The 71350-nt window shown below is 37.2% G+C and overlaps 4 protein-coding genes and 2 pseudogenes across 14 annotated transcripts; 2 read left to right on the forward strand and 4 right to left on the reverse strand.

Annotated features, from left to right (window-relative positions):
- Window positions 1–4397: 4397 nt before the first annotated feature.
- Window positions 4398–8491, reverse strand: LOC137742295 (uncharacterized). Of its 3 annotated transcripts, XM_088680378.1 has the most exons (4): window positions 8326–8456; window positions 5833–5934; window positions 5590–5733; window positions 4398–5468 (listed from the first exon to the last, which is right to left on the reverse strand). In XM_088680378.1, the coding sequence occupies exons 2-4, from the start codon at window positions 5871–5873 to the stop codon at window positions 4706–4708; spliced, it is 948 nt and encodes a 315-aa protein (XP_088536504.1). In that variant the 5' UTR covers window positions 5874–5934; window positions 8326–8456; the 3' UTR covers window positions 4398–4705. The 3 variants fall into 3 exon arrangements, with proteins under 3 accessions (XP_088536504.1, XP_088536505.1, XP_068338227.1); XM_088680379.1 differs by lacking the exon at window positions 5590–5733; XM_068482126.2 differs by lacking the exons at window positions 5590–5733; window positions 5833–5934 and having other exon boundaries at window positions 8326–8491.
- Window positions 8492–15399: 6908 nt separating this feature from the next.
- On the reverse strand, window positions 15400–18757 carry LOC137743422 (DNA-directed RNA polymerases II and V subunit 8A). Its single transcript, XM_068483310.2, has 4 exons — window positions 18519–18757; window positions 18254–18411; window positions 15988–16079; window positions 15400–15722 (listed from the first exon to the last, which is right to left on the reverse strand). The coding sequence occupies exons 1-4, from the start codon at window positions 18589–18591 to the stop codon at window positions 15611–15613; spliced, it is 435 nt and encodes a 144-aa protein (XP_068339411.1). The 5' UTR covers window positions 18592–18757; the 3' UTR covers window positions 15400–15610.
- Window positions 18758–22469: 3712 nt separating this feature from the next.
- Window positions 22470–24445, forward strand: LOC137743421 (chaperonin-like RbcX protein 2, chloroplastic). The gene is made up of 5 exons (XM_068483309.2): window positions 22470–23146; window positions 23475–23566; window positions 23668–23725; window positions 24008–24073; window positions 24178–24445. Exons 1-5 carry the CDS (start codon window positions 22805–22807, stop codon window positions 24295–24297), a joined length of 678 nt encoding a protein of 225 aa, XP_068339410.1. The 5' UTR covers window positions 22470–22804; the 3' UTR covers window positions 24298–24445.
- A 407-nt stretch (window positions 24446–24852) lies between these two features.
- Window positions 24853–36025, reverse strand: LOC137743423 (uncharacterized; annotated as a pseudogene). The gene is made up of 12 exons (XR_015953387.1): window positions 35530–36025; window positions 32131–32850; window positions 31711–31805; window positions 31550–31633; window positions 31151–31385; window positions 30894–31054; window positions 29328–29606; window positions 29081–29246; window positions 28405–28460; window positions 27716–27974; window positions 25190–25445; window positions 24853–25065 (listed from the first exon to the last, which is right to left on the reverse strand). The product of XR_015953387.1 is annotated as an uncharacterized LOC137743423 (transcript).
- Window positions 36026–51604: 15579 nt separating this feature from the next.
- LOC137742942 (zinc finger CCCH domain-containing protein 56 pseudogene) lies at window positions 51605–55193 on the forward strand (annotated as a pseudogene). The gene is made up of 2 exons (XR_015953462.1): window positions 51605–51840; window positions 52569–55193. The product of XR_015953462.1 is annotated as a zinc finger CCCH domain-containing protein 56 pseudogene (transcript).
- Window positions 55194–55719: 526 nt separating this feature from the next.
- LOC137742307 (protein DETOXIFICATION 42) lies at window positions 55720–60136 on the reverse strand. 7 transcript variants are annotated; one of them, XM_068482139.2, is made up of 15 exons: window positions 59962–60136; window positions 59756–59810; window positions 59218–59474; window positions 58641–58762; window positions 58348–58557; window positions 58035–58225; window positions 57784–57919; window positions 57585–57681; window positions 57358–57458; window positions 57052–57215; window positions 56796–56867; window positions 56592–56708; window positions 56392–56487; window positions 56145–56266; window positions 55720–56058 (listed from the first exon to the last, which is right to left on the reverse strand). In XM_068482139.2, the coding sequence occupies exons 3-15, from the start codon at window positions 59295–59297 to the stop codon at window positions 56016–56018; spliced, it is 1551 nt and encodes a 516-aa protein (XP_068338240.1). In that variant the 5' UTR covers window positions 59298–59474; window positions 59756–59810; window positions 59962–60136; the 3' UTR covers window positions 55720–56015. The 7 variants fall into 7 exon arrangements, with proteins under 7 accessions (XP_068338240.1, XP_068338244.1, XP_068338246.1 ...); XM_068482143.2 differs by having other exon boundaries at window positions 59218–59427; window positions 59962–60109; XM_068482145.2 differs by having other exon boundaries at window positions 59218–59427; window positions 59756–59858; window positions 59962–60102.
- Window positions 60137–71350: the final 11214 nt, after the last annotated feature.

A 71350-nucleotide genomic window follows, 5' to 3' on the forward strand; every position in this document is an offset into this window, starting at 1 on the left:
AGGGGGGAAAACCCACTTCCGTAAGAGTTGAAAAGCCCTAAATAAAACCCTAGAAAGATGATGGAGGGGGGTGAAGGGAAGAGAAGAGGCGGGATCTATCACTTATGAATAAATATGTTGCTCGTAGGGCTTTATATTGATTGAGAATTGTGATATAATTCGGGCAAATGCTGCCCGCTGCCCGAAGCAAAGCCCAGAAACAGAGGCGGTAGAAGGGAGAAAAACTGAGAGATTTAAAAAGCAGGATAATTCTTAATTTATTACTCTTAAGTGTGGTGATGCACAAACTCAACTGTCTGCAAAACACAGAATAACTTTGAGCAAGCCTAAGATTGGAGGGGGTGTGCTGGTCAATGGCTCTCCGACTATCAAGTTAGTGAATTGCATTTAAACTCAAGCAATGTATAAGAGAATTCAAGTATTAAGATTGTGTTATCATAGATGAACCCTAGATGAGTGTATCTATGTCATTGAGAGATAAACCTTTTTAGGATAGAATCCTTATTCTAAGCCAAAAGAATCCTAGTGGATATCTAGAAGTAGATATTGCACCATCTTAAGAGTTGTGATTACTAGCGGCGCACGCCAATTCCTAGATTGTAGGAACTCCAAGACTTATAAGGATCTGAATAAGCCTATATCCAAATTAGATCGCATGTCTTACAGAACAAGCATAGTGAGCAGAGTCGCTAAGACTCTCATGTTGCTCGGAACTGGGTGATGGTGCCAACATTGCCTCGTCTGATCTAACTCCGCTTTGAGCTGGTAAGTTCATGACCGGTCTTTTGAAGTAACTGTATTAGGATCAGCCTTACTCCAATCCTGAAAAATCATGGTCCCACACACACCATTTCTTTTAGTCAGCTCCATGGATTATGTTGGGTTGTAGTTGCAGAGTGCCAGTCATCGTCCATCTATTAAAGAAAGATGAAAATGACTGGTTAAATTTGTTTTTTTTTTTTTTTTTTTTTTTTATTTTAATATTCACGTGGGGCCAAATTGACACATGGCGTCGAGCCATTATTCACGTGGGCCGTACGTCACACGCTAACGGAAGTTCTGACGGAAAGTCTAACAGAAGTATGAAAGTGTCCCACAATCCTTATTTTAAGTATGAGATTGGGATGAAAGAAACTTGATTTATACAAGTTTGAAAATCACGATACTTCAAAATAGTAAAATGAGAATTACCCAAGCTACATAATTCTTTGCATATGGTTTAATTGCAAAAGCTTAGTTCAGTTGGTTTGTGGATCGACCGATCTTGTGGTTAACTCGGCTCAACTCATCTCATTTTTTAACCAATATTGAACCTAATTTGGCTCGACTTAATGAACGTTGAAAAATTAATCAAGCAAGGACAAATAAACATAATAGGAAGACATGTGTTAAGTTTTAATGAACGAGACGAACATGAGCTATCTCATGAAAACATGTACAAGGCTACAACCTGCTCACGGACTTTATACCAAATATTTCAAAGCTCATGTTCGGCTCCATTTTTGAACAAGATTAATATTTTGTTTGATTGTAATTGATGTTAATATTTTTAAGCCAACTTAGTATTATAGTTTAGTGGCCCTCTTTTTTACTTGTAAGTAAGATGTCTTAAGTTTGATTTTCGCAAAGGCAAATTTAAACCACATTATTGATAGCCCATTATGAGGCTTAGCTTACTCCCTCACTCCCTTAGCGTAAATAGTAATACTACACTTACCACCTAATTGTACAATTATTTGTATCATCTCTTTGATAGAGGTAAAATCTGACAAAGCATGTGGGTCCTATCTGCATTAGAAAGATGTACAAATAAATTATAAAAGTAATATTTTTGTAAAAAAATAAAAAATAAATAAAATCATTGCGTAACATTTTATGTTAGAATTTCCTGTGCACCCTATGACCCTAGGGATTACAAATTATAATACAAATAGATCAAGAATAATATGGGCACTGGGCATTGGGCATTGGGCAAGAAGGGCAGGTACCCATGGAGCAGTTAATAGTTTAGATTCTGTTCAATTATATGTATAACATTACAAAATTAATAATTATTTTTTTTTCATAGTTATCTAAGTTGATAAATGAGTCACTCACTGTTTTGTCTGCAAGCAAAGATTTTTTTATTAGGGTTTCTGAGATTGATTCATGCACGGTGGATGCCCTTCTTGTTTTTTCCTATTTTTTGAGAATTTTTTTTTAAGACAATGTCTGTACTTTTCAGGGTATCCTAAATACAGTAATTCAATATTTGTACACGTGTCCCATTATACTTGGACAAAGTCATGGCATACAAGAAAATTGTTTGGGATTAATTTGGTTGTGTGCAAGCATGAACATGGTCCAATGGAGTTTCATGTTCCATGTTACTATTTAAACATGTGAAGTTTGTTTTTGGAGGTTCCCATGGTATTGTATTTTTTTTACACCGTAAATCTAGTGAGATTTTTTTTGAGCGTATCTAAATAGGCTCTATGTTTACTTTTTACGTTGTTACATTCTATTTAGGATTAAGAATAAGCGTAACGGACATACTTTTTACATATCTCTCGTTATTTGCGATGAGACCCTATTCACCTCACCTCTTTGGGCTACTATTGGATCGAGAAATCGGTTTGATTGTCCATCTTTTTTTATATAATAATATATATTTTTAATATAATGTATATAAGGCATCCTTCAGATAATTCAAATCGAAGCAATTGGATGTTCGACTCGAGCCTACATGACATGACTTATCAATAAAATGAAAACAACTATTCTGCTTAGAAATGAAATGTTCCAAATGTTCTTGTAAATTCTTGTTCCCATTGTACCATTTGTATCTATATGCATTAGGATCCCAATTCATGGATCTCTCAGTTCGAGAAATAAAAATAAGAGGATTGAACGATTTCTTCTGACTCTTTTTCAAATTTGATAAATGTTGGTTGATCATACATTTTATTATAGTTCTATGATTCAACCAAAGGTTGTGTTGTAAAACTAATTTTCAGATTATAAGTGGTAAATGCGTTGGTGGTTAAAGTTTTCATCTTTAAATCAATGTATTTCGCACTCAAATCACCAACCCTTCCCTTAGTCTAGCTTAAAGTAGTAATAAAAAACTATCACTCAGATTAATTAAGTAATACATTAGATAGTCAAATTCAGAATCCCGGCAAATACTTGTTTGAATATATGATTCAAATTGACATTTTAACATAACATACATGGTGCCACTTAGTACTACGGTCTAGTTGTATTCCTCTTCACTTGTAAGTGAAATGTCTTAGGTTCGATTCTCACCAAATGTGAGTTTGAGCCATATTATTACTAGTCCATTGTGAGACTTAACGCACCCCCTTCCTCTTAGTGTAAATAATATCGTTTGTTAAAAAATAAAAAATAAAAAAAATAACATAACATACCTGGTTAGTTTGATCCAACAGTTGCATGGGTGAATCCGTGTATGGAGAGAGAGAGAGAGAGGTTGACTTTGGAAAGAATTAAGCAGAGGTTGGAAAAGCTGCTAAACGAGCTAGTTTTGCACACAATGAGGATTCCAAAGTAGAATCGCAGAGGTTGACTTTGGAAAGAATTAAGCAAAGGTTGGAAAAGCTGCTAAACGAGCTAGTTTTGCACACAATGAGGATTCGAAAGTAGAATCGCATGTCAACTAATTTCACCGTCTCCCTAAAACGAAATGGATTTCAGCACACTGACAGCCACCCTGAGATCGAGATATTCTCTTTCGTATCAATTTCGTAGTTTTAGTGGGCATCGTTCAACCAATTAATGTTGCATATGAATGCGGTAAACAAACTTAAAGGAGGTAATAGCGTCAAATCATTAAAGAGACGGGTCAAATGCTCATTTCCAACAACACCGATATTGTCTCCAACTTGTAATTACCATCCGCATAGTACCACATGTGTATAATTTTATCACAAAAGACCTCGTATTAGTTGGAATTGAGTTAGGTTATTAAACTCCTGTCTCTACCCGATGTGAAATATTTCAACAAATAGTAATTATACGGGATGGAAGTCACCTTAATCATGAGGTTCTCAATAACAAACGACATGTAATATTAACCAAAAGCAACAGCAGCATTTCAACTTCAGCATTTTTAATACCATGAGATTTCCAACACAAGAAGATGATATAACCATCACAACAATTTTTCAGCAACACAGATGAAACTGCTCTTACCATTCTCCACAATCCAAATGCAAATGTAAACAGAGAAAGACAACATATAGCAAACCCAGTACAAGAAGAAACGTGATTCCGTTGCGAAAACTGGGATGGGAACAAACACGAAGTACAAACCCCTTGCCCTGGGCCTACATAAACAAGGAAGCAGAACATAACAGGCAATGTATGAGAAATAGTTCTTAGCCAACCAACTTAAATTCTAGATCAGAACTCGATCTTAGATATCATCAATCCCGGGGAACAACGTATATTGACCCAACATGCATCAGTGTAGCACAGGACTAAATTAGAGGGGAAACATATGTCATGTAGCAGATACACAAGGCAAGACAACAGAACCTAAATCAGCAGAGAAAACTAGCTAAATATAAAAAACTTCACCCATACGTACAGCATACTTCTCCACTAGAAAATCTGACTGAAAGTCGTCAAGCAAAATATGAAGCAACAACGTAAAAGATTATGGCTAGTACACAATAGCAATTGATGGCCAAGCTACAAGGAATCACCGTCCTCTTGATATTGCTTCATCCAACTCATCATGCGTGGAGGGGAACAACTCTATGTATCGACTTCCAAGAGTCATCCTATCCTTGGCCATAGCTGCCTTGGAGTCTTCCGCACTAGCAAACTCCACAAACCCTTCCCCAGTGGGCCTCCCTTCCGAATTCATTGTAAAATGAATTGAGTTCTCAGACAACACATAGTCCTTAAAGAAATCCATTATATCATCCTTGCCAACTGAAAATGGCAATCCCCTCAACCGCAATACCCCCGTGTGCTCCGCTGAGTCCTTCCCTTCATCATAAGATTTGGCCCTTGGGGCATTTCTGCGAGGGGAACCACCACGAGAATCAGAAACTTCTTGTGCTATTGCCTTGTAATATTCCTGCCTTTTACTTCTGAACACTTCAACATATCTCCTGCCCATGTTGTGCCTATTCTTTTGAAGGGCAAAATCAACCTGGAGAGGATACCCCAAAACACAAAATGCTTCCCCAGTGAACTTGCTATTCTTGTGGACAAAAAGAACATCAACAACATCAAGACCATGGAAGAACTCAGCAACATCAACTTCCGTGCAATCAAATGGAAGACCACGGAGCTTGACGACAGGGAAAGGCGGAGGCTGTCCAACATATGCATAAGGTGTAGGATTGTACATATAACTTGAGCCTGGGGAGGTTCCATAGAATGAAGATCCTGGCTCGCCTAGCCGCTGACGCTTTGAACCCATTTCACGGCCATCACCGCCATCAGAAAATTTACTTTAGTCCCCAGTGACAACAAAAGCAACAGAGGAGAAGCACACTCATCAAAACTCACATATTATAAAGAATCATGACTAATTACACAACTACACTAATAAGCATTCCAATTTTCCTATACCGTTTCATTTTGTAACCATTTATGATTGAAACAAGATGAATCTTGGTGCAGGAAGAATAAAAAGTGCACCAATATCTCCTAGTAGTTGGGTAGTTTTTCTTCTTTCTAGAAAAACATTTCTCATGCACTTTCATTAAACCACAGCTTTTATATCACAAAATAAACAAGTTAGACTTGGAATAGAACCTAAAACAATAGTATTTGCATTAATATAGACTTCAAGATTTGGAATCCATTATGTACTGTTTAGAATACTCAGTAATAAATTCTCGGAGCACTTTCATGTTCTTTCTGTGGGTGTGTGAGAATCAATTCTCTACATTGCATCTCTCCTTGTGTTTCTTCCTATACATCAGTTGTTTAGAAACAAGAAAACATGTGCTATTATAGGGATACCATAAATAAATAAAGATGCAAACATCAACACCATTCCTGAATATCAAATTTCCATACTATGTGTATTATAGGTTGTCGGACAATAACCACAATATAATGCTCTGCCTTCACAAATTCCTCAGCCCACGAAACAGCCTCACCTAGCTATATACCAAAGTAGATTAACAAGCAGTGGTTGTGCACTAATTCCTTTCCCAATGTGATGCACCAGGACAAATGTAAACCTACGAATGCCCCTTTTACTTTTTATTACGGTGGTAAAGCATTCCTGAGTTAGAGACATGGTGGGATAAGAGGTGGAAAGTAATACAATGTGAACTCAAGACTAACTTATTGGGTTACAGTTAGTATTACTTGATTCGATTTTCATTTTTTATTGAAAAGAAGTTAAAGTTCGTATTACCTTAATAGAAACCCATAAATGCTACAATCTACTAACATGCATAATAAACAGGTTGAGTTAGTAGGAAACACGAAAATAACTTGCTAACTAGTATTATGAATATATTTTTTTTTTTTTTCCTTCATTTATTGATACGGGATCAAGTCTTCCAAGTTTTTTCTAAGCATATGCGTCAAGTAAAGGACCTTTGTATCAGAAATATGTCACTTAATCTTAAATACATGTGGTTTGAAAGTCAGTAACACAAGACGAGGCCAAAAAGAAGCTACAGAATTGCACTTCAGCATTACTTGACACAGAATCGTAATAATGCTGCCTAAAAACATAAGAGAAAAATAGGTTGGGTTAACGTTATCCACAAATAACCCAATTTTGACACAACAAAACTGCCTACGTATCTTCCATTTCTTAGTATACATTGTACTATTCCTTGTAAAATAATAATTTTGTATGATTTTTCTAGTATCAGGATGAAGTGGATTTTGATTTTATAAGGAATGTATGAGTAATAAGTTTGGATATTTATATGTGACACTTAGTTTTCAGCTTTTAATTTGAAATATATGTGGAGTCGTGGACCAACCCAAACATGACATCACTAATATACATGGTAGGTAAGTGTAAAGTCACTCCTCTCGACTAACAAAAGAGAAGCCGGATTAGGGTTGACAAATGTTCGATAACATAAAATGACAGGAAAAAATCACCACGGTCTAACATAACTTGGAAATGAGGTATGTAAACTGACCCAAACATGACATGATCAATGAAGAGGTTAAGCTAATGTTGGGTCATCTTAAATGGTTGATAAGACAAGTTGGGTTAGAGTTCTTACTAGTATTCAACATCATATTCAACATGAACCTAAAATGGTACGGGTAAAACATGATACAAATGCAAGTTGAAGCTTCCCTTAGGTGCGATAGGTCCAGAGTTTGAAACACACCCTTTGGGTCTGAGGACCTTGTGCTACTAACTTATAAATTTTAGGAGTGGGGAAACAACTTAGGTGTAAAATTATAAACTAAAGATAAATTTTCCATGGAAAAACCATATCTGGTTGCTGGAAAATAGAAAAAATAGGATATTTCCTAACAAAACAGCCGGGAACTTGTAAATACATTTTTGTATTCCACATTGAATCTCAGAATTTTAAATTGTTTTCTCCCATTACCCTGGACAACCACCATAGATTTAAATCATAATAGGTACTCTCTACCTGGTTTCAGCACCAGGTACTCTCTTACTGTATTAATTAGGTCAAACATTTTATTCAGGTCTTAAACAAACCCTCGAAATTATTTCAGTTGCGACTAACTTAAGGGTTTTGATGACATACTTTCACATCCTACGTTCCGCCTTAAAGCGCTTATCAATTTCAAAACAAGGGAAATAATCAGTAGTTGCTCAAATAGAAAAAGTTCCCCTCAGGCCCAAATAGAAAACAGAAAAAAATCGTTAGTCCTGCAATAAAAACAACGTTTGCTAATTACAAATTACCAGCAAGCATTTTATTGATGTAAGGGTTCTGATATCATCGATCACTAGCTATAGACCCTAAATTTGTTGAATTTTCTTCGAAATCGAGCATACGGAGGCAAAAAAACAATCCCAGAACATTAAATTAAAAAACTAATTTAGTTCTAATCATATCATTTATGTTGTTCAACCCCAAATAATCCATAAAATTTCGAGAAAAAATGAACTTATTATTCTGGGCGTCATCTAGTTTATACTAACCCACAATTAACAAGAACAACAGAAGGAAATCGACTAACAAAGGCCATCGGTAGAAATTATTAGGGAAAAGAACACTTACAGGAATTTAAATAACCTAAAAAATGAAAAGATGAGGAATCATTGTAATAGTAATAGAAGAAGAAAAGGAAGAAATTGGAATATAGGATTACAAGGAAGGGAAGGGAAAGTGGAGTTACCCTCTGTAGAACATGTTCCTCGTTCGTAAGATTGTATTCGTCGTCGTCTGGTTACACCACACGTGATGTTTTCTGTCTGTCTCTTAGTTTCGTCTCTATAGTACGAGAAATGAGAGCCCGTCTCTATGTATACCAAACAAGCTCACAAATTTTCCATATGAAAGGCTTTTTATTTTTTTTATTTTTTTTATTACAAACAATATTATTAAGGATTAAATACTTAAAACCTTCAAATCTTTTAGTATCATTCTAAATTAGTTTTAACGTTTTTAAACATTTCAAATAAAGTACTCAACCTATTGAAAATGTCGTATCCGTTAAGTCGTAGTTAATTTTCTGTTAAATTAAATAGACTTTGTCTCCAACATCAATAGAAGGTTATAGAAGCATGGCTTCCACCAAGTAATGGTCACCATCACCCCCTTCACCCATCACATCCAAACCTAATGCACAGCCACAAACTTCACCTTACAACTCAAGCCGCAACATCGAGAAGAAGGTCATGGGGCTGCATGCCGATGCTGGGCTGTATCATGTTGGTGACACCTGCCCAAATGGACCTCCTGTTGTCGCCACATGCCCAAATGGCGCTGTCACTTGCCCAAATGGGCCTGCTGCCACTTGCTCAAGTATCATCCCAAGAGACAACCCCTCTCACACTCCTCCGGTACCGATCCATTGAGGTTGTTACATCTTGAGAATGGACATACTTGTCACAACGTGAGTATGTCTTGGACTTGTTGTCTAAAACTAGCATACTGGCGCGTAAACCTGCAAATACTCTAATTGTACATAATCATCACCTTGTAGTCTATCAAGTCCAAGTTCCAACAAATAAGTAGAGGTATCAAAGGTTAGTGTGAAGATTGCTTTACTTGTCACTTACTAGACTAGACATTGCTTATACTGTAAGTGTAGTGAATCAATTTATGCATGAACCGAGTGAGGATCACATGGCAGCAGTAAAGTAAACCCTAAGCTATTTAAAGGGAGCTCCAGGAAATGGTTTAATATATAGAAAACATGGACACATGGAGGTGACAAGATATGTTGATGCAAATTAGGTTGGGAATATTACTAATAGGCAGTCTATGTCAAGATATTGTGCATTCATAGTCAGTAATCTAGTGACTTAGAGAAGTAGGAGACAGAGTGTGGTGGTAAGGCCGTCAGCAGAAGCAGAATACAAGGGAATGCCACATGGTATTTGTGGACTTAAGTTGATTCATATTCTTCTTAATGAGATAGGCTTTAAACCCAAAGGGTCTATGATGTTGTACTGTGATAATCAAGTAGCTCGGATGATATCTAACAATCAGGTGCAACATGATAGGACAAAACATGTGGAGGTGGATAGACACTTCATAAAGGAGAAGTTTGATGTTAAGTTGGTGACATTCCGTTTGTAAAGACAGAAGAACAATGATGTTCTAACATATGTAGTTTCTACTAGCAAGTTTTATGACTCACTCGACAAGTTAGGCTTAGGGGATATGCGCCAATTTGAGGGGAGTGTGGGCGTGAGTCAACCTCGATAAGTTAGGAGAATAATTATTTCATTTTCATGTTGTGCAATTCAGGGAGCATTTCATCTTCATCTTGATTAATTGTAGTTCTATAAAAAGCATATTCACTTAATTCCATGTTGTGCAACTCAGGGAGCATTTCATCTTCATCCACAACAATCTCCTCTTCCACCTCTACTACATCCATCATTAACAACTGTTTATGGTGGCCTTTTTGTTCTCTCACCCATTTTTCATCATAGAACCAACACTCACATTTCTCCCTTTTTCTTTATACTTCATCAGGAGACAACTTTTTCACAGGTGGAGTATTAGTTTTAACTTTGGTGTTTTGGAAATTGGACTAAAAAGTAGAGGTAGATTTAACATTTTGGCCTTAATAAGAGGAACCAAATTTGAGCTCTCTAAGCTTAACGTCTACTTGCACATCATAACTATAGCATCAAGTACAGTAGAGGGTTGCAATAATTTCATATCGTACTTCAACTCATGCTCTAAAACCATCCAAAAAATAGCTTTTAAGTAAAATTGGTCCAACACCAGAGGATCTATTGGCTAATCGCTAAAACTCCATAATATAATCTTTTAATGTACTTGTTTGGCGTAGCTTAAACAAAGTCTCAATGCTATCTTCAAACATAAAAGGCCCAAACTCCTGGTAGAAGGCTTTGGTGAAATCTTCCCAACGAGGTGTGCTATACAATCATGCCATCGAAACCACTACTAGGCTTCATGCTCCATATGAAAAGAAACCGTGAGCACTTTTTGGTGATCAGGTGTGCCATAATATGAGAAGTACTACTCCGCTTTATATATCCATGCCACGTGATCATCACCATCCACGAAATGAGGGAAATCTACTTTGTGTTGCCACTGATGACGGTTTGGTTGAACTCCAAGGTCATTGATCTAACGAACTGGGTGCTTGACTGGGGCCATGTCACGAGTATCAAGAGGCAGATGACCAGTACCATATGGATTTGAATCATCTGGTGGAGGAACCAGCTCCAATGAGGAACTTCTCCCCCTTTTAAAATTGACCTGTTATATGGAAGATTCCAGTGCAGCAGGACTATCGTCCATGGCTGTGAAGTGAGTCGTGGTGGTGTGGCGGGGCATACAAGAAGGGAAGCCAAGAATCAAAGGATGATATCAATGATAGGAACTAAGTTCAATTTCTAATTCAACCTTGACTAGCAGCAAGATCAGAGGTGAAGGATGAAAGGAAGGAAGAAGAAAATGGAGCTGAGCTCCCAATTTTGTAGTATCTTTTTTATTGAAATGACCGTTGCCTTCCCACTAACAAAAAGAGCACTTATACAATTCAAGCATACATTTCTTGCCAGCTAACAATTCTTAATAACCTTAACTAACCAAATATTAAAACCTAATTTAATCCCCAATTAAGTGATTAAGCTAATCACTTATTACAATCCTATCATATGCGTATGAACGAGTCATACCTTCAAAATGATTATAGTCAAGGGATATCACCTACAGGGTTAAGTGCTAGTTTGACATTGCTGAAATTATTTGAAAAATAGCTTTTAATAAAGCTGGGGCCAAAATTGTGTTTTGGTAAATTAAAAAATAAAAAAAGTGTTTTTTTGTCAAAATCATGGGCCCAAAACAATAGAAAGCAGAAGCAGCTCTACCTCTGCTTCTGAAAACATCATTTTTTTTTTTTCACAGCATAGCAACTCCCAATTAGCTCTAAGTTCCCAATCTCTCTTGTTATGCTACCTATCTCCTCCAGCATGGTTAACTTCCTGATTTTTCTAGGTATGCCTGTTGAATATATATATATGATACGGACAAAGATATGAATAAATACTTATGTTTAGTCTCTTCACTTAACTGGATATTCAATTGTTAAACATGGTATTCAATCACCAAAAGTTTGTTGACATGTGCTTACCTGATAGCTGGTTATGGCTAAGATCAATTTCTTGTAATGCAGATAAGTTGAATGTTATGAGAATGACTAAGCAACAATAGGTGGTTAATTATATATTCTTCTGCAGTTCTGAGACTGGTCCTGTTTATGAGCATATTGAGCGTCAAAAGTCCAGAGAGTTGACTATTGGACAAAGACGGGTGATTAGAAATGTATAAACATAAGAGTTTTCAACATCCTCATGTTAGTTGGAACTTGGAAGGCAAGCGGAGATAAAAAATAATCTGTTGTGAATTCTAGCCTTATCATATAATGGTACATAATGCCACATTAGTTAGGAGCCGTTTGATAACCATTTCGTTTTCAGTATTTAGTTTTTTATTTTCACCTTTTTAAAACCTTAAAATTTGTTTGGTAACTACTTTGAGATTTTAGTTTTTTTTTAAAAAAAACCAAAAACTGAAACTTACTATTTTGGGTTTTCAAGTTTTGGCCATTTAGTTCTAGTTATCGAAATGGAAAAGAATTAAATGGTTATCAAACAGCTTCTGAATTAATTATCTAACGGTTTTTTAAGTAATTTTGTCGAGCCATATCTAATAAATTAACTAGCGAACCTAATTTATCACTTATTCAAGGTAAAGTAGAAGAAACTCTTGAGGGGCAACTTTCAAGTGTCACGTGATGAGTGAGACATCCTATATAATATATTTTCGATGAGAGGGAAGAATATCTTCTTCATGATACTCAAATATTTGCAAGGCAAAACAAGTTTTCATAGCTATTTTTTATGATATCCATTTTAGGTTTTCCTTCCTGATAGAACTTTTACCACACGCACAAAAGGATTAAAAACACCTATAATACTTGCAAGAGTAACAAGGATATTGTAGTATAGATGGTTCTAGTAAGGTTGTTCTCTATAGGGATTATTAAATAATTCGTACTAAACCAAATATCAATTAATTATTTAAAAGAAAACTTTTGGGAAGATTGATTTTATGATCTAATTCAATAAAAACAACTTTAATTTTAAGGATTAGAAAAATCTGCAATATTAAAAGAAGGAGAAAGAACTAGTTTTTAAGAAATCAAAAGCACTAGGGTTCTGTGGTCACCTTAACAATCATACATAATTCTCCCAATTACTTATGACCTATACATGCATATTTTGAAGGTTAGATTTTCCTAATTTATGTCTACTTGGACCCCCTCACATAAAGCATATATCAAACATGCAATCCGTCTGTGGTATTTAGAACAAATATAAACATGCATGACTCATTAAGTTTTTGTGAAAACCCTCTGAAAAACCATGCAACCCTTAAGACGTGGTATTCATCCTAAGTGAATTTGCACATATTAACCACAAGAAGCCTTCGTCAATTTCAGGGACCAACCGCCGACCAAAATTGCATCAAATTATTTTTCTAAAATCCTAATGGTCGCGAATCATCAAGACACTTGGATAGTTTAAACCGGTAATTAATAATTCAAAACCTACATGCATAATATTATAAGCAAATTGAAAAGAAACTACACATTCTTACTAAGGCTCATGGCCTCACCCTAGCAAAAGAGATTAATTACGCATATTCATAATTAAAATCAAAAGAAATTTTATTGAAAAAGAAAAAGATCGAAAACACCTTAAATGTAAAAGTCTAAAAATCTCAAAGCCTTCACCAAATTCCTCTCTCAAATATCGCATAGAGAAGAAGGAGAACTAGGGTCTGCCACAATGGCTTATTTATACTGCTATAATTAAATCCTCCTAGAAAAAAAAAGTCTTAGAATAAGACTAGGAAACCAAATAAATTAAGAAACATGATCCTAACTTGACTAGTAAAATTCACCCAGAAACTGTCCAGCCCGTTTTGGAGCCATATCTGCACCAAATCCAACCCATGATAGCTAAATTTAAAGCTTCTGAACATTTCTCCAGAAGGCCACCAACCCAACAAAGGTCATCTTGAGCTCTAAAAATCGCAATTAAGCCCAAAAATGTCACTTTCTAACACTGTGCACTACTTCTCTATTTCATCGCCAGAAAATAACCATTTGGTAGAAAAAACCAAAATTTTGACACAAACAAGCTAAGGAACTCACGAATGTCCTCCAATTTGAATTACTCTAAAATTTCTCCTTTTGGTAATATTTTGCTTCAGAGGAAGTCGAATGTCCTATATTAAAAATATAAAAAAATATAAAGCAAAGTATCAAAATTCTACCAAAATAATTACCAAAGCATACTAAGAATAAGGTAAAATATATAATATGAAATCTACTCAGTGATCGATCGAATAGAGCTAGCTTACAAGAGGAGGCCCGATAAGCTTCGAAGTTATCCCCAATGACTGATTTTTTTCATTGTTTGGAAGGTTTCACCTTCTCTATCGGGGCTCCTTTTGCCTCTATTTTCCCCATTACTGTTGTCGCTACAGATGCTCCTATTAGGGTGATTCCTCCCATTGGGAAGAGAAGACAGGAGTACCCAGTCCTGTTTTTGGAGGTTCAGTGGTTGGCTTCAGTCGGATAATAAGGGCTCTTCTTTTGAGTTGACTTTGAAAGGGTGTCTTATTTTTTTAAATTTACAAGAAACAACAAATAAACGCTTTAATTGCCTTTTGTTTGCTCACTGTCAAATTCTCTCTTTGTGAAACACAAACCTAGGAAACTTTTGGCGCCGACCGTAGCCTTTGGCTTGGGTGCGGAGGCATCCACCACTCATTCCTTCCTTCCTTCCTTCCTTCCTTTCCTATCTCTTCTCTGTCTCCCCTAAGTTTTTCTCAGTTTCTCTCTCCTTTGCCCTCTCCCCCTTTTCCTCCCCACTCATCTCCTATGCTTCTTTCCCCTCCCTGCATCCCTCCTCATTTTCCTTCCCCTTTTCTAGTTTTCTCCCTTCCTTTTTGATTCTTAGTTCTCCTCTGAGTTTAATCTTAGTTTTCCTTGAGCCAAGTCTCAATTATCTGGAGCTTCATACCCGTTATCCGATGTTTATCGCCTGCTTTTATTGCTTTATGTCTTTTAATTTTCCTTTCTCCCTCTTGCTTAGCTGTGATATTCCATCCCCAACCCACCAGGTGCTCGGATCGATGAGCTCTGATCAGAAAATGGATATCAGATCCACTTCCCTCCTTCACTTCCCCTCCCCAACCTACAGGATATATCCCTATCGAGGCCTAGTGTTATGTGGCCTTTGCCACAGTAAGGATATTTTACATATCCCCTTAGCCTCACGTTCTACCCATAAGATACATTGTTTGTATATATTTGCAGGGATTCGTGAAGGGGACTTGGATCTGATATCTACTTTTTCAGTTCGGAGTTTGTTATGAGGATGTGACGGCCGCGGCGATCTGGTTTATGTTGCTTGAGATTAGGATTTTCTGTTGTTTGTTTTTTCAACCTTTAGACCTAAGCTTATATGAGCCTTCCGCTGTATTTTGGGTCGCGGCTCTCATTTTGCTTGGACCTTTTTACTTTATCTATTGTTATTTACCTAGCTCTCATTTTGCTTGGACCTTTCTACTATGTTCAGAAACAGGCCGAGTACAAGAAAATAGTGTCATTTGGAACACCTGTTATTACCGAACTACAATCTTTAATACTATCCATTTCATGAGAAAAATGTGGGAGTGGGGTAGAAGATTGCACCAAGAAGTTAATTTTGATAACATAAACTGTCCAATGTCATAGCATTTCACGTCTACATACAACCACTTGGAATTTACGCAGTAACAACCGGTTCACGTAGAAACCTATACTCAGTCCAGACTTAATCCCAAACATCAAAGGTTTAGCAAAAGTTTACAGAGCGTAAGCCACACAGTAGTTATAGTTTGGCTACGATCATAGTGTTTCATAGCTTCCTTATGAGGAGAAACATCCTCTGGTCAAGTTCAAAGTTCTTGAATTGTGAGGCTTCCCCCTTCAGCATCATCAAAAGCCCACCAAATGAAGCATTTACCTCCCTGAAGCCAAAAGACAAAACCCAATAAAAAAAGGTTCTCGATTATATGATATAAACTATTGGAGCAATTGATTGTCGTAGGATTGGCATCATAGTTGTAGGAGATATAATGCCTTGTAAGCGGACTTTATCAATTTCAAGTGACCTTATAGTGGTATACCAATTCCTTATGCCAACGGTTTATCTTTTCATTGTCTTAGTCACGGACAAATAAATAAATAGCACCACTGTTAGATCCTAAGAAGTGATTTATTTTTAATACTTACGCTTTTGGATCACGTTTAGAACCCTCTGAAATCTTAAAAAGCTTCCCTTGCATGACATACTCATATTCGTCAGCCAATGTCTTGCGATTGCCCTGCAGAAAAGGTAAAACTTTTTTGGTTAGGCATAATCTGGCTAAATAATTTCGTAAAACTGAACTGCAGATACAGCTACAACTGAGAACAAAGATCAAGAAAAGCATAGAACACAGTCATCCTTAGGAATCATCTACTTTCTTCTCGTTGTCGATTCATTATTGTTAAAGATGTGACCTTCAAAGCTATCATATATACACCTCATAATATAATCAAATCCAAGCAGATACTATCACCAACTTTAAGTGACAGGAGCCCCGCCATTTTTTTTTTTTTGAGTTCAAGAATAATTTTATTTGAAGGCAAGAAGTATATAAACCTAAAAGCACAAAAATAAAATTTAAGAAAGAATAAAAGCTTTCCAATAAATAACAATCTCAAGATGTGGCGGCAATCTGTAACTTTTAAGGTTCCAATGACCTATAAGTAAAAACCCACCTACATAAGATGTGGTGGCAATCTGTAACAAACCAATCCATTCACTGAGAATTTTCCCCTAGCAAAAAGGGGTGTCAATCACTGCAGTAATCTATATTTCCATCCATCTGAAAACAGTACTTAGGAGGAACCATGGAAAGACTGGATGTGCTATTAAACTATATTATACTCAAACCACGCCAATAAAAACATCGAACAGACTTCTCATAAACATCCCACACAAAAGGCCTTCTTAAAATATGAACCCCATTGAAATTCAAGGTATATCAAAAGAAAGGAAAGCATACTTCCATCTCTATTTCATTCCTCAACTCTTTTTAGTTGGCACATCAAGGGAAAAACACTTCGTGTTTGAAAAACCGAAGATACTAATGATTTGTACTTTGGATCATAGTAGAGAGTGGCTAGTGGACTGACTCTAGGCAAGTATCTATACAGCGAAAATGCCATTGCAAAAACCAAAAGTTGTAACCGCAAATGTAACTTGCTTTGAATTATCCCGTATCAGTAAAACAAAAGTGTTTCCATATAATATAAGGTCATGGGCCCCCACATCTGCAGCCAATCAATTTGACTTGGATGCTCCAATTCTATCACTGTATCATAGATAACTATTCACGTATTGGGCCTAGTGAACACACATGCTCGCATGTCGTGTTGCCCCATGTGTTTGGCTTAAGTCAGACCAGAAGTGAGGAACGGAAACATTAAAAGTAAAAAAAAAAACCCCATAAAATCAAACATGCCAGTCAGTTTATTACAAGCTTATACAAATTTCAGAAGTTCAACCCCATCACAGGTCACAAAAAGCTTAAATCCGTACTTCATGTGAAGGTCCAATCAAAACCATGCATCACTATCAATGTAATTCAGGCTTCAAGTTCCTGTTCAAGTTATTCAAGAGAAATTTGCTTCATTCCAGAGGTACACGAAGGGATAGACAAGGACCAGTTTAACAAACTGAGCCGACAAGAAATGTGTAACCAAAACCTCAGGGTGTCATGGACCATGTGGGGCTTTGGTGATAAAATGTGACTAATGAACAGATACCACTCTGATTTACAATAACACAAAACTTACTAGCTAGGTAATATCATCACCATCAGCCAAAAGTGCCTAAGCGAATCGTATTTTCTGCAAACTCATAAGACAATAGAACATCTGGCACAAATGATATACAGTGCAACATGTGCATAACTAACTTAAATTCTAACCTTCGTTTTTATAAACAACTTACGTTCAACTTCCAAGTGGCCTTTGTTAATTACTAATTACTTATTACAAAGACTTCGGCATTTCTCAAAACGTCAAAAGGATCAGGACTCCCCCTTCAGAAACCGCCTAATAGACTAACCATGAAATCAAAGGCAAGATACCCATGACTCATAGAAACTGCTAGGGACCCCAAAAAACCCAATTGAAAATATATTTTATATATGTAGTATCTAATTTATAATCCTAAATAAACCACAAAATGAAATTCCAAGAAAAAAGTTAAGGGTTCCAGAAAACCCAGTTCTGCCATTTGTGTTAAAATCACTGATAACTCTCAAGTTAATAACCCAAGTTGTAAATTCACTTACTTTCACTATACACTGGCACATGCTTTGATACATGTCACATTTTTCCAATACAGAATTACAGATACAGTAAAAAAAACAAAAAGGAAACCATCAATATCTAAGCAACAAAGTGAAAAACAGAAGTTCGAGTAAGTAGAAGCTTTAAATTTTACCTGAGTGAAATAGCCAGTATCAGGAGTTCCATCCAAATTGATTGTGGAAGTTAAAGCCATTGAGAATTTCTCACCTTCTCTCATCGGATACACCTCTGAATTCACATCCAGGTGCATGAACATCTCGCAAGTCTCACTCTTTGCTTCTACTCGAGTAACTTTCAAAGCGCAAAATATCAGCAAAAAATTAACAAAAAATTAAAGATTTCTTGAAAAGGGTTTATGTAATTTGGAATAAGGAATTCGAAAAGATGGATGGGATTACCTTTATCGAACTTTTTGCCATCTGGGTTCAATCGCAGAATCTGAAATATGTCCTCGAACAAACGATCAACCATCCTTGCCGATCTGAACGCCGGGTGCTGTTTCGCTACAGAACGATGGTGTTTCGAGTAGTGGGTCGACTACGGAGCTTGCTAGCTTGCTGGAGACTGGCTTATAAAGTGAGTCGCTGAGAGAGTTGGAATGAAGAATATGCGGACCGCAACGGGAGCTACCATCTCCTACCTTGATCCGTTGAACGGTCCTGATATCCCAAAAAATTCTAAACGTAAAATTAAATTTACTAAATAATTTTAAAATAACGAAAATTAAAATGATATAATTTTATTTTTTAGGATTTGTGAATTTTTTATTTGGTTAACATAAAAGAACAATAAAGTTTGAATACATAATTTATTATTTTTAAACTCTCACTTATAAAAATTAGAAAATAATACTTATTACATGGAATTTAAACTTGAGCATTGAAAGTCCCAAATTTCAAGTTTTTTTTTTTCCACCCAAAAATTTTAATTTCTATATTTATAAATCCAAATAAGGAAATTAGTGCATGTTAATTCATAAATTCTGATTTTTGTTAAAATTCCAAGTTTATCTATCTCATCCAAACTTACAGTAAAAGTAATTCTCAATTTATTACCTTAAAGTATTGTGGTTTTCAAACTTTTATATATCAAGTTTTTTCATCGTACTCTCATACTTAAACTTACGTTTTTTTTTTAATAGACTTATATTATCGTTAGATTGACATGTGACATGGCTCCCACTTGGACTGTGCATCCACGTGTACATTAAAAAAATTAATAAACTAATTTAGGCCACATGGCTAAAAAATCTATTTTTTTTTCTAAACTTTTAAAATAAGGTAACTCTCAGTTTACTACTCTAAAATTTTTTGGTTTTCAACTTTTTATACATCAAGTTTTTTTTTCAACTTAGTTTGGTACCTAAAGTCATAATTTTGATACATTTTCATACATTTGTTAAGTTTTTTGTCAGAACATCCGTTTATTAATAACGTGGCGCCCACATAAACAATGATTGGACACCATGTGTCAATCCATCCCACGTGAATATTTAAAAAATTAATAATTTTTTTTAAAAACATTCTGGGTTTTCGGATCTCGTCCCTAGTGGGGACTACCGAGTTGAAAATGGCGAAGATCAAATCATGGCAGCTTTTGAGCTCCATCGTCACCAGAAGCCTCTAGCAGCATCTCCGCCCACTCATGTAGAACTTTAACATGTTATGCCCTTCGTTTAACAGCAAGGGTGAATTGTTGCCATCGCCACCGTCCAACGCCCAAAAGACTGAAGTTCTTGAAAATCACGCCCGTCTCCACATGCGATCTCGGCACCGAGGGGGTTTGGGGTCGGCAGAGGGTTTAGGATCGGAATCAGAGGGAGTAGCATTTTCAATAATTGCAGGGGTATCGAGGGGCGATTTCTACTGGATTTGGAAGGGTAAGTCTTTGAACTCGGTAGATGGAGAGTCCGAATCGGGAATGGAGTTAGGATTCGGGTCGGGCAGGGAGGGATCAATGGATGGAGTTGGGTCGGGTTGGGAGGTGGCGGTGAGGGAAGGACGGGTGCGCGTGGGGAAAGGAGTGAGGAGTCGTCGTCGCCAGCATCGTCGATTTTGTTGGCGTCGTCGTCGAAGCCTTCGAATTGGGAGTTGGTGAGGACGGATGAAGGAGAGAATGAAGGGTTAGAGAAGAGGAAGAGGAAGAGGAAGATGAAGAAGGAGAGCAGGGATAAGAGGTGCGTGTAATAGAGTGACGCCATCACCATTCCTGCCACAGAGAGATCATTCATGCTCTTGAGGGCAATGATTAAGGGATACTTGCTCTAGAAGTACCATATTTTAGTAAAGTATGTGTCTTAATCTATTTAGCACAATACATTGAATCAGATATTGCATTTTTCATGAAGAATAATACCAACATATGAGTTTTAGAATGAAATAAAGTTTATTTATTGATGTCTCAAGAACATTAAAGATTTACACTTCTATTCTAATGAAGCCACAAAATTCATGGTCTTATTAGGCAAGCAAGATTTGAATCTCTCAAATTGCTTACAAAAAGGACTTGTATTTACATATGGAAATAAATTGATCCTACAACGACCAACGAAGCAAACATTTGTTGATACATCTTCAACGTCTTCACTTCACAAGTTCAAGGATTGTGTCGACAGCCATTTGCTTGATGATAAGTTGGTTTATTATAAATTTATAATCAGGGGAGGCATCGGTCAAAGGGAGCATCTAAGAGTACGCGACATTGGCCACATGAGCAAAATATTTTTTGTTTCCTTTAGACCATCCATTCATCTCATGAGAAGTTTTAGCGAGACAGTTAATCGAAGATATGTGGGCATTCAAATGGGAGTGTTATGAAAGTAGTATGAATGCACATTGAAAATGCAGTATGGATGAAGATTCCAAAAGATGATTAAAGTTTACTATTCACTTGATGACTTTGGTTCCCATTATTATATTAAAATAACCTATAGGATGGTTTGTTAGGTCTTAACTTTTACCTATAAAAGATTGAAGAATAAAGGAAAGAAGTGAGTTGAGAAACATACGGAGGAAATGAAAGTAAAGAGGAAAGGAAGAGAGAAAAGAAACAAGAGATAGAAAGAAAGGAAAGAAAGAAGAGGGATGCAAAAGAAAATACCAATGAACCGATGCTAGAGAGAAGAGATAAAATAGTGAGGGTTATTTTATACTCCTATTATTTCAGATAATGCAAGAAAGTACTACTGCTGCCCCTAGAATGTACGCATACGTGTTGAACCTCGTAAATATTGTCTCTTATTTATTTTATTCCACTGCACATACAATCTCAATTTCACAACAAAGACCAACTTAAAATGATTTTTTGTTCTTAGTTTTCATTTTGTGTGCCTTTTCTATTACATTTCTTCTACATGTCTTCCCCCATCCTTCCTTCAATCTTCTATTTTCCACACTTCTCTCATGTCTCTCTCTTTTGTCTCTAACACAAAACTACAAACTAAAACTTGCAGGTTTCTGCTCCGTCTTTGTAAACTATTTAACGCAAGTTCATTTGTATCAATCCTTGATACCTCTTGCCTGAATTTTTTTCTTATTTTTGGAATTGTAGGGTCTAAATTCTTACAATTTCATATAGTTGTGGGGCTGAATTTTTGGTCAATGTAATAGTAGATTGCATCCTTCAAACCAAAGGAAATAGATAATTGAGCCTTAATACATGAGTTATTAAATAATAGAGTTTTACATCGAAGATATAGCAAAATAATATACAATTTATATGTGGAACTCTATTCTCCAACACGTCTCCTCATAGGTGAACCCATATAGGGTCACTCGAGAAATCAATCCCCACACCGAGAACAAATCACTTCATTATGTCAGAACCAACACCTCTTTTCAAGAGCTCGGTCATCATTCATTTACTAAAGCCAACACAACTTTTTGAAGGCCTAACTTTTTGAAAATCTAGCTTAAAAAAGCAAACTTGAAACTAATAAATTGGGCCTAGGACGTGTTGGAATAATAACTTATTATGATACAATGATAAACACTTTAGGCCTAGAGCCACCACCAATATCAATAACATTGGTCTTCAACTTAACCATATTAAGTTTTATAATAACAAATCTGGATGTTTAGACTGTGAATCGAAGTCAATGCTAAAAGTGACCATAAATGAGACTATTTTATACCTTGTCCTTGACCACACTAATTTACCATGTTAATAAACAAACTCATGTTTGTCAAAGCTCAATTCTAAATCACACACGTTCAAGCAAAAGAATCTAACCTCCCTATGTTTCCGCCCCTAATGTGGAATATACAGATACTTTTTCGGAATCTCAACCAACAAGATCCTTCCACGTGGCAAGAAGCCAACCAATTTAGAAAATAAATTGAATATTAAGAAAAGGTGAGAAAAACAAGGAAGAACGTATTGTGTTGGAGTATTTTGGACCTCAAACTTTTGTCTGGTTGATGTTCACACACCTTCGAAGCCTCCCAGATTCTCACACCTTAACTTGCACCAGAACGCCATCTTTGTTCATCATCAAGTTTTCCCTCTCTTCATAACTCCTGAATCTTTGGCTATATTTCTGATCAAAATCTCCCGTTTTCTCGGAAAACCCATCACCAGATTCTTGGCATTTCCCTGAATCCAGCTGCAAAGATTGGTTTTTGGGAAGAGTTCTGATCTGGGTGTTCCAAAAAAGGTGGTTTGAGTTTTTGAGAGAGAGTGAGATATGATGGTGGGGGCTGCTCTGCCTGTGATGGGTTCGTCGGTGGTGGACTCGCACACTAGCCCTTGCCTGTGTTTGGATGCGCTGCCGACTACGGCGATGAATCTCAAGGGCGGGGGAGAAATGGTTTTGCAGAGGAATTCAATGGCCAAGAAGCATGTGGTGAAACCAGGCTCCTTGGAGTTGGGCAGTTCGTTCATTGATTCCGGCCACGACAGGCGATTTTCGATGAAAGCTGTTCGTGGTATTGGCAGTAGGAGTACGAGGAAGCGAAAGAACCGGGGTTTTGTAATTGTTAATGAGCTTGCAGGGCAATACGAAGACAGTTTTGAGGATGTTAAAATGGTGAGAAACTTGCCTCCTATTGATAATTTTGATCTACTTGCGTAGGAGGATCTTTTATATGTTCAACTCTCTTACATAACATGATGTAGTTTGTTGGTGTTTTGGTAGTTGATTTTGTGATACTTATTTTAGAAATTTGCGCTTGGCTATGCTTATAGAAGAATTACGGCTTCATTTTTGGTCCGTTTCGCAGTTTGAAAATCTATGTAGATTGGTTAGTTTCTAGAGTCCATTTGATGTGGGAAGATGACCGTAATGTGTTACCGTTGGTGCTCACAGACGGAGCATCTTATTGTAACGTAGCTGACTGTAATTTCCCTGCCTGCAGCAATTACTCAACTATTTTACGTACAAGGCTGTGAGGACTGTTATGAACCAGCTGTACGAGATGAACCCAACACAATATAGGTGGTTGTACGAGTAAGTCATCGATCAGGCCGCTTTCGTAATATGGATTTGACCTCATATTTTAACAACTTTGTTGTTTTATCTAACTCCTGCTTCCATTTTCTTTGGGACAGTTTTGTTGTAACTCACAAGCCTGGAGACGGGAAGCGGTTCCTCCGCACCCTGGGGAAGGTACTCTATAAAATCTTGTGTTCTGTGGTTGCTTAAAACTCAACAAACTCAAAAGAGGGACGACATTTGTTTTGTTTCGATTATAATTGTATTAGACGCTGAACAGACAGAGTTCCACTGAACCATTCCTTTCGCAACTCATTTGCGTAGCTGAAATCACTTTCCGGAAACCTGACAATCTAAAGCACAAGACTCACCTTCACACCAATATTTTCTGTCCCTTTGATGTTTTACATACAAATTTACACAAATGACGGAAATACAAGGTGTGCTGATTGACAGGAGAGGCATGAACTTGCTGAGAGAGTAATGGTGACACGGCTTCACCTCTATGGTAAATGGATCAAGGTAAGCAATTTCATGCATTTTTCTTGAGCAAGCAAAGCATATATATGGCACGGAAGATCTTGAACAATGTGAGAAGTATTTTTCTTGGACGCACTTTGATGCAGAAATGCGATCATGCCGCAATATATCAAGGAATCGCAGACGAGAACTTGGAGTTGATGCGTGAACGGCTTACTGAGACTGTGATATGGCCCTCCGATGACAACACGGAGAAGATTGGCTGACGGGGGATTGTGGCTTTCATCGTGCATGGTTGAGCTTGAGCCTTGTTTGTTGTTCCTAGTCTAGTCTAGGTATATTATTTGGCACCAAGTCCAACTAATAAGTTGGCGAATATCTGTAAATTGTATATAATGTATGAATTTGATCAAATATCCTCCTCACCCTCCGTCACTACTTGGCCTAACTTCAAGAGCTTCAGGCCCTTTGGTTGCGATTGAATCCATTGTCGTTTTAGCTTCTGTTACAGTGGAAGGGAAACGAATCCTTGATTTCGCGACGGATAGGGAATGGTTTCTCTGAGGGCTTTGTGCGCCATGCCCGTCTGAACAGATCGCACATCGTCGAAACCGAGCATATGGAGGGAGGGGGATCCAATTTTCTAAGCAAAGATTTGACTTGCCATACTAAAAGTAATTTTAACTGGTTTTCCAAACCTTATCGATTAAAAACCAAAGACCTTATTACGGTCACCAAAGATTTTAAAATCCTCATTTAAAATCCTAATTGACTACCTTCGGATTTTAAAGTGTATTAAATCCTAATTTGACTACACCCCCTTAGATAACTTTCATTAATTAAAAAATTAATATATGAAATACAAAGCTCAGAGGTAATTCAAATACAAGCATAACTTAAAAATAAGTACAACAGAAAAGCCCAAAAAGAGTAAGCACACAACAATAAAAACCCCTAGATTTGAAAGACTGCAGACTCGGTCACATCAGCTGTGCGGCTATCGCCGATCTGCGACCACCTCCAAGAAGAAGAACCTATGAACAAATAAAAGCATTTTAACAACCATCAACACTAATTCAAATATTTAGATGAATAATTTCGAGAAGAAATTTAAAATCCTCTAATTCAAATCCAAATAATATAGTTGAAAATGCGTACAAAGAAAGAGAGAGGATGTCCGCATGGGAAAGAAAAATACTGTTTATATCGAAACGCACAAACTTGAAATCTAAACCGATGTAGAAAATGCATCATTTGGTCGTATACGAGCTCACCCAAATCCTCATTTATTTGCAAGACATTTCTGTTTTCCGGCAGTCAACAATATCGGATTTTGGTTTTCACAAATGGTGGCGAAATGAATCAGGCGATTTCAGTACTAGTTCCCATAGGGCTTTCTCAATTCGGAAGCAGCCTGATAGGAGCATATTCATGCGACTTAATTAGCTTGTGCTCGTGCATTTATGTTGTGTTTACTTAGTTATTTTAGTGTTTAAGGCCACTTTTGTGTATTTTCAGATTATAAGGCCAAAGTGTGCAAGAAGATGCAAATTGGAGTCTTTTGGAGTGAAAGAGGAATGAACGAGTTGAAGACTTGAAGAAACGATGAATTCCTACTCCAACGATGAATTCCTACCAAAACGAGAATTCCTACTCAAACAAGGTTTCCTAATTGAAGTAGGAAAGTTAACCCTAGGTTTCCCGTTTTGGTAACCTTTCCTAAACTTAAACGTCCGTATTTTCTAGCCACTTTGAAGGCCTTGTAAGCACTTTAGGACACAAAACCAAGGCCCTAGCCCAATTACACAACCTTGTCATGCCTTAACCCTAATTCCCTTCCCTTGCCGTGCAAGGGAGGGGCACTTTTGTCCAATGTTGTGCAATTAAACCCTATTTCCCTTTCCTAACCTAACCCTAGCTGCACCCTTTAATTATTCCCTCTTTAATTTCTGATTTTATTTCCTAAATTCTAGCAGCCTTTAGGTGAATTTTAGTTAATAAAAATAAACTAGGGTTTAAATTTCTAAAACCCTAGGGTTTCCACCAATTAGCCGCACCTTAGGGACCTCTTATTATTTCTTTTCATTTTTTTCAGCCACCAAAGATATATCAGCCGCACCCTAGGTTTAACCATGGATTCATTCACAAAACCATAGCAGCCGCACCTTTTTCCTAACCTTGGGGGGATTATTCATTCACTTCTCAACCTGCCACATTCATCATTCACCCTAAAAAACAAAAGATTGACTCTTGCCGCAGCACCATAAGCCATTCATTGATATTTTAATCAGCCATTCATCCTAATTATTCTTCTAAGCCGTGGCCCCCCCCATTTATTTTTGACCCTAATAAACCAAAAAGAAATCCCAGCCGCAGCCACCATATATTATTATTCTTCTAAGCCGTGCCTTCACCACTCATTCCAGCTTTTTCCCTGCAATCCGCAGCAACCACATCAATTCCAGCATTCCATCATCCTTGCCGCAGCCACCATATCCCTTCCACACCTCCATACACCTCCCTACTACCTTGCCGCACCACCACCCTCCCCTAAACCCATCTACAACCCAAAATAACATCCAGAAATTCCCTAAACCATCTCTGCCGCAGCAAGGAAAGGAGAAAGAGGAGCTTGGACGCGCAGAAATTCAAGTGGATTCGTTGTGCGTTCTAGGTGTAATCAATCTTTTGTTCGTTATGTTTAAACTCAATTTTATTTCTCTTTCTGTGAACATGAGAGGCTAAATCCCTAATTAGCTAGGGGTGATTCGAAACTATGTTTATGCTTGTAATATGATTTGATTACCTTTGGTTGGAATTTCATGTATTGTGGATTCAATTTGTTTAACTGCTTAATTGATAACTTATTTGTGTATGTTTATTGAGAGTGCACGCTTAATTTTCATGCATGAATATGACGTTAGAATATAAGTGAATTTCACCTAATAGTTATGAACTTATATTTACAAGTAGTGGATGTTGCTTATAAACAATCGCGTTAAATGAATTCCTGGCAAGAGTATCATGCTTTTCATAGTTACAATTGCCTTGTCGATGCTTATGATTTCCAAAGAACGTAATGATTCTAACTTGTATCTTTATCATGCTGTTCATATAGAGAACTTGTTAGGAATAATTTGGTTGCGATGCATATTCATCCAATTCAATGATTCTAGGGAAATCTGAAGGTTAATTTAAGCGGATCTAATTAACTTGGAGTGTCGAGTTTCATAATTCATCGAAAGACCAATTGAAAATCAAATTGTATGCAAGTGTGACATGTGTGAAGAAGAACCTTCTAGCTAGCATTCCATCCATATTTTCATCCAATTCATATTTACATTCTGCCTTTAAATTACAATCTGTGCATTTAGTTTAATTTCGTCAAAACCTCAATACCCCTTTACTTTAGTGTCCAATTTAGTTAGAAAGTGTCTTAGTTTGTGTTTATAAGTGTTTTGCATTCTTTGAGTCTTTTGATTTGTTTAAGTGTTTTATTGTTTAGTTTGCATTCTTTGAGTCTAGTTTAGTGTTTTTAACGTTTGTCTTACATTTTTGAGTCAGTTTCCAAATGATTTAGTAATCCCTCCTAATCCCCGGTCTAGAACGATCCCTACTTGCATATTTACTACAATTGTCAAAAGAGGGTTTTAATTTGTGTGCTTATTTAGTTCGCATCACAGCCAAAGTAAATCTTGTACAACACAATCAGCCCTGCCTCAATCACAGTGGCATCGGAGCATCCTTTGCCCGATACTCCTCAACACAAAGCTTCCACGAGGCCTTTGATGCAACAACATGCCACAATTATTCTGGTCACTTTATACATTTGGAAATAAAAGATTGCCGATGTATACATGTTTACAAATCTGACATGATACCACAGCATTGTACACGCAATGTGATGTGAGTCAGACGGTACACTAAGTTTACATAACTACAACTACATTGATCATATGATACAAGGTATTAAGGACTGGTTTGGTATTGCTGTGCTTTGAAAAAAAGCTGCTTCTGCTGTGCTGTAAGAATAAGCAGCTGTGAAATAAAGCAGCAGATTGTTTGGTAAACTTTTTTTTTAAAAAGTGCTTTTGAAAAAAAAAAAAAAAGCAATATTAGGGTGTTTGGTAAACTTTTATGTAAAACAGATGTGAAAAAAAACTGGTTTTTCAAAGCTAGGTTTTGCAACTTCTTGTTTTTGGCTTTTTTTAATCCAAAACTGTGAAAAAAAGTTGAAGCTGAGTGTTTACCAAACACAAAAACAGCTCCCAGCTTTTTTTGATACCAGCTTTTTTCATAATCACCTCAGTACCAAACCAAGTATAAAAGGGGTTCAAAAGAAACAAAAATGGAATAGGCAACCTGGTCAGTACCCTTAAAATCATATAGCTTCCGGACCACTGACTGGAAAGATAGTAATGTGTTGCACCTATGACGAAAAATAATGATGTAAGCACAAACTTGGCTAATTACAAACTCCATGTCGTCATAAGCTTTTCTCGAGGTCACATTTGGTGAGAAAAAAAATGGCCATGGCAACAATCAGGAGTGCAAGTGAGAAAAAAAAATGAGTCTACTTAGTGCCATGAAAAAAAAAAACACTAAACGAGATGATAGTTTGACAGACGGAGGGGTCAAAAGCGTAGCAATTTGTAACTTTAAGAGTGGTTTTTCCTAAATATTATAAGGACCAAATTGTTATAGGCGCCGAACCCCCCAGATGTCTTTAACCCAGATGCCCTCTCCCACACTTGCTGCACTGTGAGGTCGAGTTGGCGGAGCTGGAGTGCTCCAGCTGGTTTTGATATATATGAGTTTCTTTTTCGGCTTAAGGGGCAGAATGGGGAGGCAAAGTTAGGAAGAGAAGTTTTGCTGGAATACCACTACTATTCTATTATTTTTCCCGTACAATTAACCTCACTTTCACTTTATATAGGAATAGTTTTGAATTAAAACAAGAGTCATACTAAAATTTCTCATTTTCAAAGTTATGGTAAATTGGTTAATGCTTACTATCAACCAAAAATGAAGTCATTGTTTGAAGCTTACCATGTGGTTGCAAGCCACAACGGACGTTGAATGTACAATGAGGTCAAAACTAGTGCAACTTCATCATTACTTACTCTTGTTCTTTGCCAGTGGTTTGAGGGTAGGAAAATCATGTTGAGCAATCACCAAAGGTTGTAAATTGCCCAAGCGCTGTTCTTACTCGAAGCTGTGCCACAATGAATCAGATAAGATTCAACTGATTATTAAATAAGATGGATAAATAACAAATTTGAGATATCTTAACAACCTTCACATCTAGGCAAGGATCATTGACCATGCTCTTTACTTGAGAAACTACGCCAGCATTGTGTAGTTTTACAAGCCAACTTAAAGCACCAGGACTTGATGGAAAAGTAAGATTCACAATGGCCCAGACAGAAGCTGTACGTAATTGGTTTTCATTACTCTGCAAAAACTCGAGAATAAAATATTGTGTCCCGCTGTCAGCTTGTGGAATGAGTTGATGCATAACTGCTTCCTTCTGAAATTCATTCCCACTTGCAACATTGCTAAGCACATACATTCCCTATATGACAATGACTTAAAACCCTATTATAAAGTAAAATAATATAATAGAAACAACAAGATCAACGATAAAGAAAGGAGTCAAAAGCTTCAACGCCTACTACTTCTGCATATTTAGATCTTGTTACTGTAGAATTTCCAGAGAGACCGGCTGAGGGCCCCACTTCCAACAACACCGACACTGCCCCTAACTTGGTAATTACCACCTGCCCAATCCGTCAAGTGTGGGGTTTTATATCAAAAGGCCTCGATTTTAGTTCGAGTGGGGTAATCTTATTTAAACCCTTCTTTCTTTTTCCCTCTGGCAGATGTGGGATAGCCAACACGCCCCTACATGTGGGACATCCACACATAGGCAACCACATGGAGCCAAGTCAGGACTCACCCAACACGTGGGGCCAAGGGGGACCCACCCATCACTGCGCAAGGCCAAAGAGGACCCAGCCAATCACGTGACAGTACGGGCCCACCCCCTGGCTCTGATACCATGTAAAATTTTCAGAGAGACGGGTCGAGGGCCCCACTTCCAACAACACCGATACTGTCCCCAATTTGGTAATTACCACCTGTCCAATCCGTCAGGTGTGAGGTTTTATCACAAAAGGCCTCGATTTTAGTTAGAATCGAGTAATCTTATTTAAACTATTCTTTCTTCTTCCCTTTGGCAAATGTGGTGTAGCCAACAATTACTTTAATCAAGAGAAGGTAAACACTGGTATTCTAATAACCCCATTAGGCCATCACAGGATTCACTTCTAAACTGGGTACTTGACTTATAAGCATAAAATCTTTTGCACAGTTAGAGTCAATATTAAAGATGGAGATGATTTCACGTTAACTAAGGCTTGCTTTCTGACTCAAGGAAAGCAACTCAATGGCCCACTAATTGCAAGACCCGGAACTAGAAAACATCTTTTATGAATAAACCTTCAACAACAACATGGTATTCCAAATTATCCTCGGTTAAACAAACCAATCAATAATACTATGGGATAAGTAAGTTCAGTTTTTGCATAATATACTGATACACCAAATGCACGTTTGAAGAAATTTCCAGTTATGCAGAATAAACTTGCAATCTAGGGATGAAATATCTGAATTTAGAACTGGCATGAATTCACAACATTATTAGACTGATAAACCAAACGCATATTTCAGAAATTTACAGTTATGCACATTATAAACAAACTGGCAATAAGGAATGAAGTATCAGAATTTAGACTGCATGTCACCAAGGTACCTATAACATGGCTACTTAATGTCATCAATCCAAAGAAAGACATCTAACCTGTATCCAAATTTCATCTTTTGAAACATTCTGCAACTGCCTCCCAACAGCATCTAATATCATGCCATTTTCAGCAAAGACAAGATCAATGGACTTCACACATCCATCAACAAGATTCCGAATAAGTGCAAGAGCCTGCTGTTGGACAAAAGGTTCGGGGTCTGCAAGGTGCAAATACATTTAATTTTAAGCGAACATATAAAGAAAAATTATTAAAGGAAAAATTCTAAACTGCCACCGACAAATCATCACATTACCACAGATGACACTTGCTAATGAAGAAGCCGTAAACTCCATGAAGATCTCTTGTTTACAGGCATTGTCAGCAAGGAACATCAGGTTCCTTAATGCCCATAAAGCATTTAACCTCACAGTTGAATCCATTGATCTTGATAACTGAACAAGCTGTTTCATGCCTCCACACTGTACAAATAATGACTTACGCATGGTAAAATCAACAACTATGTTGCCAATCGCGCTGAGAGCTGCAACCTGAAACGAAGAGAAGTCATAAGGTAATTTTAGAAACCATTTGCATTGATGCAACTGCATAATGCATATCTGTATTTCAATCAAACGTAAATTCTTGGGAATAATACGGGACTAGACTCATCTGACATAGAAACGGGTTTATTAGTGATAAGCAAAGCATATACCTGGACAGATGTAGAAGGGTCATCCAATAGCTGAACCAAGGGAGGGACAATCATTTCATTCATAAAATTACCTGCACAAAAATTCTGAATGACAATTTCTTAGAAACACCTATGCGTGTAATAAAATTTTAAATATTATTGACCTAGAACACATTGCAAACCTTGATTGACCGAGAGACACATCTTAACAAATGCAAGCTGCCGTACGTACTTCAGAACTATCATGAGTTAGGGCATCAGATACCAATTTCAACGCCTATATTGAGGAAAAATATCAGAAGTTACAAACTGGCTGGATTTTCAACAAACAATCAGTTCTACAGCTTAGTAAGACATAAGACAAGGAAGAGAAATGAGGTCATGATGATTTGCTCACAGAAACCACTGTTATTGGGGAAAAGGGGATTTTTTTACAACTTCTATTTTTGGTTTTAAGTTTTTATTTTTATTTTTATGAAGGAGATGTGGGCATATGAGAGAAAATATGGGAAAACAAACAATGATGGAAAAAATTAGCATTCTTAGCAAAACCGTAATAGCTAACCCAGGCACAAGTTAATGTATTATATGAAGCAACAGACCTGCAACGACAGAAATCTAGACCTGCAGCTCTCCAACTTTGAGCATAGATCAGCCAGTGCCAGCAATATTCCTTCCAAGCGTTTGGGATGCAACGGACTCTTTTGCAAGTGGTTGTAAAGTTTATCAATAGCATTTGCCTCAAATGCTAGTTTCTGTAGATCCAGTTTTTCTGAAATTAAACTAGAAAATGCAGAGGGAGCTTCATCTCCAACTTGACCAGGATCATCATGAAGTTCAAGCAAGAGATGCACCAACTTGGTTTTGATGCCTATATCTTGCAAATAGCAACAAGAGGAGTTCCTTATAACAATCAAGCACATAGAGGCCAATAATTTGGTACGGGTATACCTATCCTTTGTCAATTCAATTACAGAACTCAAAGCTCTTCCATTTTCAGATCCCACAAACTCTAAAACAGCTTCAACATTGTTTTTCATAATTGTGGCTAGAGACTCTAAACTATTATCTCTCTGATTTAGAGAACCTTCAAGAAGGCTAATTAGCTTCTTAACAACCCCAGCATGACACAGTGCCTTCTGTTCAGCGGTATTCTCACAAGAATGTATGATTATACTTGCACCAAGTCCAGTAACATTTTCATTCTCACTATGCAATAACGAAAGAAGAAACTCCATGTTTTTCTCTTGAAGGAAATCACACTTTGGAGCCAGTTTTGAATGATAAATCATTCTTAAGGAACGTGCACCAGCATCGACAACGTACAATAAAAATAAAACCATCGAATGGCATTTAAAATGACCTTGGAAGAAAAGGTACGCATGGAAGCAGGGCATATTAGAAACAAGGGCCAATTCTGCAATTAGAGTAAAATCAGAGTACTTAGTGACACATTAACTAACTGAAACAGAATAGATGAACAATGTCAATATCGTCCATATACATTAATTCAGTAAAGAAGGGAAGGACAAGATTTCCTTCTCTCATATCCACTCCAATGCCCCACCCCACTAGGTTAGAGAGAATTATTCATAGGGAAAAGATGTGAGATAGGGGAATACAGAGAGATTCATAAACAGCAGACAATTTGAAAATGGAATGTCTGGTGGTGTCAGTCTAGTGGCTCTATCTTTCATAATTTGTACAGTTATACACATTATTATTTGTGAACTTTATTGAGCATCAGGCATTCAAAAAACGCAGCAATGACACCTTGACATGGATAAACTATAATTCTAGATTGTGGATTCCACAATTCTCTCTATTACCAATGTTTTGATCCAACTTCAAATCAAAACTGCCAAATCAGGAGAATTGTTTATATAGGATTTTTCATATGGGAGTCACTTCTATAATCCTAATCATTTACAATTATGGCTTGTTTTTCTATCTTACATAGAGAAACATAAACCCATACCCTTTTTTTTTTTATATCATTAATACCATTTCATTATAAATACCTTTTTGGAGCTTTATGAATTATAAACAAATGTCCTTTGCTATAGAAAAAAAATGAAAAGAAGGTTTTTTATTCAGTTCGCTATGGTCGCTCAAAGCTCTTTAGTTGCTTTTGCTAAGTTTTCTTAATAAAACAAAGGCCCTTGAGATCATCCTTTGGGCATATGCTTACAATCTGGTAGCAAATGGAATATATCAAGTTCTTATAGTAGTGGTTGACATAGCTCAGGTTAGTGAAAATCGCCTGTAGTTCTTGTACAACTAAAAAATCCTAGTATCAATTAGGTGGGTTTTGGATTGAGGAGATATTAATGAGTCTGCATGTATTAAAATATGGGTGAATGGTCTTAAGCACAACAGCTACAAGCCCCTTGCCAGAATAAATGTGGATCCGACACCCCATTACTAACGTGGTATATCAAATACATGAATACACACAATCATTTAATCCACTTTTAAAAACCTGAATTGTTTGAGTACATTTTTATGGAGTATAAACAAAGATTTCCTATCAGGACTAAAACCTTCAAATATAGAAGTGATTAATTATAAAACCGTATTGGGACCAGAACTTTCGAACACAAAAAGCATTCACTAAAAGACCTAATTAAGCTAGAACTTTCAAATATGAAAACCATTTAAAAAATTATTTCTATAAACTAAAACACCTGACTTAAAACCCAAGAAAGGACAACTAAGATGTTTACAACTTCAATCACATTTAGGTTCAACAGAATAGTTTAAATATTTGTGCATTAGATTAAACCCGGAATAAAGACCTGTATCTCTTACACTAAAGAGTCAATTCAAGAACTGATTTAATCCCAGGCCTATGAGACATAAACTTCAAATCCATACAAACTTGTCAACTTCCACTTTCACACATTTGCTACATATATCTCAAAAATGCCAAATCTGGAAAATGGCAAATTGGCACTTATTAGCAAGTAGACCCGATACTCTTCCCCGGTTGGAGCAAAGCTTGCTCTTAAGTTTTGAAAGGTTTCAAAAACAAATTCCAGGTTTCTTACTTCCCATAGTTGGTTAATCTTGCAAATGAAAGCATCATAAGATCCTAAGATAAATTCCTACAAATAGTCCATCGATTCAAACTGGAATCCTGAATAACCTAGCCATGGCATAGACGCATGACCCAGAACCCATAGGCATACCCTAGGTGCATTTAACACGGGCAAAGCATGTTGCATTGATATTTGTTGTAGTACAACTTAACCGTGGCACCAACTAAAAATGGTATGTCTTTGATTGTATAGTGAACTTCCATCATAGTGAAGATAATTCTCCATAAGCCGAAAATCTTTGATCACTCAATAGCTTATAAACTACTAAACATAGTTTGAAGATAAAATGCAGTTAGTTTAAAGGAAGTGATTTCCGCACACTCATTATCTCCCCCCGCAACCCATGCTTATTTCTGGCCTCCGGACTGAACAAATTAAAGAAGAATCAAGGGACAATAAAAAAACATGAGTGTGCATTAGGAGAAGATGGGTGTGCCGAAATCACTCCCCTTAGCTTAACCACAATTCTAGTTTTGGTAAACCAAGTTCCCCATTTTTCATACCTGCGTTTCTTGTAATTTTTATTTTGGCCTAAATTATAAACTTCACAAGCGAAACCGACCTTTTGCACAAAAGACAGACTTGAGCAAGTAATACAACAAAAAGGCAATTGAGATCACATCCAGTGGTAGCAGAAACGCATCAAGTTCCTATCTTCTTTTTGGTCCGTATCGATCTCCCATCTTTTAAAATGAGTAATTCACATCACATTTCTTATAATCTGAAGCAACAAAGCAACAATTCATTTTCTTTTCCGCATTTTCTCCGCAACCAAAATCAAATAAACGTTCTCATCCAGCTAAAACTAGCAGAAAACCGAGCAAGAATTCGATTAATTTGACATATTCGATCAAACACTTGTTCCCAAAAGTAAAATTCAACAAACGAAAGCAATTATACCTTAGCATCAGGATGCGATAGAAGCAAGAGGAGGTTAGGAAACACGCCGGCATCGAAGCCGCAAGCGAAGCTTCCGATGGCGGCGGCCGACTGAACAAGGAGATTGTTGTCATGATGAGCCTGGGGCTGGGCTCTAGCGGCGAGGATGGCGGCGACGGGTGGGACCAGGCCGAGCTTGATTGAGGAGAGCTTCTTGGTGCGGTTGCCGATGATGCGGTTCTTGAGCTCTCTGAGTGACTTGAGCTGGACGTCGGAGTCGGGTGAGGTCAGCCGGGTCATGAGGTCCGAGTGGGCCCCACTTGTTGAAGAGGCGGAGGCGGAGAGTGAGGCTGAGGCTGCGGTGGGCATCCCCGTCGTCGTCTCGCTGGAGAAGCCGAATGGCGTGACATGCAATGGCCACCGCGCTCTACGGAAGAGCGAGCTATAGCCTCCTCTGGAGAGGGAGAGAAATTCGGGAGAAAACTGGAGAGAGAGAGAGAGAGAGAAATTGTCCCCTCAGTAAACATTTGGGTTTAATTTTGGAAAGGTTTTTTTTTAGCCAAAATGATTATTAAGATTTGCATAACACATTACTTTCATTATTGAGATTGAAAATTAATAGAAATAGACCTTACGATTGTCTAGGATCCATTATTTTGGTCTTTCCGTTTAAAACTCCGTTAAGTATCTCAAAGCTCTTGGCTGAAAGTTTGGGTAATTTTCAAAGCATTGTAACTCAATCGTTTTTTAACCAAATTTGACACATAATATATCAAAATGAAGATATGAAAGTGTAGAAGACGATTATACCTATTTGGAAGACCAATGGTTGCCGGAGTTGGCCGGAAAATAGCCTGAAAAGTGACTAGTTCGCTGGAAAACTGAAAACTCATCGGAATCTGGGTAAATTTTAAACATTCATAACTTCTTCAATACTTAACGAAATTGAGTGAATCAAAAACAAAAATCATACTTCTCAATGAGATGAAGAGAATGGTACCTTTTTCGACGGTCAAAAAAGGGTTCAAAAGTGGCTGTCTTGGTCTCGAGTTAGCCAGTTTTGAGCCGTTTTCTGGCCAAACCACGATGAATTAGGGTATCATTCTCTTCGTCTCGTTGAGAAGTATGATTTTTGTTTTTGAATCACTTGATTTCGTTGAATATTGAAGAAGTTATGAACGTTTAAAGTTTACCTAGTTTCTGGCAAGTTTTCCAGTTTTCCCTCGGACTAGTCACATTTCAGGCTATTTTAGGCCATCTCCAGCAACCATTGGGCTTCTAAATAGGTATAATCTTTTTCTACACTTTCCTATCTTGATTTTGATATATTATGTGTCGAATTTGGTTAAGAAACGATTGAGTTATGAAGCTTTGAAAATTACCCAAACTTCCGGCCGAGAGCTCCGGGACACTTAACGGAATGATCAAAATAATGGATGATGGACAATCTCAGGGACCATTTCTATTGATTTTCAATCTTAGGAACCAAAGCGATATGTTATTCAAATCTCAGGGGTCATTTTAGCTAAAAAGCCTTCTCATAATAAAAAGGGAATTTGCTCCTTGATTATTTATTCTGGCTTATTTATACAATTGCCCCTCAACTTTAGTTGTTGTTTCAATTTGGTCTTCAAATATTTTTTCTGAGTTGGTCTTCAACTTTTAAGAATAAGTCAAACAAAGACAATGGTAATGCTAGCTGTGAAAATTGACAGAACTAGTAAGAAGTGTAATAAAAGTTCAACCCATTTTTTTATTTGAACAGCCCTCAGAGCGACGATGTCAGCAAATAACTTCTCAAACTGATATCAAGTATCACAATTTAGCCTATAAAGAGAGGAGAAACAGAGACGGCTAGCAGTTTTGTGTTTTAATGAGAAAGAAGATGTTAGAAGAATGGTTATGATTTTTCACACTAGATTCCTAGACCTAGACGTGAGTGATCATGTGTTAGTAGATTAGAGACATTTTCGTCAAAGTAGATGGGTTCCTAACTTTCTAAGAGGAGCACTTATGTTCCATTTTATCACTTTTTAATGGAGCCTACCTTTTGTACTTGTTAATCATAGTTTCAAATGTTAAAGGGCCAAAGTGTAAAGAAAAAAAATCTAAAAGTGGGTGAATATGCAATTAACCTTATTTATTTTTATTTGTAACGATGTTACAATTTTTTTTAGTAACACACAATGACAATTGATAGATTGATTAAAAAAAAATTGAAAACAACCAAAAAATAATCTAAAAATTTCTAAATTTGACACGTGAACTTTTACTAACAAAAGATAAGAATGCTCTTATTAAATTAGTTGGGCTCACATTTAATCTACATGCAGTTCAACACTCTAGAGACCTGAGCAACATACCACAACCTAATCAAGCTCTCCTGCTCATGGCGAGGCGAAAAATCAAAGTTATTTGCTTTTCTAATTAAAGATAATGCTTTTGTAATTAAACACAAACTTCATCAAGTAAGGAATCACAATCATATCTAATCAAGAAAAAGATAATTCCTAGATATTATTTAATTAAATAATATCTTTGGAATAATTCATTCCTTAAGGATGACACACCTTGACCAATCTAATGGTGACACGTGTTAGGACAAACCCTACACATGGCCAGCCTTACACATGGCCAACCCTATTCTTTACAAATATGTTATTCTCCACCAAATTCTGGTAAACTTTTTATATGCAATTAAGCCCCAAAAATCTTTATTTAAATAAAAAAAAAAAAAAAAAAACTTACTTAGGCATCAGACATCCATTGGCCAAACCCCACACCCCATTCCTTGAGCGTGTGGCTTTGGTATTTTTGAAAGATGTTTATTTGTTTTGTAGGTACAAATTTGTTGAAACCAGAGATGACTTATTTTGCTACTACAAATTGGTGCTTTCATTAAGAGCCTGATTTAATTCTCGAAAAAGGCTCTCGCAATTACTTTTGGGATTTTCTCTTACACTCCTAGTCACTGAACTTTTTAAAGATCTTTGATCAATCCTTGGTAAAGGGGTACAACAGTAAGAAATTTTGAAAAAAATAGACAAACGGAATGCCTTACATTCAAGAATATGAACCAGGTGATGGAGACCGCAACGTGACCCTACGTTGTCGCTTTACGTGACTCAAAACGCAGTTGGAGGAAACCCTTCGTTGCAACCCAAGCCTAGCAAATGGCAAAGATTGTTGCATCAGTAACAGCCCAGGTCGAGGCCTAAGTGCAAGAGGGCACAACAACAACATAAGCATTGCAAGCTTATGCATCGAGCTTCTCAGGCCTAAGAAGCTGCAGAAGTAGTAGAAGCCTAGAGGTGAGCCCATGTCCTCGCCACAACACAAACCTAGAGGCAAGCCCAAGCCTCTCAAGCCTAGCATGCATGCAGCCAACACAGACCTAGTGGCCCGCTCCGGACCTTAGGCTTGTTAAGAATCGGTTTAGCCGTATCTCTGTATCAACTCAGACTCAGATCGAACCAACTGACTTATTGGACTGGTGACTAAACTAAGGGTATTTTCACCTCGTTTTTCTGCAGGTTTGACCATCTATGCTTGAATTTTACACCGGCGTCCATTACATTTCCATGACTCATGGAGATGCCTACCAATTGAGCTTTCACCTTGAATGACGATCCATACCTATCCCAGCAGGCCATAGATAACGAGGGCTTTAGTGACTCAACTCTTGGAGTACATGGAGACGCAACACACTCTTAACGAGTTGTCCCGTAGCAGAACGAAGGCAGATGATGATATTTCATTCCAGTGACGTCCTAGTAAGCAACCATTCAACCAGCCACGAACCAAGTATTCTGGCAGTGTACACTCTTATCTCGACCCTCAAGATAACGTTTTCTCTCGCTTTAGCACGAAAAGAAATGTTCACTCCCAACTTAGCCCATGGGCAAGTGTGCATTAAACGTTGGGCTTTCACTCCAATAAGCATTCCAAACCCAATTTAAGGCGAAGTGTTCACTCGTCACTTGGCCCATAATGAGTTTCTTCTACCTCGCACTGAAGTAGGCAGCATAGAGGACAAGAAGAAACACAAGTATGATCCGACTTGAGTCAACTGGCAGCCCACACCAAGTGCAACCGAGAATAGCTCGCTCGCTAACTAGAGACGAATGACTTGCACTGTAATTGCGGCACATACAAGCAAGATATAGGGAATAACACAAACTTGCAGGTCACCATCAAGGGTAGCTAAAGGCACCACTACCCTAATAGAGGTAATCTAGGAAGAAATAGAAAGGCTATTAGCCTAGCGATTGCGATTTCTCGCGCATAGATACCATTGATAAAATGCTCATGAGAGACGTAGTCAAGATGAACATGTCAAATTCACATACAAGACCGAGCGGACGAACCCACCTCCCAAGTTCAGTGTACTGTATTTCACCATCTTAAAGGGAAATGAAGATTTGAGGACACTTGAAGCACTACCGCAGCGTCATGATCCTCTAATAAGACACTCTTATGTGCAAGATTTTTACCACAACCTTACAAGGCATTGCGCAAGACTGGTTTTACACTTTGTCATCATGGTTAATCCGAAACTTCAATGAACTTTCTTTGGTTTTCACCAAGGAATATCCATCTTATCGTTCGATCAAGAATGAGTTTGACCTCTTGTTCAACGTCAAGAAAGACCTGAAGGAAACGGTCCGGCAACTGCATGAAATGGTTTAAGGCAGATAAAGCTAAGATCGTTGAATGTGACAATGCTATAACCAACACAGCATTTAGGAATGTACTCTCAACAGACCACCCTATGTTTGGAGAATTGATCATGAGAGCAACCTTGACCTTGGTAAACTTTTTTGCTATGACTAAGAAGCACTCACTCTGGGATGAAGCTAAACGACTCAGAAAGTACTTGAGCAACCTCAAAATGACTCGATGGCAGTCCAAAAAAAGGCAGATGAGAAGTAGTCCGACAACAAGAACAAGCCAGGAAATAAACGCATGAACCATTCCCCAGCGAAAGAAGGCTCAACACCCAAGACATTCACAGAGTTCTCAATCGCAATCAACCAGATCATTTGCGGCCTTAAGAAAAAACTATGGTTCAAGCTACCACCACCTTCGAATGGAGATACCTCAAAGGTGAACCACATGAAGTATTACGCGTTCCACCGAGGTTCATGACAAACGACTGGTAGCTATTAAAAATGGAAAGAAAGCTAGCTATACGAGCTTTTGAGTCATTTTCATGGTAAAGTAACAAATTTGTAGTTAGTAGTGATTGAGATGCTTTCATGCTTCTCCCTCATTCTATGATACTAATGTTGCTCATTTTCTTAAGCTTTCTAAGACTAATTATCTTATTTAAGAGAGTCAGATGCGTCTATTTCTTAATTGGTCTTTAGAAATATGTTGATAACACATTCAAACTACTATTACCAAGACTATTGTGAGTTATGGTGATTAACCCGAGAAGGAAAATAATGCGTTTACTACTTGGTTTCAGTTTGATCAATTAGATGTGAGCAATATCATAACCACTCTCTCTGAATCTATTGTTTTCGTTGTTGTTCGACCTTTTTCCATTTTTTTTGTCAAGACATCTGAGATTGCCTTTAACAAAATTTCTCTCAAGTTAATGTTACAAACGTAACTAATACACACTTCCAACTTTTGGATATGAATAAAGGTTTAAAGTCTACTCAAGATACCTACAATATGCCAAGTCTCTCTTGAAAATCAACCAACAAAATAATACCCGCCGACGAGCAACAACCCTCCAATCAACAACTGTTGGAGTTTGAATAGAAATAAAACACCACAATCCCACATCGACCAAAACATGTTTATGTTAGGCTTTATAAACTTTTGTGCGTTAGTTGAAGAATGATTGGAATATCTCTTGGGGCTTTTGGAATATGCTGAAGACACTCGAATTAGAAATTTGTTTTCTCTGTTTTTGAATTTATAGACATCAACAGTTGGAATTAAAATGAATTGATGTATATAAGGCCCTTCATTTTGAATTCAATGTTTAATTGGTAACAGACATAACTGTTTCCAAAGGTTATGTGCTTTCTAAAAGTGTGCCAATAAATCTATATACACGCCACACAAGGTTGTAGAGAAATTTACATTTATTTTTCACGTACAAAATCTTTCATTTACATAATAAGGGAAGCACACAAACGTTCAAGCACTCAGAAGGGGAAATTCTAGGAGATTGACGGCCATGGAACTTCAAACATTAAAAAGGGGCGTAGTCTTTAGGATATTGTCCATATGCAAGCCTCTGTCTACATAATAAGTTGGATTATTTCAATTCATTTGACTTTCATGTTCTAGCAATTTCATTGTTATAACATATTATGTTTGTTATAGTCGAATAGTTGTTGTTATAACATTCTACAAATTGTTAAAGTTTTTCTAATTACTATTATATTGGTCTTGATTTTATTGATATTAGTCCATTGCCTACTAAATGTTTCCTTAACAAAAATCTACGGTATTTGGTCGCGGTTATGGTGTGGATGCAACTTCAATCACATGTGTGTCAAATTTAGGGGCAAATGCAGCCTTCAACAACGCTTCATTGCCTAAAACTCGGAACTCGAAAAATTACTCTTGAATCTTGCCTTGAACAATTCCCAAGTTACTGGTGTAGTGGTTGGAATAGCTCTTTTTTTTTTCTTATAACTTCCACCAACTCTTAGCACTTTCTACTGAGAAAAATACTAAACTATTGATCGTCTATTACTTAAAATTAGTTGTCATCGTATACATTATACACCAATGGCATCAGGTAGTATTTATCCAAGACCTGCAACAAGTGACATTTCTGAAACCAACAATAATGTAGGAAAATTTTAAAAATCATAGTTCTATTTGAATCCCTCCCATAATCGAGTGATGCGACTATGGGGCATCATGAGCGCCAAGAGTTTCTTTAGATGAAAGTTTGATGGCAAAGTCCGTAATGAATATCCACGCTAGTAAAGCCACCTCAACTCATTAGAGAGTTAATCAAAGTTCCCAGAAAAGAGTAGTACATTTCACAAAGAATTTCAAATTTTTTTTGTAAGAAAGATTTGGCCCTGGATGCTAATTAAATCAATAAAGTCAGTTCCCTACACTGCAATGAAGCAATAAGATCAGTCTCGATCATTGACAACGGCTTCTTAAGCAAAAGTCATTGCCAACATCACTAAAAAGATTAACAATTGACTCACATACCAAATACCACTGGCAAGATAATCAGGCAAATAAAGAAGGCCATGCTCACCAAAAGCTAGCATCCCAATGAATGAAAATTTCCAATCTTTTGTACTACCAATTGGCCTCTTCAAAATTTCAATTAGTTCAATCCACATGGAGGGCCTCTGCCAATCTAGGAAGCTCTGTCGAATGTGCAAAAGTAAAAGAAATGTCAAGAATAGAAAACTAATGCCCACATTAACACTTCTGTTATTTAGTCGGATAGAGAGTAGCAGTACTGGTGATCATTAGCTTCATCCTAATTACATGTCTTAGTGAGAAAGATAGAGACAATAGTTCAAAGCACTTCAATCAAATGGAAAGTATATTGAATGTCATATGCAATAATACATGGCCGTCTCACAAAACTTAGTCTAGGACTTGAAACAATCAACATTAGAAACATATTTTAGGTTTCAAATGCAGCCTAACCTGATACCCATAATTTGTTCACTCATTCAGCCTGAAACATTTATCTTTGCTTGCATCCCTTGGAGCACCAATTTCTTGACCGCTACCTCTCAACAGGTTCTGAAAAAAATGACATGATAAAAACTCGAAGCTTTGACTATTAATGTAAGGATCAGTACAGTCGAGCTTTATTAAATAAGTCTATAATAATACCTCCATTCTAGCTTTAAAATGATAGAAAATTTGCTTAATTCATTGTTGGTATGTTAACTAGATTTCTTGAAGAACATAGCTAACTTGTAATAACATGAAATGAATGCATGAACAACAATACAAAGGAAAAGGGTAAAACCCTAGTACTATTTGCATAACATTTGAAAGTGAGTAATAATCAAAATAAGAGTTGGAAGCCTTGGTTGCTTCTATGGCTTTGAAGAGCTCTACTGGAAACCTATACATGCTAATTACTGGAACTATTTGCATAACATTTGAAAGTGTGAATTGATATATTCTACACAACATTTGAAAGTATAGTACACACAATATACATTCTTTCGCTTTTCGTGCAACCAAACAAAAAAAGAACAAACATAAAAGAAAAAGAAAAGAGAAATCCAGAGTCAAAATTCCCACCAATCCATCACACTACTGTAAGTAAATACACATTGATATTAAAGACTAATGAATTTCAGATATCAAAGACAAGATAGACCATTAAGAGTATACCAAGTTTATGGAAAATTAACACCTATTTGCTTCTAACTCTTTATTTTGTGTTCCAATTCCACTAAAAAACAAAACACCTTAATTGGTTATACTCTAAACCCCCTATGAATTACACCTTTAGACTTTCATGATCTCTCTAAGGATAACCCATTTAGATACCATGTCCATCAACATTAACCCAATTTTTTGGCATGTGTTTTGCTCAGGAGAACCAACAATTATGACTTTAACTAATCAATATATTTCAGTAGAATCTACTTGAGATCCATATCAAATTCTATTACCACCCAATACTAAAACGAAAATAATTCTAGGTAAACATATTAACAACAATAGAATTAACAATTAGGAAAATCAATCCAGAAAGTTATAATAATTTGTCATCCTGATTTGAGTAAACCTTAGAAATCACTTAGCGGGAGTTATTGAATCAGAAAAGAGAGAAGATGGAGATGGTTGTATTGGCTCACAAGAACTCCGATAGTGCTCCAAAATCTCCTATTGAATCTTTGATTGGATGGATTAGGGCGAGGAGAGCTCCATAATTCGAGTTGAATATGGAAGAGGAAACGGTTGAGGAGAGAAAAACGAGTTTTCTTTTTTTGTCAACAAGGGAAAATGAAGCGTGCACTCAATTATTTCATCTGAAAATTAAGCACCTAAATAAAAATTGAGCGTTAAATTTTATTCTGCCATTTGAGGCCTTGCAAACTAGGACGATAGATTGCTCTTTGTAATTGTTTTGCAACTTTAATTGCGACGTTACTAATACCAAGGTCACAAATACTTTTCGCGCTACAGTCGAGCACTCATATTTTGTTTTAGTTGCGATGGTAGTGTTATATGTCGCGAAAAATATGTCGTAAAAGAGTCTTTTTCTTGTACTGATTTATGCCTATAGATGACCTCAGTTTCCACTGGGAATTAACTGGGCTAAGACATTAGTTAATTGTTGTAAACTGGGTTTCACAATTCACTCTCATCTAGGAGGCATAACTCTGTCAAGATATACACTAGGGGTGGAGATGGGATGGCCATCACTAAGATGGTGATGAAGGCATATGTGATAATTGAAATTTGTGTGAACATTTGAACTAACAAGCTCAATTTATTAAAACAACTACAATATTGTGCACGAAAGTCAACTACAACAACCTCCCCACTTGGGAACACAGTAGGGTTCATCCTTATTATTACATGTCATAACATATTTAGAGCATAATAGTAGTACATGCAACAATATTCACAAACAGTATGTGATGTGGAAACATAAACAAAAGTTTGGCTAGGCATTATTAAAACTAGATAAGCAAAAAGACAAAAGTAGAATCACCATATTCCATATGAAGGCTACACTATTGCCAGGCCTACTCCTTGTCTTTTCTGCTGCCTTTGTCTCACTAGGTCCTGAAGGGTGAAAAACAAAGAGTGAGTAGATCATAATCATCTATTTAGTCAAATTCATTTCTAAAGTACTAATCCCCATTTTATAAAACTCGATATAATTTAAAACTACATATTAGTATCTATTGCAATATATAGTTGAGAAATACATGCCAATCATAAATCAAACATAAGGAACTGCAATACATTACTAGGATATACTAGTGCGAGTGCAAGCATGTTTGTGTTCATGAGCGTCTTCATGTGCATTGCTAGCATCTACTAGCTAATAAACTTACTCATATCTAGCCTCTACTAGAAATAATAACACATGCAAATATCCCACTGCCGCAGATAAAGATATACTCTGTATGTGATAGACCATGTGGTGGAAATAAATCAAAATATAAGTGTATATCAATTAAAATATCACCTAATCATTTCAATCTAAATCTAGTCTATTCCAAGACCATCATCAAAGGCATGTCAGTTTGTCAAAATATGTTCATCAAAACAATTTAGAAATGATCCATTCATAGAAATTTGGATCGTGTCTCCATAACAGGCTTCTTACCTTTGTCAAGGCTAGTTAAGCTTACACTTGTAATTCACACCTTTAGTAACATTTCTAAGTTAAATTAAAGTTTTCTAAGTTAAACATGATAAAGAACTCTGGATTGGTGAAAACAAAGTGCACCGCATGATTCGGGATGTCGAATAACCTTAAGGTAGGTCTTGGGTCCCTATGCACTCTACGGACGGTTGCTATGACTCGTCACCTAGTCGTCGTCACGTGTCACCTAGTTGGCAGACGCGCTGTTGTCGTTGCTTTCATAATCGGCAAACGCACCTCTGTACTCATCATTGTCACTGGCGAGTACGCCATTGTAGTCACGCCATCCAGCTGCATATGAACAGTAGCAGCCGTGGTCTGGTGTTGCCATGTGTCAGGGTGTGTGAATTCTAGTAAGATAACAGAATATACATATTCTGTTGATGATTCTATTAGATCTAACGTAATTTGTTGTCTTCATCGTTAACACCGTTAACTTCACCGTCGATTGCTATGATCCATGGCCGAAATCGTCGCCGGATTTTGTAGATTTTCCAAAAACATTGCAGAGCTTTGTTTAGCTTAATTTTTAATCTAATTTCAAACAAAACAATACCAAAAGCTTAGAAAACTCACCTACAATTACTCTATGACATTTTGGAATCCACCTCGGATTCTCCGAAGTTTGGTCGATTTCATTTGCCAAATTCTGGAAAACGCACATAGAGCATGTACAGAGGTTAGAAACCTCGATTTTCAGCATGAATTTAAGGGTTGGAAATGATCTTAGGTTCAGGGTCTGATGCGATGAAAGGAAGCAACAACGAGAAAAAGAAACGAATGAGGGAGTTGTTGTTATTAACAGGTATGAGGGTATTATTAAGGTTGAGTAATACGCCCCAATCCCGATATCTTCCAAACACCAGGATCGGCACTTGTTGGCAGATACCCGAGGGTGACGAAAGCCATTTTCATATGCATATGCTAAGAGCATGTAAAACATGCATACACATTTGCAGAAAAGAATAAACTCAAATAAAATACGTAACTTTAAATATAAAAAATATAAGAGAATGCACGAACATGTTTAGAGCAGACAACTAATCAAGAATATTGCAAAAGGAATATTATACAATAATGAGATTACAAAGAAATGGGGTTCTACATCGAGAGAACTTGAAGTTACCGATATAGGAATGCCTCAACGTCAGGATCATAAGCCTCGTTTCTAAGTTCTGAAGGGGGCGCAAAAACAAGGGGTGATGGACCAAAGTTTAATATACATAATAAAATAAAACAAAATCTTTCTTCTGAACATACTAACCCTTTATTTTGAAAACTCATATAGTACTACATAGTAGGTTTTCTGAAAACCCTAGCATGCCTTGAAAACGTTCGTAAATCAAATCATCATGCACTTAAATAATTGTATGGTAGTCGCCCAAAGACAAATCCGTAAAACCTTTGTAAATCATATAACAATGTACTTAAATATGGGTATCATAGTCGCCCGAAGACATATCCATCACGTGAAGGTGAAGCTGTATAACACTGGGTTATGCCATTAAAGAAAAATGGTAGACCCCATCACCTTAAGGTGAAGCTGTACAACTTTGGGTTACGCCAGAGAAGAAAAAGGTACATAGCACACTGACACTGGTTTCGCTAGTGAAGGTGGCAGCATGACATAAATATCTCACTACTCATCAATTGTGTCCTATGGCCATAAATAGATACATACTCGTGTTGTGTGTATGTACTATATGATTACCCACTAAATAAGTACAGAAAACATAAATCACATTTTCCATATCAAATCTTGGAGCTTGAAAGCTCAAACGTCAAATCATAAATCCATAGGAGTGTTCTAGCTCAAATCATCATCATAAACCATCATAAATCAATCATGTGAAACAATAAATTCATATTCGTAAATCCATCATATATCATAAAGCGTAAAAAGCCATGGTTCACAAATCTTTCATAAATGTAAATTCAATAATTCATAAACATTTAACGTAATTTCAATAAATTGTAAATAATTTATGAAACGTAAAATCATATGAAATCATGCTTTTCATGAATGCATGCCTAGAATTTTTATAAATCATGCAATTTAAGAAGGGGTCCATTCACAGATACTTCGTCGCCAAAGAGCCATTCAAACTAGAGAGGACGGGGTCGCCACTAACAAACACACCTAAGCATATAAAGGGACCAATTAGTAAAACCCCATCAAAATGATTTTATTTGGGAAAACGGAGCGCGGATTCAGAATTAGGGCGTCAAAATACCCTAAGAGAGGTCTTGGGCAAATTTTGTAAAAAGTCAATGGGAAAACCAAAAAGTCAATTAAGCCAGTCAACTACGTTAAAACTTCAGAATTTCACTAAACGGATGCCAAAAACGGGCTCGGGAAGTTGAAATTAGTCTAGGAGGATTCCCGGAAAAATTTCGTAAAAATTGACGCAAGGAATATTCCGAGAATATTTTAGAGAAAATTACAAGAATATTCCAACTGGATCCGGGTCGGGTCAGGGTAAACAGGTTACTAGGTTGATCTAGGTTTTGGGTTAGTGGGTTAAGTCGACCTGGTTCGTCAAAAAACCCATTGGAAACTAGGTATACTCGCTGGATTTTCTGGGAAATTTTCAAATGGACATAACTTTTTCATTTCTCATCCAAATTTGATCCATAATATATCAAAACGAAACTAGAGAAGAGTAGAACAAGATTATACATATTTGGAAGCCAAAAGATGGCCGAAGTGGCCGACAAAAAACTTGCAAAGCACCTGAGTTTCGCCAAAAAATTGGGGAAGCTTTCCCCAAGATGTTTATGTGTCCAAACAACATCAAAACGTCTCAAAAACAACCCAAACGTAGTTCTAGACACGATCTGCAAATTTTTAGGAAGGTTTCAAGCCTTACCATTGCCGAAGATGGCGAGAACTCACCGGAGAAACCCAAGCACAATGGCTATCAACTACCCAGGGAGGAGAAGTGAAGGAGGTTTAAGAGTGAGGGAGCTGACGAAAGATAGGTGAGAGAGAGTGAGAGGGTTCATGGGGAAGAAAAGAAAAGAGAGAAAAAGAGAGGGAAAGGAAAAAGGGAGAGGGCCGAGATGTTGGAAATGTGCCCTAAAACCAATCATATGGTGATACTTTACGGATATTTCACATGTTAAACTAATCTAGTTTAATATAAAGGGCAAATATTATTGTTTAAAGCCGTCTCATATAAATGTTATATGCTTAAACGATAAGTTCAAGGAATATGTAATTGGGAGAATGTGATCTAAAAAAGTTAGATTCATGAGACCATTCTCTTTTGTATACATATCCTAAACGTTCCTGATCATATGATTGCCAATTGGGTATTGACAGTCCGTTAAGATCAGTATGTGCTATGTCTTCTCTTAGAGAGAGTGACTGGTCTCGAGTCATTGGTGTGATTGACACCAAGACAAGCATGTAGGTGCTCAATAGAGAATGAGTCCACTGAACGCGATCAACAAGGAGTTCTCGTTCTCATGTCATATGAAAGCTCATGGTTGAGATAATGCAAAGTAGTCATTTGACTTAAGGTATCATAGTTGCCTTATGGTTAGGTCCTTGATCTTTGACTATGTCAAAGTCACTTCGTCAAAGGGTGTTGACGGCATAGTTGGGGTTAAACCATTTAGCCATGGAGGCAAGTAAATCCACAATAAGGGATCTCTAACATTCAAACTATTTGAGGGAGAATACTATGATATGATTAAGAATCTCTACTATGATATGATTAAGAATCTCTAGCCAGAGTATGAATGAGATTTAGGAATTCGTTCCAAATCACATTCAAGGTAATTATATAAGCAAGAGAATCACATTGGATAATAGACATGAATAAACTATCAAATCAAACAATGTGGTGAAGAGTATTGTATTAGAGAAAGACTGTATTGCATTGTAATCCTAAACTGAATAGGTTCTCCACCTCTTCTGATTAGCTTTGGTAGCCATGACATACTGCTAGGTGTTACTCATGGTTTGTGAAAGCCCTAAAGGTGTATAATCACTAAAGGGAGAATTGAAAAGTAAGTTTCAATTCACAATCGATTTGAAGAGTTCTAATCGCCCATTGCCTTGCTAAAAGGAACCTAATGGATCATACACCGTGTAAGGTAGAGATTGAAGAAACAACGGAGATGAGTAAGAATAATTAAATGGTTTAATTATTTATGGCTAGGATTAATTAATATGTTTTGGGCCTCAGGGCCTAATGGGCTTTGAATGTCAAGTCCAATAACTCAAGTTGTATGACAAATTGGAAACACAAAGGGCATGAAAGCCCAATGAACCCACATGACCGACCATAGAGAGTGTGAGGGAGAATTTGTTTTAATTTCAATTATGCCACTCAATGTAAGTAGCTATAGGAAGGAAATTATAACCCATTCCCTCATAATGGTTTTCTAGAGAGAAAAGAAAAAAACACAAAAATCTCTCTCTTCTCTTAGGAGGTCAGCCACCCTAGGAAGAATGGACTAGCATCTATTTCTTCCTAGGTCACTCATCTCTTCCTCAATGCTTTCCTTGGTGTGGAAACTTAGAGGTTCCCTTTCTTGGGAACTTGGAGAATCCGTTCATCCATCCATATCCATGGAGCCAAGAAGCAAGGAGACTAAGGAAAAAAGGCCCTCACATGGGTGAATATTCTTTGCTAAGCAAAGATGTGCTTCAATGGTATAAAAGTTTCTCAACTCTTTTCTTTAAGATTTGAGTTAGTCTTGGTTCACCACAACTACTAAGCCTTGAATTTCATGGGTAAAGTTTTGTTTTTGGGTGCATACAAAGATGATTCCGTCTTTAATTGTTAATTGCATGCATATGTTGCTCAAATGAACTTGTTTTCACAAATTATTCCTTCACGGGAGACAAGGAGGGCAGAGGTGGGCACTATTGGCTCACCAAACAAGGCAAGAAAAGACGAAACGGAAAATACCTCGCGAAACATAAAATTATCGAAATGCCCTCGACGTTTTGAATTCCGTAAAATCTTTGTTCTGGCTCCAAATTTAATTCTGCTTGTGCCCACGCATTCGTAGTGACGAGTACTACAAGGATATGCTAACAAAATGGGTTAAATGTCACAAAATACGAGGGTTAATGAAAGTCTACAATTTCACCTCAAAGGGCATTTTCGTAAGTTCACACTTTTTAAATTAATAAAAACGTAAAATTAGGAACGGATTGTTACATTGAGAAAGTTTCATTAAACACTACTGTTCACTCTATCTCTTTTGAAAACAACATGTTTTGAGAAACATGGTTTTGCTGCTTATGTTTTGATCCAAATTTTGGAAAAAAAAAAGTGCACTTTTATATTTACCAACACATTTTGCACTCTAAATTTTTTTCATAGCTACTTTTTGAAAAATTTAAGCAATCCATAGGTTGGAGGGTCCACCGCAATATCCGGTTATCGACGCCCATTCAATCTCACCTACTTTGCTTCACCTTATGTCCACTTCAAGGATTAGGATTCTTTTTCCTCTTCTTTCCATCTCCTTCCCTCCCCTTTTCTCATATTTTCTATTTTGTCTTTTCTTTTTTTTTTTATATAAAATTAATAGAAGATATTAATGTGGTTTAACCGTGATCGTTCAAATACGAAAAAAAAAAAAAAAAAAAAAAAAAAAAAAGGAGAAGAGAATCCTCCTCCCCACTTCAGCAGGTCACCCACACCCCGACCCACTGCAAAAGTTTCACTCCCACTCCACGCCAATATAAATAATAAAATATTTGTACCAAAAAAAAATATAAATAATAAAATATATACACACTCCATTCCCTCGAACTCACACTCTATTCATTTTGCCCTCATAGAGCTTCTCTGCTCGCCTCGCCGGGTATTTGAGGCGTTGACGGCATTGCCTTCTGCTCTCTGCTTCCTACTTTGCCGTTCGCTAATTGCTGTTCGTACAGTTTCCTGCAGCTTCAATGGCGGCTCCATTGGTGCTAATTGCATATACCTACTAATTTATACGCTCTTTGTTTTGTAAGTCCATTTTCGTTTAATTGTTTTTCATTTCTCTACATTGAAATTTATGATTTTAGATGGCATTGTGTTTATTTGAGTTGATGGTATTCAAAATTTGAATTTTGAGATGGGTTTTGTTGATAGGCGTTTTCAATTTGGTTACATTACATTTGGTGGTCGTTTGGTTGGTTGCTGAGAAAGTGTGGGAAATTGCAAAAGATTTAAAATTGGAACTTTCGTTGTTTAACTGACTGAAACTACTATCAAGGCGGAAGAAAGGGCATAAAAAAAACCCACCCGGTATCATAAAATTCAATGTTCAAACTTACTAAGCAAAGCACAAATTTCTTTCCTTCTTTTTCTTTTTACTTTATAATTTTTTAATTTCATAACTATTTTGTGCATCAACTTTAATTGATTAAATAACATGAGAGAAAATTAACAAAAAAAAAAAAGAAAAAAGGTTTTGATAGCTGGGTTTAAATGGAAGATTATTTTGGTTTCTTTAAGAAGTTTAACTTTAATTGATATTCTTGGCAAAGTGAGAGTTTCTAGCGATTATGCTTCCGTACCCGGAATTTTCTTGGGTTTTCCATGTTAAGCAATATATAGTTTTTGCTAATTTTTGTTTCCATATTTGTAAAGATTGGTTCCTTAATCGTTTTGTTTTTGAGTCCCTTCAAATTTCTTCTATTACTGATTTCTACCTTTTTCTGATCAGAGTATCTTTTTTTCTCTTCTTTCAGAGGGATTTTTTTGAGGAATCATTATCAGATTACGCTTCCAAATTCGTTTTCGGATGTATTATTCTTGAGATAAGTATATGATTCTCTATTTTGTTTGGCATTATGATCTATGATTCTCTTTCGGTCTTTTGTCACTTTCAGGTAAATTTTTTTTTATTAATTGAAGCATGTGTGGTGCCTTGGAGCAGTTAAGTTCGGAGCCTCGAGTTCCATTATCTTCCCAACAAAGGGAGATTGTGAATAGGTCCATGGTTAATCCGATCAAAACAGTTGAGACTGAGCATTCTTTCTCCAGCTTGCTTGAGCTTACGGCTGATAATGATGTCGAAGGCTTTAAACAATCTATTAGCGCCGTTGCTACGGTTAATGAGATTGGACTCTGGTATGGTCGCCAGGGCGCTTCAAGTCGAATGGTTCTTGAGTGTAGGACCCCATTAATGGTTGCTTCTAAGTATGGTTGTGTTGATGTTGTGAAACTGATTCTTTCTCTTTCAGAGGCAGATATAAATTTATTTCTCGGCCCAGATAATAGCACTGCCCTTCACTGTGCTGCGTCTGGTGGGTCTAAAAGAGCTGTTGAAACTGTGAAGGTTCTTCTGCAGGCTGGTGCAGATCCCAATGCTACTGATGCCAACGGATGTTTCCCTTTTGATGTTATTGTTGCTCCTCTGAATCGTTCCAATCTGAAAGTTGTGCTTCAAGAGCTCTTACAATATGATGGCTCGGTCCATGCTTCAAATGCTTGTTTTGGATCTAATTCACCATTTCTTTCAACATCTTCGACAAATGATTCGATGCCATCATCAATCCCTGATTCAACATGTAACTCTGATGCTATACATGTTTCTTCCGCACCTGAAAAGAAAGAATACCCCTTTGATCTGTTACTTCCCAACATTAAGAATAGCATTTATGCCACGGATGAGTTTCGAATGTTTTCATTCAAGATCCGGCCTTGTTTGCGAGCCTATTCACATGATTGGACTGAATGCCCTTTTGTACATCCTGGTGAGAATGCAAGGAGAAGGGACCCGAGAAAATTCCACTATAGCTGTATGCCATGCTTCGATTTTCGCAAAGGAACATGTAGACGTAGAGATTTATGTGAATATGCTCATGGGATTTTTGAGTGCTGGCTTCATCCAGCACGGTACAAGACTCGACTCTGCAAGGATGGCTCAAGTTGCTTGCGTCAGGTTTGCTTCTTTGCCCACAAACCTGAGGAAGTGCGACCCCTGTATGTTTCTGCTGGATCTGCGATGCCATCACCTCATTCAGCCATCTTTGCTGCTGCTTTCATGGACATGGCGGCAGCTTTGAGCCTGCTGCCTGGCTTGCCCAAAGCGGTGCAGGCCAGGTCACCTCCTCCTTTTACTTCTCCTATGTCTCCTCATAATGGTATTTTGGAGTCTTTCATGGCATGGCCTAAAAAAAAAAATCCCCAGTTTGCATCTCTCAGGCAGCAATCTTCAAGCAAGTCGTCTGAGATCTTATTTTAATGCAAATAATGTTTCTACCGAGGAGGTTAACATGTTGCATAATTTTGAAATGCAACACCAGCAACCACTTCACGATGGGTCTTCCATCTCGTATTCATACATCAGTGCTTCCTCAATGAGTCATCCTCATCGTCCAGAAACCTTGACACCTTCAAATCTCAATGATCTTTTCACGTCCCAGGTCTCATCCCCTCGATTTGCTGAACAACTTGCATACTCACCTGCTTTCTCAACCTCGAAAATATCTGGTGTTTGTAATCAACTCCAGCAGCAGCAAACCATGTTATCTCCTTCCAGAACAAATGTGTTCTCTCCAAGGACGGTTGACCAGAATCTCCTGCAAGCTTCATTTGGTCATTCCTCACCGAGGATGATGTCACCTCAAAGCATAAAGCCTCTTTCTCCAGTAGGCACTAGGGTTTCCACTCTTGCTCAGCGCAAGAAGCAGAAGCCGCTATACAACCCCAACTCATGTGATGTTGGATCCAATGGTGTTGGTTCCCCTGTACCTTCTATATCAAAATGGGAGTCTACCTAGATTGGTGTGTCCGAACAGATGAGCTGGGTCATTTAAAAAAATTCGATTATACTGAACATAATGTCGACGAGCCTGATGTCTCTGGTGAAGGAATCATTGTCTGATGCAAAGTAAATCACATTTGTTCCAGAATCAGGCACACCGCTACCTATCGGGTGTTCTAGTTAAATGCCTCTCCTAGTGAAAATAATGATCATGCAGTTTCCAAAGCATTGATTGAGCAGTTGCAGTGGTTGATTAACATGTTGCTTGGTGAAAATGAAACCATTTTTACAGAGCGCGGAGGTAGCTACAACAGAAATACAATTTCTTGAGTTGGTTGGTGATAGTAACAATAGGAGAAATGAAAACTCCCATTTGGGTTATGAGAAGACCAAACCAGGTGAAGGATCTTCTCTCCCACATCTATCATAATGTTAAGTATTTTGTTTTTGTTTGTTTGTTTGTATGTTTGTTTTTTTTTTTTTTTTTTTTGTTCTGTCCTTAAATAATTTGTTCTTTAAAAGTAAAACTGCAAAAGCTCTTGTTCTACCATTTTTTGATACTGTAATGGAATCGAGGAAAAATATATTCATCTATTTTCCTGTATTGCGCGCTCTATTTTTTGTATGCTTTGGATTAGTCCCAGTGAACAAAGTAGAGCATATTCTTCCAAGAAAGAGAGATAGAGTTGCACAATTTGCACGTGTTGCGATTTTTCAAGTATACTTTGAGGTATTCTATACTCTGGAGTTTTTAATCGTTTGATCATTTAATCAAGAATACAATTACCAAGACGTATATTACATGTTATTTCTTATCTTTGATTATCTCTTCTTTTGCTTTTCCCCTCCATTTGTTTGTTTCCTTATTTCTCTGTTTCATGGTGAGGTGAATTCCAATGGGGGTTATGGTGGGTGGGGACTTTTTTATTTGGATAGGCGGAAATTTGCTATTATATGGAATTGTTCATTTTTCCTCTTTTCCTCGAGGTCATTAGATGTGATTCTGGACCACTTATGCAATGATTTATTTTTCGAACATTGAAAACAGAAGTACCACTAAATTATTTGTCCGGTTTCTCCTCTCGTTAGCACTTGATTTTCTCCTTGATTGAATCTGATTTTGATTAATATTTCAATTACATGATACGATTCCATTTGAATTGCACAGAAGTTCAATTCCTATTTGGTTCTCCAGTCACTATGGACCTGTGGTTACAATTTTATAAGAAATATGCAGAGAAGGTGCAATCCCTTCTCAACATATACTCATAAACTCGAACCAAATTTTGATCAAGGGTTTCCCCAACAGGACAAGTTACATGCAAATTTACTTTTTATATGATTTATCTACATGTAAATAAAATCGGAAGAATGCAAGGAATGGAAGCGAAAAAAACTGTTTTAACTTTCGAGACTGGGTTAGCGATTACGCCCGGAGGAATTCCCAGGGTCCTGTTCTTGTTCCTATCCTGCAATTTGCATACCAAAATTTTAAGTTAGTTATGGGAATTTTTGTGTTTCAACGGGTGTGCGGGCGAAAACAGTAAGATTATACCTCCAAAATCCGGCCAATGTCCGGAGACTCATATAGATGGCCAAAGCAGCCCAGATTCCGATGAATCCATTAGTAGAGGAGAGTATAAACAGAACTAAGATGCTGACAATAGCCACCAGAATCTGGAGAAAATCGTGAACATCACATTAACTTGTATCCCAAGAAACTGAATGCGGTGCTTCTCCTCTAAGCTTTTACTTAGCTGCAAATCATTACTTGAATTACAAGAAAGTGATACAATACTTGCCATGGAAAAGGCTGAGTATGCAAAATCAGACGCTCCAAAGTTGACACCGTCGAAAACAAACGCCAGGGTATTGAGGGGTTGAGTAGCTGCAACAAACTGATTTCGAATTTGAAGATTGTTAGTTCAAATCAAAATGTCATTTAGGATCTAAGAAATGTCAGCGGAAGCATTGTTTTCTGTTTTGAGACAAGGGGACTTACCGGAATACCTACGCCAATGAGATGTAGCACACTGACATCTCTGGTGAATAACCTTGCCCCATATTGCAAACCCACTCCCAGTATAGCAGCGAGCATCAACCCCAATACAAATCCCAGCTGCAGTTTAAACGCAATTACGAATTTTTAGAGAAACTGACATCATATGGAATTCATATTTGATCCTTCTGAAAAATGATTACGCACCTGTAACACTCGGGATGCAGTGGCTGTTGCCTTATCGTAGTCTTTTTTCGCAAATGCACTTGCAAGTATGGCCTGAAGGTGGAGCCAAAAATTTCAGTGTGAAGGCAGTTGATCATCATCGGTTCTGATTAAACTTAACTGTCTAATTGAAAAACTAGAAGTTGATCATTTCTATCTATTTACTAAAGGTTTTCTAACTAATTTCGTAAATATCCATATTGCAGTAGTCTCATGCATTAACGAAATGATATCCGACCTGTCCAGCAACAGCCAGCCCATCGGCTAGAAGGGAAGTTGCCAACCAAATCTGCAAGCAGACCTGAAATGCCGCCATGGGTGTCGGTCCCTGCCGTGCAGCCAACGATGCGGCCAGTGTCACACAAAATGTAGCAGCAATGACCCTCATTAATAATAGAAAACCTGGAGGGAAGAAAGGACTAATGGGGTATCAACTTCATAATTAACTCTATCTTTTAACAAACGCTTCCAATGTTTTCGGCTCATTAAAACCAAGGCCCAAGGATTCGAGTCACAACTGCCAGTTACAGAATAAAATCCTTACCGTTTTTAAGAAATCGACTAAATTCCAGATGTTTGATACTTGGGGGTAATAGATCAACTTCAGCTGCTAATCTCCGCAAGAGTATGAAACATATCAAGTACCTGCAATTACCATTTTAACAATAAGAGGCAAAGCTGACATACAATGCATAATTCCAGAGAGCGCACACAACACAATAGGACCTAAAACAAACACGAAACTTGGGAGAGAAGATAGATGAAACTTACTGAGATATAACATGAGCAATAGCTGCACCGCTGACGCCCAGATGGAAAACAAAAATAAATATTGGATCTAAAATTATATTTGTTACATCTCCTGCCACTGAATTTAAGCAGATCATTAATTTATGCATTAGAAAGCTGAATAATGTTTTATTCTGGTGAAATCGATTAGGTCAGAAACGAAAGTTGAACTCCATTATACCAGTGGCATATAAAGGAGTTTTTGTATCCTTGAACCCACGGAAGATCCCTTGCATAGCGAGCGAAAGAAGAACTGCAGGAGCACCAAGTGACCTCAGCATCAAATACTGCTGTGCAGGTTTTAGCATAGGGGAATCCTAAACAAACAATAGTTCCGTCTGTTATTAGAAGTTAGAGAACACAGCATTTTAGCGCTTGATAAGAAATGTTATTAAGTAAAACCATAAGGCAAAAAGAAAAGTATTCACTTACAGAACCGACTCCCATAAAGTTCAAAAGAGGTTTTGCGCCAGCTATGAGAAATATGGCCTGGATAAGGCCAAGGATGCTGCCAATAACCATTGCTGATGATGCTGACGGCATGTACCTTTTTTGATAATCGTTTTTAACGATTTCAAAGCTTGCAACAACTGATTTTGAGTTGTATGCGTTCTGAGTGGTATCTGAGAAATAATATCGAAGAAAAAAAATTATCAAGGAAGAAGCTTTTAGATCTATGTAGTCATATTCTGTGAGTCTTTACACACTGCATACGAAGTACATTATAGAAAAACATGGAGCATACTGCTTTCTGGAATCAACTGTTGTGTTTCATCATTCATTGATGAACCAGTTTCCAGGTAATCGTTGTCATTCACCTTGGGACTCACTGTTCCCATAGCATCCTCTTCGGCGACAAAAGACGTTGTGACACTAACAAGTGGGAATATTGCAATTTTTGATACTTGATTGAACAAAGCAATAGAAACTCCTACAGCAGCAAGCTCCACTGGACCTTTAAACATTAAGACAATTTATTTCAAATCGAAGAACATACGCAATGTTGAAATGAAAGAAAAAAATGAGGAAGGAAAGTACCTATTTGGCCAATGAATGCTGTGTCGACTAGAGAAGCGATTGGATCAGCTGTCAAAGCTAGCGCTGCAGGCAATGCAATTGACGCTATTTCTAACCCAAGTTTGTCCAAATTAAAAACACATCTACGCATAAAAGAGAGAGAATCCAAGTATTAGATAGACCATCTATTTCCAACTTTAGAACATACATTAACTCACTCATACAATCCTTTTCGGTCGTTTCAATTGTAATTACAATTCATTTGATAACTCTATACGTTGATGAAATCGTAGGACTACAGATATGTCAGGAAAGGGAATGATAGCTACTTTTTCTTAATTGCAATAATAAAATCATTTGGAATGTGGCTCTTGGATCAAACATATCAGAGGTAAGAAAGTCTGAGCTGGTCTAGCCATGAATAAAATCAATTACAACAGCCAACGGATGCGAGTAAAAGCTCGCGTTGCTAATAGGAAGTACTTTTCACTGCTTTTCTGCTTTGTTCAGTCAAACAAAAACTCTAATTACAAACCAAGGGACCTCCTAAACAGGAAAAGGAAATGTAAAATGCATAAAACCGATTGAAAATGATTACCCGCAATCCTTGAAGAAAACGTAGATAGAAGTTTTCCTTGTGTTCCCATACGAATATGAACCATCTTCTTCTTCAGCCATCAGTTCGATAGCCGATTCAATGAATTTCTTTTTCACCGATGTTACAGCACCGTTGTTTAATGGAAGCCGAATTATCAAAGCTATGGCGATAAAATCGATAGACGAAAAATCACAAATTGTGATGCAGGCCCTGCAGATTATGGTGTCTGCCAATTCATAACTCGATTTCTTACCAACCTAAATCATTCAACTCAAAGAAATCACAGACGAAGATTTATCACCAGATAAAGTAGAATAAAAGAAAGTTGGGTTCTAAAATTAATATTCAAACTGAGAAAATTATAGAAGCTTTAGAAAATTAAAGAAGTATGTTTCACTTGAACAATTCTCCAATGAAATTTCAACCTTCAAACTAAACATTCAAATTCAAAGGCTTGTAAGTTGCAACAGTTTCAAACCTTTACAAAGAAAACAATCAAATGAAAGTCTGAATTAATGAAGCGAAAATGAGGGCGTACCGAGTTGACTAGGTCAACGTGCTTTCTCGTCTACAACCAAGTTCGAATTCCTCCCCTGCAAATATCATCCAGTTTTCGATAACTCTACAGAATATCACTTGAACTGAAGAAAAAATTTCTCAGTGTAGAACAAAAACTAACCAAGAATTTAAAGAAAGAAAATATAATGTAAAGAAATTAAGACATGAAAAGTAAAACTAAATGACCTTTGAGCTTTGAAGAGCTTTCAAAGTTGAACAACGATGGTGTGCGTGTGTGTTGAATTTAGGTACAAATTCCAAAGTCCATGGGAGAAAAGACCTTCACAACAGAAACGGACCAACTGAGGCAGGCTCTGCTCTTCCTGTGTACGTTAGAGAGAAAGCTGTCGGAGTCAGGCTCTTCTTGGCCCGTTTATACCTCCCTCCAATGAATTTTCTCCTTCTTATTATTATTATTATTATTATTATTATTATTATTATTATTATTGAGTAGTGCTCCACTTATCATTTATTTATTCATTCGTTTGTACCATTTCCCTAATAGAGTTAGGATCTACCAACGCATGTGAGTTTGGTACAAATAGGTGGTAAGGGTAACATTTTGGTTATTATTTACTACTACATTTCTGCTAGTTTTATAAATACTACGATAATAACAATAAAGTCTTATCCTATTTAGTGGGGTCGGCCATATGAATCTTAGAACACTATTGCGCTAGGTTTTGTGTCATGTTTTTTTGTTAGATCCAAGTAGTCCAAGTCTTTTCTTAGAGTCTCTGTCCAAATCTTCCTAGGCTTTCTTCTACTTCTTTGATCCAGGCTCTATTTCGTAATCATATCTTCTAACTGAAATGGCTGTAGGTCTTCATTTCACATGTCCAAACTGCCTTATCCCATTTTCTCTTATAAATAACTTTATATGTGTCATAAACCCCTCAGTTTGAGCTTCATTGATGTCTTGAAGTAGGTTCTTCTTGGCCAATAGATGGCCACTTGTAATTTAAGTTATGGTAGGATCTCAACCTTATATGAGCAAAGGATTTTTATCACACATGGTCCCCAAAATTGACCCTTACCATCAAAATGGTCATTGAAATTAAAAATCAATCAATGTAGTCCCTGAAAATAGGTGTCGCAAATCAATGTGGTCATTCCGTCACAATTCTATTGAAAATTTCGTTAAGTGTTGATGTGGCACATAAATAGGCCCCACAAGATTTACGGGTTTTTATCATAAATGGTCCCTGAAATTGACATACACCATCAAGATGGTCTCTGAAATTAACCTACACCTCAATATGGTCCCTGAAATTGAAAATCAATCAATGTAGTCCTTGAAAATAGGTGTCGCAAATCAATATGATCATTCAGCCACAATTTTGTAAAAAAAATTGTTATGTGTGCTGATGTGGGTTTAATAATTGATTAAAAAAGTTGTCTAAATACCTTTTTGCACAATGATTTTTTTTTCTTCTTATAATAGGGCCTACTTCGAAGAGACATCCTTTCCATAAATTCTCAAAGGCACAAGGCTTAACCAAGGTCTAAGAGGGTGTGTGGAAATAGTTTTCAACCAACAATGGACGCACCTCGATTATAATTTCATTATCTCAAGGCAAACCTTGTCGTTCTTTGCATCACCAGATTGCCAGGGAAGTGCTGAACAAGCTCTTAACGATTAAGGTTGTGAGGATGTTGATCGCCTAAATGTTAACGGTGATGTCCTAGTTGTAACAACCCATTTCGAAAATTTCATTTTAATTAGTTAAAATTACGAAAATACCGTGAACATTGACTTGCGTTGACTTTCGTCTATTAACGTATTCAAATTCTTCGTTTATTTTATTTCTGTAGCTATCGTTGATACAAACACATATGAGTGATCAAAATCTAATTTGGAGCTAAAACGAAGCTCCTATGATTTTTGAACGACAAGGGCATTTTTGTAATTTCACAAGTGGAGATATTTCTCCACTTTTGGACCTCTGCATGGGTGACATGTGGCACCCTATGTCTAGTGCCCTTTTTCTTCCTTCCCCGTGATCTTTCTCTAGAACTCTCTTCATTTTCTCTCTCGTCTTCACTCTCCTCTCTTCTTCGGTGAACTCACACACACCTACCTACATACATACATACACATAAATCACCACCATCACATCCACACCATTATCACCACCTAGACCTTCTCTCTCCCTCACCTCTCCGATATCACTCTCTCTCATTCTCAGCACTGTGCTAGTGAGCTCCGACGAGATCCCAAGCTTTTCAGACCTAGGTAAAGGTCCAAACGTACCTAAATCTTTGTGATTCGTGTTTAGAAGTAGGTTTAGGTAGTTTTTGAAATAATTTGGTGACTTTTTTGACCTAGAAACCACTCGGAAGGATCTCTTCAGTTTTTCCAGTGAAGGATCGACGATTGCAAGCTATTTCCGGCCAATTCTGACCTCGACATCATCCCTTTCTGGTATGACTCGAATCCTCACTTTTGTTGGAAGTATGCCCAAAAAGCCACTCATTTGATGTAATAGCTTTTGGAATACTTATTGTGTTAAACTATTATATGTTTAATGAAGGGCAAAGCTTATTGTTAATCACTATTTATTGTATTATGTGTTTAAGCAATAAGGGAATCCAAGGAATGTATTTAATCTAAGAGAGAAGTGATCTAAGTAAGTTAGATTAACGAGATCTTTCTCTTATGTTCATTCCTAAAACGTTCATAGCCATAGGATTACCAATTGGGCATTGACAATCTGCTAAGGTTAGTATGTGTTACGTTAACTCAAGTGTGAGTATGACTAGTCTCAAGTCATTTAGTGTTGGACATTGAGACAAACACATAGGTGCTCAAAAGGTAATTGAGTACATTAAACCACGATCAAAAGAGAGTTCAAACATACATGTCATGTAAGAACTCAAAAGTTGCAATATGCAAAGTAGTCTTTTGGCCTGAGGCATTATAGATGTCTAATGGTTAGGTCCTTGATTTTTGATCATGCCAAAGGCATTCCATCGAAAGTGTCCACGACAATGTTGGGGTCAAGCTATCTAGAGATCTCTAACCTTCCATGGTGGAGGGAGAATACTCTGAGATATGATTCGGGAGTCTTTGCCAAAGCATATGAATATGATTTAGGAAGTTTGGTCCAAATCATATTCAATTGAATCATATAGAAGTATCACATTGGATAGTAGACATGAAATAAACTATCACTCAAACAATGTGATTAAGAGTATTGTATTAGAGAAGGACTGTATTGCATTGTAATTGTAACTGAATAGGTTCTCCAACCACTTCTACTTAGCTTGGGTAGCCATGACATATTGCTAGGTGTCACTTATGGTTTGTGGAAACCCTGAAGATTAGAAAACACTAATCTTCATCATAGGGAGTATTGAAATGTAGTTTCAATTCACAATCGATTGTTAAGAGTAACAATCACCCACAACCTCGCTAATTGGAACCTAATGGATTGTACACCGCGCAAGGATGAAAGTGAAGAAATATAAATGAGATGGATAAGCAATTAAATGGTTTAATTGGGAATGTGATAGGAGCATATTCATGCGACTTAATTAGCTTGTTCTCGTGCATTTATGTTGTGTTTATTTAGTTATTTTAGTGTTTAAGGCCACTTTTGTGTATTTTCAGATTATAAGGCCAAAGTGTGCAAGAAGATGCAAATTGGAGTCTTTTGGAGCGAAAGAGGAATGAATGAGTTGAAGACTTGAAGAAACGACGAATTCCTACTCCAATGATGAATTCTTACCAAAACGAGGAATCCTACTCAAACAAGGTTTCCTATTTTAGGAAAGTTAATCCTAAGTTTCCCGTTTTGGTAACCTTTCCTAATCTTAAACGTCCGTATTTTTCTAGCCACTTTGAAGTCTTTGTAGGCGCTTTAGGACACAAAACGAAGGCCCTAGCCCAAATCCTAACCCTAAACCCTAGCCGTACCATCTTATTCACCCTAACTAAAAAGAGCCGTCACTCCCCCCAAAATTCTCCCATAATTCAAAAAGAACCTAGCAGCCGCAAATGCCATTTTTTTTTCTCATAACAGGCTGCCGTGGCCTCCCATATATATCACCCTAATTGACTTTGCCGCAACCACCATATCCCAATATATTATTCACCCATTATCCCATTCTTTTGGTTTTTTTTAGCCGCATCCCACCATTCAATTCCAGTTTCTTTTCCCATCTTCACGCAGCCACCCATTGATCAATTGGATTCGGCCTAATACACACAAAAAAATTATATCACAGCCGCAGCCACCCATTGATCAATTCTTTTTTGCCGTGCTGCCACCATCTCCATTCCAGCCGCAGCACCATCCCATATTCTCCCAACAGCCGCAGCCTTCCTCCACCCTTCCCAGCCACCTTCCAAACCTTCCTACACCACCCCATAACCTCGCCGAACCCCCAAACCATCCAGAAATTCCCTAAACACTCTCTGCCGCAGCAAGGAGAAGAGGAAAGAGGAGCTTCGACGCGCAGAAATTCAAGTGGATTCGTTGTGCGTTCTAGGTGTAATCAATCCTTTGTGCTTTATGTTTAAATCCAATTGTATTTCTCTTTCTGTGAACATGAGAGGCTAAACCCCCTAGTTAGCTAGGGGGTGATTCGAAACCATGATTATATATGTGAAATAAGTTGATTACTTCCAATTATCGTTGCATAAGTTTTGAATACAATTTGCTTAACCGTTTGATTTAGAACTTATTCTTGTATGTTGATTGAGAGTGCACGCTTAATTTGCATGCTTGAATTTGATGCTAGGATATAAGTTTGTTTCACCTAATCGTTATGAATTTATATTCACAAGTAGTGAAGGTTGCTAGTCACGATCATGTTAAGTAGATTCCTGGCAAGCGTATCATGCTTTTCATAGTTACAAATGCCTTGTCGATGCTTATGATTTCCAAAGAACGTAATGATTCTAACTTATGTCTTTATCATGCTGTTCATATAGAGAATTTGTTAGGAATAATTTGTTTGCGATGCATATTCATCCAATTCAATGATTCTAGGGAAATCTGAAGGTTAATTTAAGCGGACCTAATTAACTTGGAGTGTCGAGGTTCATAACTTATTGGATTGATAATTGGAAATTGATTTACGTTGCATATATTTCATGTGTGGAGAAGAACCCCTTAGCTATCCCATCATCCATTGATTCATCCAAATTTTGTCTTAAAATCTATTTTCTTTACAATCTGCCCATTTAGTTTAAATTCATCCAACCACAATCCCCCCATATTTTGTTGAGTCGTAGTCATTTGTATTTGTTTTATTTTGTGTTTTTAAGCATTTGGAGTCATAAACACTTTCAAATTCGACCAAATTAAATTTTAGTTTTTGTGTTTTTGAGTCAATTCAAATTAGATTAGCACCCCTAGTTAATCCCCGGTTAGAACGATCCCTACTTACTTCATTACTACAATTGTCACAAATAGGGTTTAATTTGTGTGTCAACATAATTTTCACATCAGAATGTTCAACATTAATTAATTAGTTAATTAATTATACGAAAGGTTCGTATGGCGTGGATATGATAGGAGGCTTACCGGGATCTTTGAAGTTAGTTTCGGGTCTTGGGCCTAAAAGGGTTTTGGTCCACAATGCCCATTATGTTTAAGTTGTATGACAACTAAAACAAAATGGGCAATTAGCCTAATAACTATAGGATGGCCGGCCATAGGGTAAGTGGTAATGGACTTGGCTTAATTGCAAGTTCGCCACTCACGTGTGAGGTGGTATAAAGGAAACTTTATAGACATTCTCTCACTAGGGTTTTTTTTGAGGAAAAAGAAGAAACTTTTTCTCCCTTTTTCTCTATAGAGGCCGACCACTTAGGGGGAAAATGGCTAGCAATCTTTTCTTCCTCTAAGTCATCCATTTCATCTTCCCACCTCATCCTTGGTGTGGAGACTTAGAGACACCAAACATTTGGTGTTCTTGGAGATCCTTTCCTCACATCCTTAAGGAGCAATGGAGTATCAAAAGGAAGAAAATCACAAAGAAGATCTAAGGAGCTAGGATGTGACTTGAAAGCCCTCCACTTGGGTAAATCCCTTGTGTAAACAAGGATGAGCTTCAAGGGTAATGAATCTCAAAATCCTTTCTTCTCTTTAATGTAGTTAAAGAGTTTTGTAGTTCACCATTCACTAGGCTTTGAAAGTCATGGGTTTTAAAATTTTTTTGAATGCATGCCTACTTTAAAGTGTTATTAGTTTGCTTGTTCAAATGTTCTCACATGTTCTTAGCTAGGACAAAATTTATCCTTCAACTTTTTTGGCTTTGTGTTGGCGTTTGAATCATTATTTTTAGTTGAGTTTCGACCCCAAAATTGAGTCAGAAAAATTCTCGGTCGAATTCTGGCCTTCTTCTTCACTAGGTCTGGTAACTCGCGAGTTTAACAGGCTAAGCCCGGCTCGAAGCAACCTGGCCCAACTCTAAACCTAGCCTAAAACCTTGGGCCTATCTAGCCAAGCCCAAAACATAACCTGGCCCAAGCCCAATCCTAAAATCGGCCCATCCACCGATCAGCCCAGGCCCAATCCTTTGGGCCTAAACCAAAGGCCAAAACCCACATTGAGAACTGGCACAATCCAGAAACCCAGTTCCACGGTTGGTGCGTGGGTGTGCATGGGCGTGCATGGTGACCGGTGCGTGGAGCACATGTGCCTCCGCCGTGATGACTTTTTTGGCGAACATTTTGGCAACCCAACTCGGCGTGTGGCGGCTTGTGGCCTTCCGGGTTACCGCCCTGGGGCGGTATGTAGGGGAACCAGAGGTCCCTGTTTGGGTTTTTCGACGTGCCGAATTCGAATCCGCTCTCTTTGTGTTTAGGTGCATCGGTTGGAAGTGATCCAATCCTCCTTAGTTCGAGTAGCTCTCCAGTAGTGGAATACTTGTGAGTGGATCCCTTCTTAAATTGTATATTTTTATAAAATCTTAGGTTTGCATGCATTTCATATTTCATGAATCGAGCACGGTTTCTATTATGTTTTACGGAGTTCTATATTTATGATTTATTTGAATTACTCTTATGAAATAATTATGATTTATTGAATTACATTTTCCGAAAGGTTATGAATGATGAGATTTTAGTATATGACATTCTATTGCTTTTGAATATGATTACTTTATGGATTTATGAATATGGTTTATCATGATTGTTACGAGACTTGAGCTTTTGAGTTTCAGATTTGGATATAAGGTTTTGAGGTATGTTTTCGGTATGTCTCTAGTGAGTTATTATACATCCACACAACATGGGTATGTAGACGTCTATGACCATAAGACACAGTTGATGATGTTTATGTAGATACCTCTTCTCTAGCGTAACCTAGAGTTGTACAACTTCCCCTTCGGGTGATGGACAATGGTTTCTTCACTGGCGTAACCCAGTGTCATACAGTTTCACCTTCAGGTGATGGACAGGTATTGCCTTCGGGTGGATGAGGAGTTGATAATATTTATCCTATACCCCCAGTTTCATTAGCCCGGGGCTAGTGTCGGTGTGTGATGTTATGCATCATCTTCTCCAGCGTAACCTGGAGTCGTACAATTTCATCTTCGGGTGATGGACCATGGTTTCTTCACTGGCATAACTCATTGTCATACAACTTCACCTTCGAGTGATGGACAGGTACTGCCTTCGGGGGACTATGATACCCCTAGAGAGTAACTGTTGATGAGACTTATGAATTTGCCTTCGGGTGGCTATATTCATTTTTGAGCACTATTTTATACATAATGATTTTATGAATGTTTGCAAAATGCTAGATTTTCAAAAAATTTACTATATGTAGTACTATATATGTTTTCAAAACAGGGGGTTAGTATGTTCAAAAATTTAGAAATGCTTTTCCTATTATTTGTATCAACACTTAGCAGAGCATTGAAGAGGTAAATTGTGGAGGCCTGCTACTGCAATGAATTGACTAAGAGGAATGAGGCTAGGGGTTATGGCAGTGAGATATTAATGAGAAGGAGTTGAAGTTTCTTATGTTTCTCTTCATTCATTCTTGTCAATTAATGGGTTTTAAAACCTTTGTCGGTTATGGAAAAGGAAGGAGAAGTGGAAAAAAAAAAGCAAGAGAAAAAGAAAACAGGGAGGAAGGGAAGAAGGCAGACTAGAGGTGTGGCAAAGAAGGAGATTTTTCAGGTTTTTTCTAAACTAAATTTTCTTCTTATTTCTTATGGATTCAGTACCAATTTCGATTATGTTTCGGAACTAATTTTATTTTGCTAGGGCTACAATGTAGCCTAACCATGATTGCTTAATGTTTCAGTTTAATTGTTTATGAATTTGCATTCCCTTGAGTATCATTTTGCTATGCTTATGAACTTGATTTTAATTCTTGTGATTAGCTGCCACTTGGGTTTGAGTTGAGTGTATGTGATGTGAGTTAACATATATGCCATGTTGTTAATTCGGTTTTAGCGTCTTGCAAATGGTACCATGAATTCCTTGTTGTAGATGCCATACACCAGGTTTCATGCGGTCTTTTAGTTAGTTCCCAAATCGTTAATGAACTTGTGTGTGTTTAGTAGTCTAGATGCCATAGATCATTAGCACATATGAGTATACGTAGTAATCTAGAAGCCACAGATATTATATAAATTAGAGGAAGTAGATCGTCAAGTTGGATGTTTATTCGTTAATAATTAACTGTTGGAATTAAGTAGAATTGGTTATGGTGAATCGGATGCTTTAGTGTTTTTCACAATTGAATTATAATTTGTTTACTTTGTCATTATCATCACTGAGCTAAGTTCATTTCATTTTATTTACAATCACCATTTCAAAATTTTTATTCAAATCATCAATTTTTCTATTCCAATTCAAGTCAAACTTAAATTTAGTTAGATAGTTAGAATTACATTCAATCTTAGTTGGAACGATCTTGTGCGTGCCTACTACATTATACTACGATTCCTACACTTGCGAGCATTAAAATTTGGATTTAATTGGGGTGGTTTTGATTAATCTGATTTTAGTAACAGAAACTAACTTGAAAACCCAATACGAACCTTTCATGTAATTAATTAACTAATTAATTAATCTTGATCATTCTTAATTAAACCATTTAATTGCTTATCCATCTCATTTATATTTCTTCACTTTCATCCTTACTTGGTGTACGATCCATTAGGTTCCAATTAGCGAGGCAGTGGACTCTTAACGATTGATTGTGAATTGAAACTACATTTCAATTCTCCCTTTGATGAAGATTAGTGTTTGCTAATCTTCAGGGCTTCCACAAACCATGAGTGACACCTAGCAGTATGTCATGGCTATCCAAGCTAAGTAGAAGTTGTTGGAGAACCTATCCAGCTACAATTATAATGCAATACGGTCATTCTCTAATACAATACTCTTAATCAAATTGTTTGAGTGATAATTTGTTTCATGTCTACTATCTAATGTGATACTTCTCTATATGATTCAATTGAATATGATTTGGAATAAACTTCCTAAGTCATATTGGTATGCTTTGGCCAAAGACTCCCGAATCATGTCTCAGAGTATCCTCTATCTACCATGGAAAGTTAGAGATCCTTTGTTGTGCATTTAAATGCCTACATGACTAGACGGCTGGACCTCAACAATGTTGTGGACACTCTCGATGGAATTCCTTTGACATGATCAAAGATAAATGACCTAACCATTAGACATCTATGATGCCTCAGGTCAAATGACTACTTTTCATATTGCAACTTACGAGTTCTTACATGACGTGTATGTTCGAACTCTCTTTTGATCGTAGTTCAATGTACTCGATTACCATTTTGAGCACCTATGTGTTTGTCTCAGTGTCCAACACTAAATGACTTGAGACTAGTCATACTCATGCTTGAGTTAACATAACATATACTAACCTTAGCGGATTGTCAATGCCCAATTGGCAATCCTTTGGCTAGGAAAGTTTTAGGAATGAACATAAGAGAAAGGTCTAGTTAATCTAACTTACTTAGATCATTTCTCTCTTAGATTAAATACATTCCTTGGATTCCCTTATTGCTTAAACACATAATACAATAAATAGTAATTAACAATAAGCTTTGCCCTTCATTAAACATATAATGGTTTAACACAATAAGTATTCCAAAAGCTATTACATCAACTGAGTGGCTTTGTGGGCATACTTCCAACTTATAGCCACCTTCCCATGTATCTAATACCCATCTTTTCCATATGGCGGTCAAGTTGGATTTGAGACATTGGCTTCGTTAATGGATCTGCTATGTTATCGGCTAAGGCAACCTAGAAGATGTTAACTTTCCCCTCGGTAGTATATCTTTTAATGATGTTAAATGGTCAGTCAAAATGCTTGTTTTTTTTTTATGAGCCTTGGGTTCCTTGGCTTGAGCTATCGCCCCACTATTATCACAGTACAAAGTTACTGGTGGTGTAATAGTTGGAACCACTCCAAGTTCAGTAATGAACTTCTTCATCCAAAATGCTTTTTTGCCAGCTTCAATTGCAGCGACATATTTAGCCTCCATTATGGAATCAGCGATTACATATTGTTTTTGCTTTTCCAGCTGACAGCCCCACCATTCAGAGTGAACACATATCCGGAGTGAGAACTTCCATCATCGACATTAGATTGGAAATCTGCGTTTGTATAAGCTTCCACTCACAACTCTGATGCTCCTCTATAAACAAGGAACATGTCCTTACTTCTTCTTAAGTACTTAAGGGTCGTCTTGATAACTACCCAGTGTTTTGATCTTGGGTTAGATTGATATTGACTAGTAATGCTCACAACATATGCGATATCAAGCCTTCTACGTATTATGGCATACATGAGACTTCCTATGGCGGAAGTATAAGGACTAGCACGCATATGCTGTATTTCTTCATCAGTCTTAGGTTCCATAGACTTAGAAAGGTAAATTCCATGTCTCACAGGAAGAAAACCTTTCTTAGATTGTTCCATCTGGAGCCTACTTAGCACCTTATCTATGTATATAGATTGGGATAATCCAATTAATTTTCCAGATCTATCATGATAGAGTTTATCCCAAGCACGTAAGATGTATCTCCTAAATCTTTCATGTGGAAGGTTTTGGACAACCATACTTTTACAGAAGAAAGTACTACACTGTCATTCCCAAATAGTAATATGTCTTCTACATATAACACTAGGAATACAACTGCATCCCCAACAACCTTTTCATAAACACAATTATTGTTTTCGTTTTGAGTAAAACCAAACGATTTGATTTCAGTGTCAAAACAAATGTTCCAACTCCGGGAGGCTTACTTAAGTCCATAAATGGACCTCTGAAGCTTGCATACCTTAGTCTTTTCAGACTTGGACATGAAACCTTTGGGTTGAGTTATATAGAGCTATTCCTCTAGGTAGCCGTTCAGAAAGGCCATTTGCACGTCCATTTGCCATATCTCATAATCATGGTAAGCAGCTATATCAAGCAAAATCTGAATGGACTTAATCATGGCTACAGGAGAGAAGATTTCTTCATAGTCAATCCCTTCTCATTACATGTAACCCTTGGCTGCTAGTCTAGCCTTATAAGTCTCAATGTTCCCATCAACACCTATTTTCCTTTTGAAGACCCATTTGTTTCC

This window comes from Pyrus communis, chromosome 11, assembly GCF_041283825.1.
Source record: "Pyrus communis isolate YQ-2024b chromosome 11, ASM4128382v1, whole genome shotgun sequence".
Taxonomy (NCBI): Eukaryota; Viridiplantae; Streptophyta; class Magnoliopsida; order Rosales; family Rosaceae; genus Pyrus; species Pyrus communis.

Bases quoted from the DNA above. Each gene is read 5' to 3' on its own strand.
- LOC137742295 (XM_088680378.1), bottom strand. From the start codon at position 5,873: ATGAAAGTGCTCCGAGAATTTATTACTGAGTATTCTAAACA. The intron at 5,734-5,832 runs GTACATAATGGA...GTGATATAAAAG, and splicing joins ATTACTGAGTATTCTAAACA to CTGTGGTTTAATGAAAGTGC. The intron at 5,469-5,589 runs GTATAGGAAAAT...TGGGGACTAAAG, and splicing joins AATGGTTACAAAATGAAACG to TAAATTTTCTGATGGCGGTG.
- LOC137743422 (XM_068483310.2), bottom strand. From the start codon at position 18,591: ATGGTTGATCGTTTGTTCGAGGACATATTTCAGATTCTGCGATTGAAC. The intron at 18,412-18,518 runs GTAATCCCATCC...GCGCTTTGAAAG, and splicing joins TGGCAAAAAGTTCGATAAAG to TTACTCGAGTAGAAGCAAAG. The intron at 15,723-15,987 runs GTAAGTATTAAA...TTTTGGCTTCAG, and splicing joins TCTAAACGTGATCCAAAAGC to GGAGGTAAATGCTTCATTTG.
- LOC137742307 (XM_068482139.2), bottom strand. From the start codon at position 59,297: ATGGCTGAAGAAGAAGATGGTTCATATTCGTATGGGAACACAAGGAAA. The intron at 58,558-58,640 runs GTACTTTCCTTC...TAATGTTTAAAG, and splicing joins AGCATTCATTGGCCAAATAG to GTCCAGTGGAGCTTGCTGCT. The intron at 56,868-57,051 runs GTCGGATATCAT...CTCCACCTTCAG, and splicing joins GGCTGGCTGTTGCTGGACAG to GCCATACTTGCAAGTGCATT.
- LOC137743421 (XM_068483309.2), top strand. From the start codon at position 22,805: ATGATGGTGGGGGCTGCTCTGCCTGTGATGGGTTCGTCGGTGGTGGAC. The intron at 23,567-23,667 runs GTAAGTCATCGA...TCTTTGGGACAG, and splicing joins CAATATAGGTGGTTGTACGA to TTTTGTTGTAACTCACAAGC. The intron at 23,726-24,007 runs GTACTCTATAAA...GCTGATTGACAG, and splicing joins TCCTCCGCACCCTGGGGAAG to GAGAGGCATGAACTTGCTGA.